The 72,089-nt window shown below is 42.7% G+C and overlaps 1 protein-coding gene across 1 annotated transcript; it reads left to right on the forward strand.

Moving 5' to 3' along the window:
- The first annotated feature begins 2,238 nt into the window (after positions 1–2,238).
- On the forward strand, positions 2,239–60,148 carry PKIA (cAMP-dependent protein kinase inhibitor alpha). Its single transcript, XM_005301535.5, has 3 exons — positions 2,239–2,634; positions 53,534–53,711; positions 58,324–60,148. Exons 2-3 carry the CDS (start codon positions 53,561–53,563, stop codon positions 58,401–58,403), a joined length of 231 nt encoding a protein of 76 aa, XP_005301592.2. The 5' UTR covers positions 2,239–2,634; positions 53,534–53,560; the 3' UTR covers positions 58,404–60,148.
- The last annotated feature ends 11,941 nt before the right edge of the window (positions 60,149–72,089 follow it).

The following is a 72,089-nucleotide window of genomic DNA, read 5'->3' on the forward strand; positions in this document are numbered from 1 at the left end:
GGAACTGACCAAAGCCAGGATTTCCCACACTTTCAAATTCCTTTGAGGTGGGCATGGTTTTTCCTTTTAATGCAGAAAAGGTATTACCCTTCAAGGACTGACCTAGACAAGACTTCCAATATCCCTGATAGAGCTTTCCTAAACATGAACACAGATGTACTTTCCCTGGCCTGGACAGGCCAAAACAATAACAAATAGACAAAATAAATAACCCACAAAGCAAACAACAATGCAAATGTAGAGAACTGAGGCAAACACCACACACATAGGGCATTTCTGGAGAAAAAATTTGAATCAGGACACATACACATGAATAAACATGTCAGAGAAGGCCCAGTATGAAGTGAAGCAGTGCAAAAAGCAAAGCAAAAATAATAGGTGGGGCTGAGAGCTTGTTCTAGGTGTTTGTAGGTCACTGATAACTCAGAGCAAAAATAGACTCAATCCAGGCCTCTACTAGTTAATAGGTGCTTATATACTGTCAGGACAAGCTCATTGCAAATGCCATAGGTAAACTATACTATAAAGATCATTTATGCCTGTATAACATATTTATTTTTTTACAAAATATATTTTCTAAAATTCTATATTGCTGTCTCAGCACCAGATTCTGTCACTCTTCCTCACAGTAATACTGCAACCAGCTCCACGAAGGTGGACCCCAATGCTCATTGCAGGATCAGAGCCCTACTTCAAAAGTAGTTCAATTGAAATCAAGAAGGCTACTTGCAAAGGACTTCTTATTCAATGTGAGCAAGAGTGACAGAGTCTGACCCTTAGCTATTTTGTGTGGGTAGGTCAGGTTTTCTCAGCTATTTACTAATCCAGCAGTTTATATGTCATTTATTGTTTTAAAATTTGTAGGGTACCACAAGCATGCAAGGTAAATGCTCAGCACCTATGTATGACAGGCCAGATTTTCAAAAGGGCTCAGCAAACAGCAGCTCCCATTGTGACACTTGTGGCCAGATTTTCCAAAGAGCTGTGCACCCAACGTACTCAGATCCTTCGTGCAGAAATCTGACCACTTATTTCGGTGCTCAATGGGAGCTGAGCTCTTTGGAAAGTCCAGCAGTGAATGTGGTGGTTGAGCTCTTTTAAAGGGCTTGTCTGGCCCGTAATTGCTACAGTGACTAGATCTCTGAATATCTTTAATTGATACCAATAAAGCCATTCTTCCTGTAAATGACTTGAATTAGGCAGATCTCCCCTCCCCAGGGCTCTGGCAGCTATTTAAAGGGCCAGGGTGGTAGAAGCAGGGGAGCCCCTACCCTGCCCACAACCAACCCCTGCTGCACCCCCTGCCCGCAGCCAGGCCCTGCTGCAGCCCCTGCCCTGCCCGCAGCCAGCCCCGCACCCCTTGCCCTGCCTCTAGCCAGACCCTACCAAGCTTGTGCTTGGGGCAGCACCTGGAGGGAGGAGGCGCAGTGCTCCGGCCACCGGGGAGAGCGGAGCCGCGGCGGGCTCGCCGCCCTCCACCCGGCGCTCTGGCTGCCACTCCGCCCTCCCCCCGGCGCTCTGGCCACGGGGGAGAGCGGAGCCGCGGCAGGCTCTCCGCCCTCTTCCCGGAGCTCTGGCCGCCAGGGAGAGCAGAGCCCCGGCCGGGCTCTCCACCCTCTTCCCGGGGCTCCGGCCGCCAGTGGAGCCACAGCAGGCTTGCTGCCCTCCCCCTGGCACTCTGGCCGGTCGGGGAGAGCGGCCTGCGTCCGGGCTCGGTGCCCTCCCCTGCCGCGCTGGGGGGGGAGGTCGGGGGACGGCGGGAGGCTTTTTTGCCTGGGGCGGCAAAAAAGCCAGAGCCGGCCCTGGACCCTACCTTCAGTCAGCCCCTGCCCTGCCTCCAGCCAGCAATGTACAATATATAATTTTATTATTTATATAGTAATGGAAAGTAAATAATACATGGAAGAAATTAAAGTGTTTTTTTTTTAAGTCATCCCTGCCAGGGCCCCAGCGAAAATATTCGAATTGGGCCCCGCACTTCCTAAAGCCGGCCCTGGCTGGATAGAAGACCACAATGACTTTCCAGTATAGGGGAGAAGAGTCCTGTTTAGCAGGAGGGCAGGTGCGTCTCCCCCTGGATCCGCACTATTGAAACCCAGCTGGCAGGAACCTCCCCCGGCAATCCCCAGCTGCACGGCAGCTCCAGGGCCAGGAGAAGGGAATTCAGGAGGGGAGCGTGCTCGCGGCACGGAACAGCCCATCCAGCAGCACAAGCCGGGGTTGGGGCTCGCAACTGCTAGGCACAGTCGCCAACCCCTGCGAGTCAGCACCCTCCGCGGCCCGCTCCCGGGGCCTTCGCTGCGCGCGCGGCATCGCAGCCCCCCGGGTAGGGGGAGGAGCGAGCCCCCCACCCTTCTGTGGGGGCAGAGCCAGCCCGCCGCCCCTCCCCGCGGCGAGCTGCGGAGTGCAGCGATCCGGGGGAGGGAGGAGGAGGATGACTTCATGCAGCCGGAGCGCTGTGAATTTGGGAGCTTCAGCTGGCGCTGGGATGCGGGGAGTGGAGTGACAGCGTGAGCCGCGGACACAGACCCCCCACTCCCGCACTGAGCTACGGCCGCCCGGGGGGTCCCCAACGCAGCAGCAGCAGCAGCAAGGCGCGGGGGAGGACGATGCACTGAGTCGGTCGCTGGGCAGGTGAGTCGCGTAGCGTGTGTCCGCTGCAGCGGGGCGTCAAGCCGCCGGGAGCTGGGGGACGGAGCCTTTCCGAAAGCAGCGAGCGCGCAAGCCGGGGGAAGCCCGCGGCGTGTGCGTGTGGCTCGCTGGGAGAGGCTCCAGCCGCATGGCCGTGGGGCCCGGCCGGGGAGAGGGCACCCCGGGAAGGGTGTTCATTTCAGCTCGGATAAGCAGCGGTCCAAGTCGGGGTCCCCCTCCCTGGGTGCGTGACCTGGAGCGTGGGAGGCTCAGCTGAGCCCAGCCGTCCCCGGGACTCTCTGATGCGCGCGGGGAGGCGGCCCCAGTGGCTCCCGGCCGAAAGCTCAGCGCGGCTGTGAGGTGCCGGGCCTGGGGGCTTCCTTGGGAGGCGGCCGAAGAAGCCTCCTCACCGCTCCAGAGAAGCTGCCAGGCGTCAGCCCCCGGATTCCCTGCAGTGCCTCCAACACGGGGAGCGTTTGGCTGGAGAGACGCAGGCTGGCAAGTGTCTGGAGCTGTGTTTGGTTAATTTGTCACTTCCCTCCAGCAACAGAAAATCCCTCCAACTGAAACATGGATCCTTTTGCGCCAGAATGTGGGATGTTTGATGTCAATTTTCTGCTTCACAGCAGGGCTGCTTCCCTTCAGCTTGTCACAAGCCAAGGGCTCTTGAGTAAACAATGGGGATTATATTTCCCATTTATCGAACAAAGAAATTAAAAGTGGAAAGACCTATTGGATCAGCTAGTCCATACCTGCCACAGGTGGAGGATTGTTCCCTGTAGCTGTTTTATTTTCTAGTGCTTTCTCTGAGCTACTTTTAAATTTCCCCAGTGATAGGAAACAACATCTTATGGTAGAAAGGTTTGACTGGAAAGGAACCATATTAGATAGAAGTTGGTCTCTTAGTTTAAATCCCTAATTTTGGAAAGCATCCATAACCGAAAGCCAATGTAGTAGAAGTTACAGGAGTAGAAGTAGTGCCTAAAATGGATTCTGCTCCTGCTCCCTGTTCTTTTATCTTATGTTTTGATGCAGAGCATCAAGGTAAAATGTCGGATACCACTAACAGTTCCTAGGTTCAGTAGAACAGAAGGCTTGGTGAACCACTGATTGATCGTATATCTTTTGGAAGAGTCAGAGGAGCCAGTTCTCCTCCCATTAGTACAGCCATATTACAGCTTGGCTATTGATGCTGTATCTTGCTTATGGAATACACCCAGGAGTTCATGTTTCATTGATCAGAGAGATTTCTAAGAGTTGAGCCAAGGGAGGAAATCCACCTGTCGTGTGTGTGTATATATATAATTTGTTCTGTTCTAATACCCCAAACAGGCTTCTATGTACAAGAACTGGTATGCAGAGACAGATCATTAAACAGGGAACTGATTATAGGAGCTACTGATTAGCAACTCTACATGGGTTGAAAGAGAAAATAAAAGATGCTTGTGGGAGGACAAGGAGGGGGCGTGAGTTTATACTGAAAGAAAGAGGTACTACTGAGAAGAGGATAGTAGAAGTTTAAACAGCTGTTTTATTTATATTTTCAAGTGAAAGGGCCCTGACTTGGCCTGTCTCCTTTTGTGTGTTGGTCAAATGATTGGCACGACTGAGGCCTCTAGATGCTACTGTAATTAGATGAAATACAGATAAGAAATGTAGGAAGTGACTCAGGTTGTTTCCGCTCTTTCTGGGAAGATGTGGCTTAGCACTGTTGTGGAGATTAGAGCAGAAGGCAGAGGAGATGGATGTCAGTAGAAGCAGGGAGTTATAAGACATCCTAGTGTGTTCACTGGTTTGGAAAGATACTAACAAAGAATGATTGGTTAATGACCGTATTAAAGATTAATTCAGCTGACACAAGTATTGGCTCTGAAGAACCTCCATTAAACATGACCCATTAATTTTAGTTTCTAAGGTATCCCTTTTGGAACACTCATAATAATAGAGCATTGGTCTGTCTCCATTTCAACCCAATGAAGTTGTATTATTTTTTCAATCAAACTATGGCTTAAAATGCATTAAAATTCTTGCAAGTCTATTATGACACTTTTACATGGTATTCTGGTTAACAAAGATCATGCTTGATCTTTGCTAATTCCAAAGGTGCACCCGCTGGGATCATATATGCTGGTTTCTCCCATAGTTGTCCTGGAGTGGTAAAGGGAAGTGTGTAGCTAAGCTCACACTCTTGTCGTGTCAGGCCATATAGTCCATATTCTAGAGTTCATCTGTCTGCTGAAGAGAAAAGGTGATATTTTTCCATTTTATGTTAAATTATATAGTGTCAAATGACATAAGTAATCACTTATGTTGACACAGCATTAGTGTAGTAAATGGAACTATTTGTGTTTTCTAGGAAAGAAAGTAATGCTTCTAACCAGTGTTTTAACTAACAGCTATTAAAGCAGGGGTGGTGGAGGTGGGGATCTAGTGAGACTCTAGCATTATTGAGTAACAGACCAAACACATACATTCACATCTGTGAGGATGTCGATATTATTAGTTTATTTTAAATGAAAACTTCAGTTGCTTTTATTTGGGTCCTTGATGCACCTTGCAAATGCATGCACAGTGTAATTAAATAAAGTGCACAGAGAGGTAATATTTGACTATTAAAAAGAACTCTAATGCACTTAAAACTGCAGAGATACAATTTCATTTGTGTTAGTGCCCTACGGTTGAATTTAAGCAACTCAGTCAGTCTATTCCATTATCTTAGATTTAAAGAGATTGCAGTGAAAATTGTTTCATGTTTCCAAATGTTGGCTTGAACTGACAGAAGTGCCACATTTCAGAGTAAGCACATAATCTTTCAATTATGCTTTTATTTGTTACTGTCTTTTGAATCTGCTAATTTTCCTAAGCAATCTTCCAATCCTCATGTCATGTTATGTCATGTCAAAGAAAGGCTTGAGCTAGGTATAAATCAGCATTTCTCAAATGTGGTCACATGTGGCCACCAGGGGCTTTTCTTACAGTCACAGCCTCCTGGGGTGGGGGTAGATGGCAAAATAGTGACCCCTCCCCGTCCCTGTTGCTCCAGGATGCACCGTCTTGGTGTTAGCTGCTGGAACTGCCAGCAGAGGTTGGACTCTGCCCACCGCTGGAGACACCACGGGCACAATGCGGGAGGAGCAGGCAGCCAGTGAATTCCCCACCTTCCCGGGGAAGTGGGGCTCAGGCTTTGAGGTGGTGCGGTGGCAGATTCTGGCCACGGGGCTTCAGGCTCCAGCTCCCCGCTGCCTCCCCCACCCACCAACCCCCAATGCCCCATGCCCCGTTGCCTCCTCCGGCTCCCCATCTAGGGCTTAATTTGTCCCCATACTTGGCAGGGCTGTGAAAAGCAGGGCCGGCTCCAGGCACCAGTTTCTCAAGCAGGTGCTTGGAGCGGCCGCTCCGGAGAGGGCGGTAGGTCCAGGTATTCGGCGGCAATTCGGCGGAGGGTCCCTCACTCCGCCTGGGAGTGAAGGACCTCCCGCCGAATTGCAGCTGCAGATCGCGATCACAGCTTTTTTGTTGTTGTTGTTTTTGGCTGCTTGGGGCGGCCAAAACCCTGGAGCCGGCCCTGGTGAAAAGTGATACTTGTATGTTAATATCACTTTTCACAACAGACTTACTAGCTAACAATAAATACATTACAATGATTTGGCTGTGTATAAATATGCATATTTATTTGTTTTTCCTATAGCTAAGATCTTTACAAATAGCTGCTTCAACCCCTGCAAACATGTTTTTCAATTATATTAAAATATTTACAATTCACTTTAAAGTATTACTTCAGGATGATACTAACCTTGATTAGTTGCATACTCTAAAGATTGCATTATTGTACTTTCCACACCAAAAAAGTTAGCATAACATTTCTCTGACACCTAATTTTATAAGAAATAGTTGGTATTTGCAAATATAGAGGGGAAATTTCCCTCTGTGATTCAAATGGCACGTGTCAACTTTCATATTTCCTACTTACACAGAAAGAGGATCTTACTAAAGTCTGTTTTTAGTAATTATTGTCAATCGAAGATCTGTGTGTGCACAGATAACAGAGTATCAAAGTTGATTACTGCAGTACAGGTTTGAGAGAATTTTATCCACTGTTAATAAACAGTGATGGGTACATACTTGATATATCTTCATACCCACAGTCAATTAAGTATGTCAAAACATTTTGCACTTCAAAAATTGGATGCTCAGACCCTGAAACTAACACATAATTAGGCTAGGCAGAATTCATATTTCTGTAATTTTGACAAATAATATCAATATTTATTTTAAGCATTTTTAAATTTATATCTTTTTAAATGTTTATGGTTTTAGGAAATTATGTGGTGAGTAAGTAATGGGGGATCAGATAATAATTATTTAACGATGGTAGAAGTTGATATTTCCCTGACCTGCTTACTTGATGCTCCAATAAAGGATATACATTTTAAACAGAATGACAAATTAATTTTTTTTTTTTTTAACTGTTAGCATGATTTTTGTATTTCACTTTATTGGGAGAAATGTGACTTCTCCTATGGAACTGTGGTATAGTAAAATATGGACTGCCCTTGTAATGGATAAACTTTCACATCAAGTACATACCTATCCTCTTTTTGTCATTTCTGTTGTGTATTTAGAAATGTGGTCACCCTTTTCAGCATCCTCAGAGGAAAAGGGTTCCCCAACTAGCAAGCCAGAATCTTTAGTCAGGCTCTTTGAATATTAACCTGATGCTTAGTAAGTAACTTATGATGTAGTATGTTAATGTTTTATTGTAACTTTGCCTTAATAAAAAGTTTTAAAAAAATGTAAATATCTTTAAATCACAGTCTGATAGGTTCTAAAGCAGCAGATTTCATACTTTGCCTATGTAAATTTAGATGATTATCCTTTGTGTTTGTGCAGGGAAATTGACATTTACTGTTTATACATAAGCTTGGAAGGATTAGATTTTTAATGTGCAGAGAAACGGACACACAAGACTAGACCCACAAAGGGAGTTTAGGCTCAGTGTTGCAGTGTCTAGGGCTGGTCTACACTACAAAATCAGGTTGGCATAAGTATGTCGCTTAGGGTTGTGAAAAATTTCAGGCACTGCGCAATGTAATTAAGCCGACCTAAACCCCACACGTAAACACTGCTAGGTCAACAGAAAAATGCGTCTGTCAACCTAGCTACTGCCTCTCAGAGAGGTGGATTTACTACAGTGACTATTTATACACAGTGGAACAGCTTCAAGAGGAGGCATTAAGACATACCACAGGGCTTAGTGGTTAGAGCACTCACCAACACTGTGGGAGACCTGGGTTGAAATTCCTGCTCCACATTGGGCAGAGGGGCTGGATTTGTACCTGAAGCTCCCACATCCTGAGTGGATGTTCTAAGAAATATAAGAGTCAGAACTCTTCCCCCAGTGAGGTTTCAGTGAGGTCCAATCCAGTAGTCATGCTCTGAGTAGTCCTATAGGCTCAGGCCCCGCAGGTAAGATAGGCAGGGCAATGCCTAGTTTGAGGATCCCTCTAAGGCTAAGGCATGAGCTAGGCAGAATTTAGGCAGCTGTGCACGTGCCCGCTGGTAGATTTGCAGATTTTAGGTGCTACGGAACTTTATCAGCAGAAATATAGGCACCTATGTCTTTAGGTAGCAACTGAGTAGGGGTTTTGAAGATCTAAATTTTAGATTTAGGTGCCTAGAGTCACAGTTAGGCCCCTAAATCCTTTTGTGGCTCTAACCCAATGTCACATACATTTCTCCCAAATGCAAAATCAAGTTGTAACTTTTTTTAAAAAGAGGATTGTTTGTTATGCTGCTGCCACATCTGCTGTGTTTCAGTTCAGGAGCACATGCAGATCAGATCAATCTTCTTTATTTGTCATGTCATAGCATGATTAAAGGAAAGACCAGTTCTGGCAAATTATCCTTTTTATGTCCTCTCTAAAAAACATCTCCACTAAGGTAACACAATGTAAAATAGAAAACCTGTATATACAGGAACTTCCTTTATTAAAAAAAAAACAAACCAAAAAGCTTACAAAGGAGTTTATATAAAGATATCAGGAACAATAGAGCAATAATTAAACTAATAAATATCTCAGTTAGGGGTATTTAATCCTAGTGTCTTGGCCTCCAGTAATTGCATTCTGCATCCTTAAATTCTTTTTGTGGTTATAAAATGTTGATAAAAATGTGTTTAGACTTTATAGAATGCTTATATGGTGCTGCGTGTATTGATCTCTCTTACAACCTCTATAGCCCGTGGTGCAAATTTATGTTGGCATTGTAAACCTCTGTGGTTGTGTAACTCCCCAAACAGGAAAAGAAGCATTTAATTAAGGGAAAGGGCTTGTCCTATGTACAAGATGGCCCATGGAAGGTAAATAAAGTATTGCATAGCATCAAAGCAGAGAGACCCTGTTGATGCATTCCTAATTCCCTTCAGGAAGGAGAGATCTATGCATGAATTCATCCCATCAGTTTGGACTCTGGAGTGGAGGGGATAAAAATCCCTGACAAGGAGAAACGGAATCTCTCTAATGCTGTTTGGACTCTTGAGGGGCAAAGATTCCTAAACATAAGCAAAGAGATCCCCATGCTGCTGTGCATGGGTTAGCCCTGAAAGACATTTTGAACTGACAGGTTTCTACAACTCTATTACCTGTTGTTGGATTACAGACTGAAACTCATTTGCGTATATATGTTCACCTGTTTTAATCTGTAAATAATTCTCATTTCTTTTTCCTAGTTAATAAACCTTTAGTTTATTACAGGATTGGCTACAAGCGTTATCTTTTGTGCGAGATCTAAGGTGCAAATTGACCTGGGATAAGTGTCAGGTCTCTTGGGACTGGGAGCAACCTGAATATTTTGTGATCTTTGGTGTAAGTGACCATTTATCACTAAGTGCAGCTTGCTTGGATGGCAAGGTAGACTAGAGTCAGTGCTTAATTTGTGCCAGAGCTTGCCAGGACTGAGCCCTGGCACCTCTAGTCTTGATAGCCCTGCCACCTCTGGGCTTGCTGAATCAGTTATGAATGTAAAAATTTTGCTTGTGGCCTGGCACCTCTTTTATTACAAATTAAACACTGACTGAAGTGCCTAAGGGGACTGTCTGTGACTCCATGGTAAGACTGTCAGAGAGTGCTCCAGGATTTCCCCAACCCAGTAACAAATGTGAAATCGAATTATAGAACATACCACCAGTTTGGGGTGTCTGTCCTGCTTTTCGACAGTCTGCCAGGAGGTTGGCACACATGGTCATGAACCACTCCAGACATTGTGATAGCATCTCTGGTTTTGCAGGGTTTGCTAAATCTGGATTTGCTAAATCTTCACTATTTCCGTGGAATGCTTTAAACTAAGTAGCAGGTTCTAAACAAAACTATGGGAGGTGAGATGAAATTGCATCTCAAGTTGTAAGCAAGCGTGCCCTCTTTGACTGTCTGAACCTTAATGGCTCTTTCCTGTTGGCCAATTCTAAAAGATTCCTGACTGCATCTATCTAAGTTACCGTGGCAACCCCTAGATATCCTGTGGAATGTCTCAAAGCTACAGTTCCTCATATGGTTATACATACTCTTCTTTTTTTTTTTTATTTTTTTTTATTTTATATTTATTTTAAACAGGTGCTTATCTATTTAGTATATCCCTACAGGAATCACCATCTTAAACTTAAGGTGAGCACATAACTATTGGGAAAAGAGCTCACCACATGCTGTTTTAAAGTCACACAAATGCTTGTTAACTCTCCTCCCTCACACTCCTCCTTCCTTCTTCTTTGATTCTCTTTATAGCACTTGTTAAAGCTCATTTGAACTATCATGTATCATATTGGTCAGAGCTTCCAAGAAAGGATATTCTTACCTTAGATGAATGCTGCAGAGGTAAAGCCTTAAGTACGGCCCAGGTTCAAGAACTCCATTTACCTGTGTGTCATTTGGAAGAAACTTCTTAGGCAAATCTTGGCTTTTCTAGAACTGCCCATCTGAGTTCACTGCAAAATCAGGGCCATATTGTTTTATTTCTTAAAAAAATTATGATGCAGCATGGCTGACAGTGGAAGATTGTTACGAACACAAAGCAGTAAAGTTGATACTAAGCTTTCATAAAGCTGCATCTTGCAAATGTATGAAAGCACCAAATATGACCATATATGGCCTGGGTGACCAAGCGGAAAGTTCTGTCTGAAATCTTTTCATAGTTTGATATCTCTTCAGATGTAGTACAATTAGTGGATGATGGCATTCTTACCAAGTTGAGTTAGTGTTTGTGCGCTGAAATGTGGTGAGAGGAAATACAAAATGGAGCAAGATTGGTTAATTCATAGATTCCAAGGCCAGAAGGGGACTCTGTGATCATCTAGTCCATCTAGTCTGTGATCAACCTTTGGCATGCGGCCCATCAAGGAAATCAGCTGACGGGCCAGGATGGTTTGTTTACCTGCAGCGTCCGAAGTTTTGGCCGATCGCAGCTCCCGCTGGCCGTGGTTTGCTGTTCCAGGCCAATGGGGACTGCGTGAAGCGCCGTGGGCCAAGGGATGTGCTGGCTGCCACTTCCCGCAGCCCCCAGTGGCCTGGAATGGCGAACCGCTGCCAGTGGGAGTTCTGATCAGTCGAACCTGCTGACGCTGCAGGTAAACAAACCATCCCAGCCTGCCAGCGGATTTCCCTGATGGTCCGCATGCCAAAGGTGCCAATCCCTGATCTAGGCTGACCTCCTGTCTAACACATGCCATAGAACTATTTATGAAGTAATTATTAGCACATATCTTTCAGAGAAACATCCAATCTTGATTTAAAAATGTCTGGTGATGGAGAATCCACCACAACCCTTGGTAATTGGTTCCAATAATTAATTAAATAACTGTTAAAAATGTACACCTTAGTTCCAGCCTGAATTTGTTTAGCTTCAGCCTCCTGCCATTGGCTCATATTACACCTTTCTCTGCTAGACTGAAGAACCCATTATCAAATATTTGTTTCCACATGTAGGTATTTATAGACTGTAACCAAGTCACCCCTTAACCTTCTCTTTGTTAAGCTACGTAGACTGAGCTCCTTGAGTCTCACTCCATGTGAGAAATGGAGCATGTGAAAATGTCAGACTCTTAAGGGGCTGATTTAGTGTGTAACACCAAAAAGAAAGTATCAGAGGGGTAGCCGTGTTAGTCTGAATCTGCAAAAAGCAACAGAGGGTCCTGTGGCACCTTTAAGACTAACAGAAGTATAGGGAGCATAAGCTTTCGTGGGTAAGAACCTCACTTTTACCCACAAAAGCTTATGCTCCCTATACTTCTGTTAGTCTTAAAGTGCTTTTTACTAAAAAGAAAGCATCACATCTAAATATAGAATACTGAATTTTAAATAACCTTTATTTGTAAAGCTTTGTGGAGCCAAAGTCTGACATGAGATGTGCATGGATAATATGTGATCTGAGGAGGCAGCATGGCTTGAGAAATGGGCGTGATTTCTATACAAATAGAGATGGCTTGCATTGGAAGCATAAGGGCACCACAGTTCATCACCTAGGTAGGTTAATTGTATATTGTAACACAATAGTGCCCAAACTTTTCCTGTTGCACCCCCACCCTTACCAGTAATGGAATCTGTCTGCACACCCCTCCATTACTGCACAGTTGGTTCAGCAGAGGATTGTGAGCTGTGGGTGGAGCTGGGGCTGTGGGTGGAGCTGGGGCTGTGGGTGGAGCTGGACCGGATAGCGCTCCCTCCCCACCCCCCTGTGGGGGCTGGCCCAGCCCTGCTGCGCCCTCCAAACTTTTCTCTGTGCCCCCCTGCTGTAACATTTCAATCACTTTATATAATAAGTATTGTGTAGGTTAAGAATTAAACTACTAAAACCAAAACCTCAAACCTCACTCCAAGCAAAGGGTTTTTTTTTTTTGCTTGCTTTTTTTTTTTTTTTTTTTAACCTCAAATCGGAAGAGGTTTCAGAGACTTGATGAGGCCCATTGGAGACTGCACTGTTGGTATTGATTGTACATGCACGGTGGTGTGGTGATGGGGAGCAGTATAACAACATAAGGTAAAAGCGATAGGAGCCACAGGATGCTGGTATTATCTAAGAGTAAATGGTGATGTGTGTAAGAAATATGAAACTTCCTAGCGCACAGGTCTCATGGCTGTACTAAGTGTGGTGGTACCAGAGCATACACAGAGGCAATGCCGTGGTTCAGCTGGCATGGTGAAACACAGTAAGGCAAAAACTGACAATTGGAGACTAGGATATGCATATTCTCCATCAGAAATGCTGCACGCCCTGTCATCTCCATATCAAGCCACTATATGCATGAGAAATAATAATGCCCAGAAATACTGACACATTTACTTGGTAGATATGTAGCAGCAGCAAACAGTGGAACCCCAAATATCATTATGTAACAGAGAACGTACATGTGATATCCGCCCCGCCTGTGCTACAGACACTCAGTACACAAAGACTGCCAGGCTAGTTGGGTCTTATACAGATGACTCTCCACATGTCATAAGCCTCCAGTATTGGAAATCTGATTACACGGGTACAGGATATGAGAGTGGGGATTAACAGAGATGTTATATACCATGCCATGCAATAACTGACTGATTGCCACTGTGCCTCGGAGGTGGATGCATTTCGGTTGTACTCTGTATGTGTATTTATGTAATTACTTTTAAAGACTGCAGATCACGGACACACATTTCTGTTAGCTTCCAGTTTACAGATTTGGGGAATTTAATATTTATATAACACCTTTCATCTTGGAAGATCTGAGAACAATTTCCAGCACTTTGTTTAATGCACAGCATTTTTCGTATCTGGGTTAAAAGGTACTATGTAAATATATTCCCACAGTTGTACAGTCAGTAGCACAAATGACTGTCCTTTGATCTGTAGCCCTAATCTCAAGTGGAAGATACAGGTTTCTAAATATGCTACAGCACATTGACCCACGCTATTCAGAAATGTTTCTCGTCCATGACTGCTGTGCCTCATAAAGCCTACACTTTAAGGCCATTCATTTATTGTAGAATGCAGCTGTCTGCCTCTGATGCTAGATTCCAGTGGGGAGCATGCTATACGTGTGCCCTGTCCTGACTAGTAATTCATTTCCAGATTAAGTCTGAAGAGTTAGCTCTAAATGGGTCCCTCTCTGCCTATTTTACAGGCTGTCTCGTTCCTTTTGTGATTCCACAGCACTTATGCTCAGCCAAGATGCTTGAGATAATGGTACCAGGTTTAACAAGAGATGCAGCTGATAGCAGGTTGTTCTCATTGGCTTTAGAATTTATTTCCCCCGTGCTCACTTGGTCTGCCAGAGCCTGACTTTGATGATCCTGCTGAAAGATCCATTTATTTTCCCAGGCTTTTCTGGAGGGAGGTATTAAGCAGGGGTCTCAAGTGGGTAGCCAGGAGAGTCTTTTGCTGGCAATAAGCCATTTTATAAATCAGGTTCTTTTAAATTAGTGTTTCAAAATTGTATACATTTGCTTACGGATAATTGATTAGCGTACCTGAAACAAATCTAAAATAAATGTCTGGTAATTTATGGAAAAAACTTAAACTCAGCATGGAAGCTACTTAAGTGTACTATAACTGAATCACAGAAGATGAAAAGGAAGGCATAAATAAAACCATTCTTGGCAAGACTTTATTCAAGTCAGAGAGGTGACATTCAAATAGTTAAAAGTAAGCCAACAGAAAAGGACATTGACTATGGATGCTCAAATGCAAGATGGAAATTAGGAAGGCTAAGAGGGAAATGGAATAGTAAACTACTGAAGACATAAAATGAGAGGGCTTTAATGTCAGTAGGAACACACAAAATTGCAAGAGTTGGTAACACTGGATGAAACCCACTTCCCCATCCATCAGGCACCAAAGGCTAGCGGCACTCAAGCACCAAGGCAGGCACTGATGCAAATGGCTGCAGAAACACTACAGAAGTGCAGAGGCACCCAAGGGAAAAGCCTTAAAAATTCAACAACCATATGAGAGGCAGAGTAATACCAGGAAAAAAAGGGACCTGACAAGGTATAGTTGGGATCCAATGGAGAGCTGGAGTAATGGCCCATGAAGTGCAGTCTCCTGCAGAGCTCTTTTGTTGACTGTAATCAAAAAGCAACTGACATGTAGAGGGCAGCATTTTTACTTTGCAGGGATGGTGCATGACAACCAGTAGGTTTACATCCTACCTTTCTACCACTGTCCTGAAGGGTCCAAAGCAACCAAATCCCCCCAAACAAAACAAAAACACCCCACCCTTAAGAGCTCACACTAAGAAGCTAAGACTCAGGAATGAGAATCCTTTATTTTCTAATAATATCCTCTCCAGGTTCTGCAGGCCACATGATGCCCTAAATGACATCTGCAGTATTGCCATCCCCAAGCATTCAAAAGTCAGGATCACTCAAAACTACAAAATTGCTTTAAAAAAAATTTCATGTTTTTTAAGTAAATATGTTTTCAGTTTTTGTCTTGCTTTTGAGTTCTTAGGGTACACCCTCTCATTTTCAAGGTTTTCTGTGCAGCCGCACTGGCTACAAATTTACCTTTCCTTTTGAAAAAGCGAGATTTTTAATAATCACATGACTCCAGGACATGGGACTTAAAGAAAAAACACTAAATGTCATAAGAACCATGATAAAAATCGCAGGAGGTAGCAACACTGGTTCCATCTCATGAGATGTTTCTGTCATCATGTATCTCTAGTGGAAGGATAATGTGACTGCTGACATGCAATCCAGGAAATGTGATAGAGTCTCACAAGTGGCCACTGGATTAGGGGATGGCAGACCAGATCTTCTTTCCACCAGCAATGCATCACTTTGCCATTCACCGGAACAATAAGCCTGCTCGTGACACTGGGAAATGATTTTGTTAGCAAGGGAGATTATCTCTGCCCACTGGGGAGGGACCTTTGCTACCATTTGCACTGGTAGCAAAAGTCTGGAGAGAGAGAGGTTTTTGAGCCTAACAGCCTCACAGTGGCCAGGACAGATGTGTTGGTTCTTCACTCTATTGCACACAACCAAAGCAGGTTCCATGGTGCTGAGACACTGGCTTCAGACTGTTGCTGAAAACCAGGGTACATCGCTCTATCCCAACTGAGGAGTCCTTGTGGGCCATTTTACACAACCCCATGCTCTGAGTAACCCTAAACCTCAAACTGCCAGAAGCTGGAACTGGACAACAGGGGATAGGTCTCTTGATAATTGCCCTGTTCTGTTAATTCCCTCTGAAGCATTTGGTACCGGCCACTGTTAGACAGGATACTGGGCTAGATGGACCATTGATCTGACCCAGTTTGGCCATTATGTTTGTCTTGCCTCCCACAAAAAAAAATGCCGCTTTATCTGTCCGGGTCAAATTAGAAAACTAGCATCTTCCAAGTGCATCTGTCAGCTGTTTGAGCAAATTAGGCAAAGATTTCTGCAGCCTCTTGTCATCATCAGCTTTATGTGGGGCTTCTGTAAACCCCACATTAATATGGATCTGACAAAACTGCCGAAAACTCATTTTGAACCACTCGTTTCCTGTCTGCAGTGACTTCACAGCGAGTGAGCTTTAGAGACTGATTCACATTATACCAAGCTTTTCAAGGATAAGTTAGCTCTAAGAACTTCTCTGAGATTGATTTTTGAAGGTGGGATCAGAATTCAGCTTTCACGACCCTATTTATGGCTCCTTGGTGGGACACTTTTTGAACGTTTACAGTGTCTTCAGCTATACACACCAAAAGCACCACTTTTTTACCTACTTCTTGTTTATTACTGATGAAAGTTGTTGAAATAGCAAAACTGTGTAGTTCCATGCATCTTTGTTTGGCTTGTCATATGACTTACCACTTTCCTCACCTTACTTAAATCCTTTACACCTTATTAAATGCCTGTGATTATATTTTTGTGCCTTGGTTCTTCCAACTATTCCAGCTTTCTGTGTGGGACAATAACAACTTTGTTTCGTCTTTTTATACTGTCTGCACTGAACTTCAGTACAAATTTGTCTATTCTGAGTTCAGAGTATTTACCAAATTCTTTGTCAGAGACCCCACATTAGTATAATGACCTTTCAACATTTGTCCATATGTTACCTGAAATTCAAGGGATGATTAAAGTTGCACTACCTACCCAATTTTTCTGAAGACTAGAATTTCACTATTCTGAAATCTGTCTAGGAACAGAACAGCTCAATCTGGGTGCTGTGTCTGGTAGTGTGAAGAGATAATACACACTTAAATAGGATGCAGTCAGAGAATGATTACTGTCTCTTTTTATTTATTAAATCTCAAATCATAGAGCATGAGACACACACAATGAAAGTGGAACAAACAACAATTATAATTTGAAGTTTTTAAAAAAGGTTTTGGAAAAAAAACAGCTTTCCACAATTAGAAGGTGTAGATACCCATTTTGTTAAAAATTATGGGTAAACTGCTATTCTTTGATATCATGGCGCATTTATCATCTCTGGCTCAGACTTCTCCACCCCTTTTTTCCCCATAGGACTGAGAAGAAAGTCAGGCCCACACCATGTGTAGGGGGGGTGCATGTGCGTGTGTGCTACATATTCACATCTATGGCCTATCTTCTTGATTCCTTTCAAAACTATGTTAAACTAAATAGCAAAGGCTTTGCAATGTCCTATAAAGAGGATCCCGATGGGAAAACATGGGTTTTATTTAGCTTCCTCCCACTGAAGCAGTTGTTGTCTTTTCTTCTAATTTCTTCTCCTATCTTGATGGAATTTCTGCACCGTTTTTTACAACCTGAACATCTTTTTGTTTTGTTTTAATTTGGATCATTGTTCATTTTGTGTGTCTTTATGTAGGAAGGCTTCAATTAAATACATAAAAATAGGCTCACAGACCGATATGCACTTAGCCTTAAAACGTACACATGGCATCTCCTAATCTTATTTACATTGGCACACATCACCCTGTGTCTCAAGATCGACTCAGGTTATGGACTCTGTGTGTGCATCAAGATGCACAGCCATGTCTCTCAATCTCTTAAGGCCAAAGTTTTCTTTGTGAGATTCACAGTTAAATATGCAAGCTCCTCCCCAAAACATGAGTATGTGGGTAGAGGCTAATGAGAACTTAGATCCTGGACTTTATGCATTGAAGGTAATTGAAGGTGATGTCTTGAGAGACAGCCAAAAGCCTTGGGGTGGCTTATTTCATGTGAGACCGATATCTGTTATACTTTGTGGCCTTAATTTATCAAATATTAGTGATCACTAAAATGTGAGGCCTTGCTTTTTTGGCTCAAAGCAATTTGTTAAAAACTTGTCCAATCAAAAACAATAAATCTGATTCTGGTCTTCTACAACAGAATAAATCCAAAGATAACTACATTAACTTCAGTGTAGTTACATGAATATAAAACTAGTATGAGATCAAAATCAATACCAGTATGTAGTCAAATGAATAATGTGCAGGCAGTCCTTGGACTTACGACACAATTGGTTCCTGAAAATTGCGTCGTAAGTCAAAACGCCGTAACTCGGAACCGCAATCCACTCCATTGCAGGATCTAGCGTCATAAAGTCGAAACCAATTGTCATAAGTCAAATCAGGGTGTCAATTCAGAAACGTTGTAAGTGCCATTCGTCATAAGTGGAACGTCATAAAGTCGAGGACTGCCTGTATTTTTTTTTTAAAACCTAAATAGATACCTCACAAGTATCCCAGTGAAAGATGCAAGGTTTTACTCTGTGCCTAGAGGGCCAGCAAACTGACTTTCAGATTAGCGGAGATAGCAAATTGTAGAGTCAGGCGATCTTCTTTGGGATATCCATGAAAACAGGATGCATGCTCAAATCTAAGGACTTATAGCAGATGCTACATTGCTGAACTGGGCATTTGGATTGGCAGGCTAAGTAGAGAGGCAGTCCATCAGATAATTAGAACCTTAACCATATATATGTATGTGTGCACAGTTACCTGCAGTAATCCAAGTAATATAGAAGAGAGACCAATTTTGGGACATCTTTTAAGAATGCCCAATGATAGGCTACTTAAGCATTTCTTTGGCAACCGCAGGGCAAGAGACCGAAAGGCTGATCTAGAGGCACACTCAATAGCCCAATAATGGCTGAAGTGGCATTATTGCATTTGAATATAAAAGACCTGGAAAAACAAGCCCAGAATAGGGATGGTTAGTTCTGTTTGACTTCTGCCTTTTGCACCTGGTGGTGTCGGAAGAATGATGACAAACTAACTATGGCTAAATTTTTGAATTGCCCCAGCACACAAATGAGAGTCTGGTTCAGTCTTAACCCCTGCTATGATCTCTCAGACAAGGCAAGCACAACAAAATCTGGTCTTGGAAGTTCTGTGCAAACAACATAATCACCTTCCTGAGCTGCTCTCATGTTGCACGGAGTACCTGTCCAGAGCAAGCCTAGCTAAAGCAGAGCCAGATGGACTAGCTGAGTTATCCTACCAGGACTCCAATAGACAGACAAAATTGAAGGCTGTATCTATGACTCAGTGTAGATGATGATAACCTCACTTGCCACTAACCATGGGTTAAACAGCATAAACTGAAGAGTAGTGTCCCTATCAGCCAATGCCCTTTGCATTGACAATGTTTCTACAAGACTCTTTATCTTACATCTGAGTATGAAATATTATTGTCCAATTTCCCATCCCGAACTTTAAGACAAATACAGTGTCCCTTTCCCAATACAAAAGGCAAACCGCAAAAGCCCAGCAGGTGAAGGCACCATTAAGAACCTTGCATCCTCAAGGACACCTACACTAGAAATAAAATACTGGAAAACAATAATCTCCTCTTCAGCCTTTAAAACCTGGCCATGGTAAGGACGCTTGCTTTTAAGGCTGCCCCCATTTCCCCACTCCAATGGATAGTGTGAGCCGATGTCAGGGAGCAACCTCTGCTTGACAATGTCAGTAAGTTCCCTTATTTGCGATGTTCTGATGTTATACCTAGCTATAACAATAATGGATACATTTCAAAACCTAACCCACTTACAAGATATCAGTAAGTGAAGGCTCCATGCCATGCTTATATCGAAAGTTAGACTGATCCATATACCAGAGGAATCTAGATATAACTAGAGTCTGTTCATCACCTATCGTCCCATCCCTCCCCCACCCCACTCCCAAAATAAAATACCCCGCAGATTTGAGAGAGAGAGAGAAAGTTAATGTCAATAGATGGCTTCTTGAGCAAGAGTCTTCTACCCAATTGTTTTAGGGCAATAGGCAGCTAGCTTTTCTGAAGGCTGATAAGTCTCTTCAGTAGTGGTCCCAAGCTTTGTATGCTGTCTTGTCCATGAGAACAGGTATAAATGTCTGTTTCACTTACATTTATTTGGCTTATGCCCAATTAAATTTGTTAGTCTCTAAAGTGCCACAAGGACTCTTCCGTGTTTTTGTTGATACAGACTAACACAACTACCACTCTGAAAAATGTTTCACTTAAGTCCATCAATGAGAACCAGAAGAGAGGGTATGTTTGCCCACACTCTTCTGCTTTCACACTATGTCCCCAATGCTACATTACCATGCAATTGCTTTATATTAAGAAGAACTTTTTGAAATAGGTGTGACTTTCATTCTGATCTTGATGTGTTCCTATACACAAGAACTCTTTCACTAAACTGAAGTTCTTTTTAGTCTTACAGCAAATGCTATCAAATTACCATGCAAAGCGTTTCTGTGTGGCTTTCTCATGAGGAAATCAATCCAGGATTATAACAACTAGCTCCTATTGTTAATAAACGTTTATCCTCTTAACTATAAATTACATTAAATATATATAATTTTTAAAGACTTTTCTTGTTCCTAGGAAATGCAAGATGTCTCTAGTTCAGGATTCTTGTAACAGACTGGTTTTTTGTTAAAGGGAAAAGATGCATTACAGAGCTGGATGAAATGTTATGATGAGAAGCACTTCTTTTGATGTATAGACTGAATTATATTTAAAAATTACATTTTACTTTCAAATATATCTTATCAGGCTTTTGCAGCATTGGTTGAAAACTCTTTGGGGCAAGGATCATCTTTGTACTGTGCCTAGCATGGTGGTGTCCTGGTCCATGATTGGTATTCCTGTGTGCTCTGACGATACAAATAAATAATAAATACACAAGACCAACAGGTGTTAAGAAGGATAAGCATGAAATATAATCAGAAGTTTAGTAGAGAATGGCATTTCTGAACCAATTGCAGTAGTGATCAGGAGTCTGAGAGGGATCGTATGCTACCCTGGCTGCATGGAAACTCAATGTAAAAATGGAAAATAATTTCCAACCTGTTCTTCTAATATTTATTTAACAGTCAGACTTTAACAGTTTTCCCTCTGATTTGAGTAAATCAGGTGATTAGTTTCTCAATGGTGTCAGTCATGTTGGGGTTTGTTTTTTATGTGGCTCCGAAAAGCTAACTATAACTGAAAAATGTTACCATAAAAAATGTTCAGAACAAGTTCTTGTGGTGTGGTGGGTTTTTTTTTGTTTGTTTGTTTGTTTGTTTTAAACCTTTTGTACTCTGATTGCTAGGCTGAACTCAGTGACTGACCATTTCATTGAAATTATTGAGGTTAGCATGAAGAGGGCATTCTTTTTAGGATTTCACCCATGCTTCCAAAGAGCTTCCTCATTGCATTGTCAAGCTTTGTCAGGACCTGAAAGTTTGTACACACCCAGCTACCACTCTTGTCTTCAGAGAGCAAAAGATAACCACCATCTTTGTGTTTGTGGTGAATCTGAGCCGAGCTATACATATTGCTTCTGCACTTGCAGAGTTTTTGCGCTGTCAGTTTCAACGGTGCTAGTGAACCGGTGAAAGAAAAGTGCTGTTTTGTGTACTCACTTACTTTCACAGGAGTCAGAGTGTTTACATTTGCAGCACTTCCATCACCGATGAGAGTAGCGCACTGAGGGCAGCTCTCTCCATTTTGATGGTGGGCCTTGTGGGAAGGGGAGCTGACTATTGGGGTCTGATCAGTGTTTGGGGAGAGGAGGCTGTGAAGGGACCCGGGGCATCCTGCACAGCCTCCTCTCCCGAACACTGATCAGCTCCAGTAGCTCAGCATTGCTCCAAGCAGGGGATCCGGAGCAGGAATTGTCACCCGGCCAGATAAATGAGCACTTGCCAAGAAAACAGGAAGGAGAGTTTCAAAGTTCCGGGGGCTTTACAAGGGGAGGGGTGGATGTCTGTTTACCTGGCAACAAATCAGCAGAGCTGCTGGCCAGAGTGCTCCCCTTCAGCACTGTGGGATATCCTCAAGAGGCTAAAAGCTTTGTAAACAGGAAGAATGTGTCTTCACTTGCACATCACCACAAAAGCATCACCTGTAAGAGCTGGACGCCTCTCATGGAGGGGGTTTTCTGTTTGCATTGAAACTTCTGAGTTTCACCGCAAAATGTCATTGGCAAGTGTAGACGCTCCCATAGTTTTTGCGCCAAAAAGGGACTTTTTCCACTTTAAATGGCAAGTGTAGACATGCCCTTAGTCTGTAAGTTTGGGCAACAGAGTTGAAATAGTATACTCCGGTCAAAGGAGCTGTTTTCTTTACCTAAAGATCTCTAAATGAATACATGAATGAATGAAATTCTACATTATATACATAGGGTTAAATCCTGTCCCCACTAATGGTAAAACTCTCATTGACTTAAATAGGGCTTAATATTTCCTTCTTAAAGTAGAAGATAATTGAAGTTTTCAAAACATTGTCGTGAAGGTTGTTTTTTAAAAAAAAAAAACTGGCATTATTCACCATTTGCTATATGTACTGCATCATTCCATCAATGTTGGCTGCTTCTTTTGTACAGGGTTTTTTTTGTGGGGGAGGGGGGAGGAGGAGGAGGGGTGGTGGTTAAGTGCATATGTCAGGAGACGTGTGTTCAGCTATGCTTAAAGTAGAATAATTTGGTGAAATGTGCAGTGTTGTGTGAATCTTCACCCAATGTCAGTTGTTCAAGAAACCAAGTTTTCCACTTCATATAACCTTTTAGGGCTCTTGTTTTTCTTTTCTTTTTTTTCTTTTGTGTAATGCTGAGGTGGGCAAACTAAAGTCCGTGGGACAGTCCTGGCTGGCCCGTGAGCTCCCGACCAGGGAGGCTACCCCCCCCCCCCCGCAGCCTCAGCTCGTCGTGCCGCCAGCGCTCTGGGCGGCGGGGCTGCAAGCTCCTGTTGAGCAGCATGGCTGGCTCTGACCAGGCAATGCGGCTGCCAGTTCTGGTAAGGGGTGCGGGGGAGTTGGATAAGGGGCAGGAGGTTCCGGGGGGCAGTCGGGACAGGGAGAAGGGGGCGATTGGATAGGCTTGGGAGTCCTGGGGGGGCCTGTCAGGGGGCAGGGGTCTGGATAGGGGTCTGGGCAATCTGGGGACAGGGAGAAGGGGGATTGGATAGGGGGTAGGGTCCCAAGGGGGGGGGCAGTTGGGGCGGGGGATCCCAGGAGGGGGCGGTTGGGGAACAAGGAGCAGGGGGGGTTGGATGGGTCAGGGGTTCTGAGCGGGGCAGTAAGGGGGCAGGAAGTGGGAGGGGGCAGATAGGGGGCAGGGGCCAGGCTGTTTGGAGAGGCACCGCCTTCCCTAACTGGCTCTCCATACAGTTTCGGAACCCTGACGTGGCCCTCAGGCCAGAAAGTTTCCCTACCCCTGGCATAGTAGCTGAGTTCCAAGTACCACTCCAAAGGATATTTTTCACTGAGTGATACCTGAGCAGTATCTTTCTGATTCCACCTCCTTCCCCCGATATAACATACAGAGGCTAAAAGTAGATCGAAACGGGAAGATGAGCTTTCAGGCCAGGAGGATGGGGAGTGGGGGGGGGGGGGCACTGTTTACCTAAGCCAAGGAGAAGAAGGAAACCTCTCCTTATGCTTTTAGCGGGGGGGGGGGGGGGAGAGAATGTGCTCCCCCACACCTGCTACCATTTTTTAAGTCCCTGATATGCAAGTGCATATATAAAACATTCCAGAGTAAAGAGGATCCAAAAGCTCTTTACTCTACCTGTGAGACAGGCAAGTATTCCCTCCATTTCACAGAGGCAAACATTGTAGAAACCCTGCAGCCTTGCATTCGTAATGCGTCATTTTGTGGTGTTGAGGGCAAGTAAGGAATTGACATTCCAGGTGAGGCATTTCAGGCACTTGGCAGGTAGGTCAGTGCCATGAGTGGGGCCTGCATGGCACCAATACCCACAATCACAAACTGATCTGGGTTCTCCTGAAGAGCAAGGGACCTATAGCCATGGTTTCCACAGCTGCCAAAAAACTCTCTGAGGGTTCAGACTTGCAACTCAAGTCTCTCTCTCTTTTTTTTTTTTTAAACATTTCAATTATATCTTTACATGGCAAAAAATTAAAAACCATTTTTGTTGTTGTTTATCTTAAAGCTGAGATTAGCCTTGACATTTCTAGGTTCCTCACATCTGAGAAAGGTGGAAGGGATACCTGCCAATTTTGCAGGCCTCACAGGCTGCTTCTGAAGCAGTTTACACTAAGTAAAGGAGTCATAACATCTTTCATATCCCAGCAGATTAGGAACCAGGATTTCACTCACTCTGAAGAAACAACACTGCAGTGTGGGAGAAGGAAAAGACTTAATCCGTTTTTCTCTCTCTGTTACTAGAAAGTTACAGGCCAAGTTTCCAAACATAAGATCATAGAAATGTAGGGTTGCAAGGGACTTCAAGAGGCCATCAAGTCCAGCCCTCTGTGCTGAGGCAGGACCAAGTCAACCTAGACCATCCCTGACAGGTGTATGTCCCACCTGTTCTTAAAAACCTCCAATGATCAAATTCCAAAACCTCCCTTGGAAGCCTATTCCAGAGTTTTACTATCCTTACAGTTAGGAAAAACGTTCTAATATCTAACCTGAATCTCCCTGGCTGCAGATTAAGCCCATTACTTCTTGTCCTACCATCAGTGGACACTGAGAATAATTGATAACCGTCCTCTACATAACAGCCCTTAACATATTTGAAGACTGTTATCGGGTCCCTTCTTAGTCTTGTTTTCTCGAGACTAAATATGCCCAGTTTTTTTTAACCTTTCCTCATAGGTCAAGTTTTCTAAACCTTTCATCATTTTTGTTGCTCTCTTCTAGACTCTCTCCAATTTGTCTCTTTCTTAAAGTGTGGAGCCCAACATGGAACTGACTGTCTGCATCAGGGGTCAGCAACCTTTCAGAAGTGGTGTGCTGAGTCTTCATTTATTCACTCTAATTTAAGGGTCCGCGTGCCAGTAATACATTTTAACATTTTTAGAAGGTCTCTTTCTATAAGTCTATAATATACAACTAAACTATTGTTATGTAAAGTAAATAAGGTTTTTAAAATGTTTAAGAAGCTTCATTTAAAATTAAATTAAAATGCAGAGCCCCCTGGACTGGTGGCCAGGACCCAGGCAGTGTGAGTGCCACTGAAAATCAGTTCTTGTGTCGTCTTTGGCATGCATGCCATAGATTGCCTACCCCTGGTCTACATAGTGTGCACATGTGTTTTGCAGTCATAGCTTCAATTAAAACTTACCATCACAGGCACATCTATTCTCCCACTAATTCCTACAATAATAGCTAATATAGTGACCGGTCTACAAAATTAACAAACTGTAAGCACCCCGTCTCCTCCCCACCCCACTCCCCAAACAATTGCACAGCAGACAGAATTTTACAAGGTTGTTGCTGTATTTCAGTCTCTTCCAAATGTACATTGAAGAGTTACCTGTATTTTCAATGAAAAACAGTGACAAAAAGGAGGGACTGGTACTTTGATGACACATGGAATATCATTTGTTTACTCCTCAACTATAGACCCCAATGTAGCTCATGGTTAAGCCACAACTAAAATTCACCCCTAGAGTCTCTGAACTCCTAGAATGGGATCTGAGGACAATGTAGGTGAAACGGAGCTCAGAAAACAGTGTACTAGAAATTTAGTCTAATCAGCTTCACATTCACATCTTTTGTAATTCTTCCTTTTTGAGAACTGCAGGCAATTTGCACACAATGCCTATTAATTTATTTCAAATTAGAGAAATATTTAATTATGACCTTCAGCATTTAGCAACCCCTTCTTTCTCCAGTATTCTGCCATTCTCCCTCCCTCCGACCTCCAAAAACCAGCATGTTGCATTAAACCAGGGGTGGGCAAACTTTTTGGCCTGAGGGCCACATCGGGTTTCCGAAATTGTATGGAGGGCCGGGTAGGGGCGGACTGTGCCTCCCCAAACAGCCAGGCGTGGCCCAGCCCCCGCCCCCATCCGACCTCCCCTGCTTCTCGTCCCCTGACGCGCACTCCCCCACCAGGACTCCTGCCCCATCCAACCCCCCCATTACCTGTCCCCTGATGCCCCCCCCCCCGGGAACCTTGCCCCATCCACCCCTCCCTGTCCCCTGACCTCCCCCGGACCCCTGACTGCCCCCCACTGCCCCATCAACCCCTCCTCTCATTCCTGACTGCCCCCCTGAAACTCCTGCCCCATCCAACCACCCCTTCTCCCTGACCACTCCCTGCCACCCCATACAACCCTGCCTCTCCTTCCTGACTGCCCCCCTGGAACCCTTGCCCTCATTCAACCCCCCTGTTCCCCACCCTCTGACTACCCCAACCCCTATCCACACCCTGCCCCCTGACCACCACCCCGAACTCCCCTGCCCTCTATCCAACCCTCCATGCTCCCTGCTCCCTTACCGTGCTACCTGGAGCAGCAGTGGCTGGCAGCGCTACAGCCGCGCCGCCCAGAGCACCAGGACAGGCAGCTGTGCCGTCCAGCTGGAGCCAGCCACGCCACCGCGCAGCACAGAGCACTGGGTCAGGCTACAGCTCTGCATCTGCACTGCCCGGCCACCCAGAGCATTGCGCCTGTGGCACTGTGAGCTGAGGCTGCGGGGGAGGAAGAACAGCAGGGGAGGGGCCAGGGGCTAGCCTCCCGGGCCAGGGGCTAGCCTCCCAGGCCAGGAGCTCAGGGACTGGGCAGGAGGGTCCCGCAGGCCGGATGTGGCCCGCGGGCCATGGTTTGCCCACCTCTGTCCTTGGTGTTTTTTAAATAAAAAAGATAAAAACTAATTGTGTTATGTACACTTATAACAACCCCTCCTCTTGCCCCTGCAGGACCTGAACCCTGAACTTTCATCACTATACGGATTTTTCTTACTGAGGCTACAGGACTGTATTAGCTGGCAATGAATAGGAGACGGCTGTTATCCTAGAGGGGGGAGGGGTGTGGGAGGCTGATGCTATGAACTGGGTTGAGGGGATTGTTGAGGGAAGCCTGGTTCTCTTTTGATAAGGGGAGTTGGAGGAGCTCCTGCCCCATAAGGTGCCTGAGGGGGTGAGGAGTGGATATGGGGTCTGAGGGAGTGAAGTTGCAGGGGATTACAAAGCCAAGCTCTCAAAACCTAAGAAATGCCTGATTTATGGTTGCCTGGGCAACCTTAATTCTGCTGCCTTGTGGTTATGTTATGATAAAGTCTTTTTAGTTACGTACTCTCACACAGTTTTTCCACAGGTTCTCTGTCTTATTCAGTGTTCAGGATGGACACCCAATGAGGCAAAATTAAAGATGCATGGGAAACTGTACATTTCCTAACTTTCATGTGCTTAATTAAGAACATATAAGAACGGCATTACCAAGGTCAGACCAAAGGTCCATCTAGCCCAGTATCCTGTCTACCGACAGTGGCCAATGCCAGGTGCCCCAGAGGGAGTGAACCTAACAGGCAACGATCAAGTAATCTCTCTCCTGCCATCCATCTCCATCCTCTGACAAACAGAGGCTAGGAATACCATTCCTTACCCATCCTAGCTAATAGCCATTAATGGACTTAACCACGATGAATTTATCCAGTTCTCTTTTAAACGCTGTTATAGTCCTAGCCTTCACAACCTCCTCAGGTAAGGACTTCCACAAGCTGACTGTGCGCTGTGTGAAGAAGAACTTCCTTTTATTTGTTTTAAACCTGCTGCCTATTAATTTCATTTGGTGACCCCTAGTTCTTGTATTGTGGGAATAAGTAAATAACTTTTCCTTATCCACTTTCTCCACATCACTCATGATTTTATATACCTCTAACATATCCCCCTTAGTCTCCTCTTTTCCAAGCTGAAGAGTCCTAGCCTCTTTAATCTCTCCTCATATGGGACCCGTTCCAAACCCCTAGTCATTTTAGTTGCCGTTTTCTGAACCTTTTCTAGTGCCAGTATATCTTTTTTGAGATGAGGAGACCACATCTGTACGCAGTATTCGAGATGTGAGCGTACCATTGATTTATATAAGGGCAATAATATATTCTCAGTCTTATTCTCTATCCCCTTTTTAATGATTCCTAACATCCTGTTTGCTTTTTTGACCGCCTCTGCACACTGCGCAGACATCTTCAGAGAACTATCCACGATGACTCCAAGATCTTTTTCCTGACTTGTTGTAGCTAAATTAGCCCCCATCATATTGTATGTATAGTTGGGTTATTTTTTCCAATGTGCATTACTTTACATTTATCCACATTAAATGTCATTTGCCATTTTGTTGCCCAATCACTTAGTTTTGTGAGATCTTTTTGAAGTTCTTCACAGTCTGCTTTGGTCTTAACTATCTTGAGCAGTTTAGTATTGTGCATCCTGAATAACTAGTTTTTAACACAGATTTTTTTTAACATAAAATAAAATGGGGGAAGGTTATTGTATGTCATCTTGTGGTGTTTTCAGCTTTAAACTGTTTTTAACTTTCTAAGGTGAAGATAATCCATTGATGGCATGATCCTCGATAATAAGAGGGAGCTGCTACAAGGAATTTCTTGCTACTTTTTAAGGGATGGTTTTGCAGTGAACAATCAGTATTCCCCTCAGCATTCTGAAGGACACTGATGAGAAAGGAGGTTGGTGGAGGATTGGAGATGAGCCCAGAACACTGTGTTGGGGATGGTGGGGTGCTGAGATAGAGGGAAGAGATGCAACCAGGAAAAGAGAGAGTACAAGATTCGTTGTGCATGGCTTTGTGTCTGAAAATTTGCACACAGGGTCACTTCTATGATGGAACTGGGATGGCAGCTGCCTAGAGCAGGAAGTTCTCCAAAGCTAATGTTAGACCAGGGGTTCTCAAACTGGGGGTCAGGACCCCTCAGGGGGTCACGAGGTTATTACGAGAGCTGTCAGCCTCCACCCTAACCCCCGCTTTGCCTCCAGCATTTATAATGGTGTTAAATATATTAAAAAGTGTTTTTCATTTATAAAGGGGGGTCGCACTCAGAGGCTCGGTATGTGAAAGGGGCCACCAGTACAAAAGTCTGAGAACCACTGTGCTAGACCAGCTGTGTGAAAAACTGGAGCCTTGGACCAAGTTGAGCCCTGATCAACGCCTACTGAAATCAGTACAAGTTGCACTCCCTTAGTTCAGGGCTGAATTTGGCACAGATTTTTTTTTGTCTTTTTCAAAAAATATTTGTTCTTGGCTATAGTTTGTGGTGCAGGATAAATTCTGTTTATCCCCAACAGCCTTTATTCTTTGAAATGGGAAACATCTAATTAGGGTTGGTAAAACAGTTTGCGCCAAGCTTGAAACCCATGTGATTTGGGTGTATTTGAGCCTTCTGAACCATAGCCATAATTTACAAGTTCAGGTTCAGCAGTATCCTAGAGAGCTAGTGCTATTGTCTAAGGCCTGGTCTACACTAACCCCCCAATTCGAACTAAGGTACGCAACTTCAGTTACGTGACTAACATAGCTGAAGTCGACGTACCTTAGTTCGAACTTACCGCGGTCCAGACGCGGCAGGCAGGCTCCCCCGTTGACTCCACGTACTCCTCGCGGCAAGCAGGATTACCGGAGTCGACGGGGAGCACTTCCGAGTTCGATTTATCGCGTCCAGACAAGACGCGATAAATCGAACCCAGAAGTTCGATTGCCAGCCACCGAACCAGCGCGTAAGTATAGATAAGCCCTAAGTGAATCCATCCAGAAGAGACGATCTCAAAGTGAGACAGCTCAGAAGGATTCTTCAAGACTTGTTTGACTGGAAAAAAGCCCTAAAGGAGCCACACTGACTTTAACAAATTAAAAAAGCTACTAATAGTATTTTGGTTTTTTAATCTGGTGGGTCCACTACACCCTCAAATCCTGCTGCCAGTATCCTCTGGTGAGTCAGGTAGCCAGCTTCTTATGCAGCAGTGGGGCCCAGAAATTCTCTGCTGTAAGCCTTCCACTTGGTAGGGCTCTGACTCTGAAACCCCAGAGTGCAAAGTATATTAGGAAATCTTCCTCCCACAAACACACTTTTGGACCAAAATAAAGTAGTATCTTCCTTACCACTCTGAAAGATTATGGAGAGGAGGGATAGGCTGCTAACCCTTCCTGTCCATATCCTGCAGTAGATCAGAGAAGGAAGGACTCTTACTTAGGAACTGTAAATCTAACCCCTAGTCTCTATGGGCCACATTTTCAAAGGCTTCTTAACCCATTCTCTATTTGCATATGTGCAATTTCTTGTGTGGGGAGGGAGGATGGGGGCGATTACCCATCATCTGTGTGTACAAGTTATTGCATATGCTATTTCATACATACAGCTAATGACTGAATTTTCAAAATCTGTCCCTCTGAGACTGCCCAGCAAAAAATCAGCCCACAAAGTTTCTTTAGCTAATTCTTGTTGTTGTAATGCATCTTTGAAAGGAAGCTTCAGAGGCCAGGATGGAGCGCGTGGCCTGTATAAAGATTTTGGGTAACTGTTTTCTTGGCATGATTACAAAATGCCAATTGTGCACAGATTCTATTTTAAATAGCCCATCTTTTAAAATGATTGAGAAGTTATCTCATGCTTGTCAGAGACCAGGGTTCTATGTGAGAATCAAGGAAGTATGTGTTGTGTTGTGTTGGTTTTGGTTTCTTTCCTTCCTTGCACTGTGCTATCTCCCTGCTTCCTGGCCACCCTCCTCTTGTCTTCTAAATGAAACATTACAAAAACTATCCTGTTTCGGGGGGGAGAGGCTCTGAATTTTGCTGAAAAGTGGGACAATAGCCATACTTGAAACTCAGTCTTCAAAGCACAGAACTAGCACTCATTCTCTGTAGTTCTCTAGAATTCACACAAGCTCTTGTTTGCAGTAATCTAACGGGGCCTCTTACCATTATCTAAGGTGCTGATGTATGAGTGCTTGTGTTTGCAGAATGAAATTTATCTGTTGAAAACTAGGAGTAAAATCCACAGACTCTGTGTAATACGGTGCAACCACTCATTAAATATTTGTGTATGCAAGTCATTTCTTGGTTTCCATCTGTTGTCAGCACACAGAAACTTGTCAGTATTGTTAATGAGACAGCTTGGATTAATACCACTTGTGCAATGTAGGATTGCCAAAAGTCTTGTAGTAGGCCCTCAAAACAATATGATTAACTTAAAAAACCATGACATTTTTTTAAAAAATAAAGAATGTTGGGTTCTTTATTTGCCTTGTTTTTGAGCTTTCCAGATTCATGCTTCCAAGTTTCTCTCTCCAAACATTGACTAGATTTTTTTTAAATATTATTTATTATCTGAAAGCTGAAATTCTCGTGTAATCGTGTAGCAAAGGATCTGGGGCTTGAAGAATAACAGCAGATTTCACAAGCCTTGTGATAAAATCGTAGGAGTTCACAATATTGAAAATGTCTTAATCAAAACTGCAATTTGAGTGGCTAGCTGAAGAGGATTCAGTTTCAAACCATGTAATTCTCTCCCAAGGACTGCACGCATCTGAATAGTAAAGCTTCTACCCCAGTCAGATTGTTACATAACATTGAAACTTTCCACTCAGTTGAGCAATGGGGACTTGGTTTTAAGTCCCTGTGGGCCCTTCCCTTTCCCCCCCCCCCCCCGTCCCCTTCCTTCCCCAGATGATTTGGGGACAGAACTCCGAGATCAAACTGCTAGCCTGTCCAGTTGTATGGGCCTTGTTTGAAGGCATCTGCCTGCTGCCGTAATAGGGATAAGGAGAAATTACAAAACGGATATGAGTCTGATTCACAATAAAACAATCCCACTTTTAGTATGAATATTTTTTTAGGATGAATACTTTAATTACACTGCTAGTTTTAAGAATTATTTCCCCCTTCTTGGGGAATCTAATAGTCTCGGACCAGATTATTAGGTAACCACATCTACTTGCATTTGCCAAGTCTGCTTACTGGATAGATTTTTGGTACCCAAATGATGCGCTCTGTAAGACTGGGAACTCCACCACAAACCTAGTGTTCTGTCTTCATTTGGCTGAAGCAGCTCACTATACATACTGCCTGCTCTTCTCAGAGCAGGTCTTCACTACAGGGTGGGGGTCGATTTAAGATACGCAAATTCAGCTACGCGAATAGTGTAGCTGAATTCGACATATCGCAGCCGACTTACCCCGCTGTAGCGACGGCGACAAAATTGACCTCCGCAGCTTCCCGTCGACGGCGCTTACTCCCACCTCCGCTGGTGGAGTAAGAGCGTCGATTCGGGGATCGATTGTCGCGTCCCGACTGGACGCGATAAATCGATCCCAGAGAGGTCGATTTCTACCCGTTGATTCAGGCGGGTAGTGTAGACTTAACCTCAGAAAAGGCGTAAGACTTTGGTTCTTGCAGACCGTGTGAAACCCCTTCTCTCTGCCCTTCCTTTCTTTGGCAGGCTGCAGATCAATAAACCTGAGCAGGGTATTTGGAGTATAGTTAGAGTCACTGAGCCCTGCCCTGCATTTCACTTCCTCTGGCTGTGGAAAACATCTGTGCCCCCTGTCTCAGTTCTGGGCTGACACCTGACTCTCCACAAGAACACTAGGTAGTGGCACATATTGAAAGGAATGACACCCCCCCCCCGCCGCCCCACCCAAAAAAGAGAGAGACAGACTGGGGAATGCCAATAAGACTTTAAGACTATGGACGTTCACTTCTGTCTTCATTATGGCCCAATAGCAGTCTGTCTGTCTGTCTCTCTCTCCCTCTCTGTTTTGTCATTTCTTTTAATATGTTTCACTTCTGGTGTCAGATCTTCCTATATTGTTCCTAGCCGCAGCGGGCATTGTGGGATTTGGGCCTCCGGCTTCAATCTTCATATTGTCTTACCGGGAACAACAGTGAGATGGGTCAGCAGCGGAGCCTTGTATTTCTATATCTGCCATGTACTACAGCATTGAATTAGCTTAAACAAAACAAGAAAAAACACATATGCACACCCCTTCCCTCCCAGACAGCAGCACTAAAAGGTCATGGTGAACAAAGCACCATGTTTGGTGGAGGGGGGGGGGGGAGGGAGGGAGGAGCGTGGGGGGAGAGAAATGAGAAATTGACAGGGCAGTGCTTTTCAAGAGCTAGATGAAGGAGGTTGCCTCAAAAGGCAAACACAGCTGGGACAGGAGGGAGTAGTGGTTAATGACACTTTAACTGGTGCTTTGCAATGAAAGGAGATAAAATTATGTCAAGCCTCTATGTCCCAGATCACTGAAACCAGCATATTCCATATTGATTCGCAGCATGGGATAGTTGCAGAAGGAATTGGTCTGCCCTATAGTTGTGATTTTTTTTTTTTTTTTTTTTTTTTTAATCTTCAACCAGGGATTTTTTTTGATGGTGGTATGATTCTCTGCTAGGCAGTGCTTAGGAGAACAACAGACTATAATAAAAAGACCCCACCTCCTCCTCCTCTTCTCATATAGAAATATGTGGTGCTCCTACTTACACTTGCCAGCTTTCCTCTAAAGAGATGTGGTTATTGGGGGGCTATATACTTCTCTGAGCTTACGGTAGAAGGAATGCCTTGAATTTTGCAAATACTGGGATCATTATTTTGTTATCTAGGGTAACTGGCAAGATTTTCAGGGTGACTACTGCCCACTACTATTATAGTGGGAACCTTAATGTTCCATAAAGTGGTAAAATATTCTTGCTAGAAATGGATCTAAAAACCAGGCATGTTCTAGACAATTATTATTTCATCAGGAAGTCCTAACTAGGCTAAACTGTTGCTTAGCAACAGAACCAGGCAGACTTTAGAATTTAAAGCAGCCAGTGAACACATGAGAACAAAAGGCAAAAATGATTGAAACCTTGCAAATGTAAGACACGGACTAACAGGGAAGTCTGAGTGTGTGCACAGTGTTTATTTATTATATATTTATCATAATAAAATCCTGGATTGAAGAGCTGTTACTAAGTGACATAAAAGCTAAAATACTGTCAAATCGTATCTTTTTATAATTTCTAAAGAATATTTAGAACAAAATCAGATTATCTAGTGGCTGGGGAAGCTAATGCAAATGTGAGGTAGAAGTTAAGCCTGCAACAGAAAAATTGCTTAAGAAACTGAGTTATTATTAATGATCCGAACATTCACCAAATAATTCACAAATGAAACATTTATGAAAGGATTGTGGTTTAGTGACTTAAATATAGTCTCAGAACCTTTCAATTTTGGTTTTAAAAACTACATGGCTCCATTCACCAAAATTATACTTGTAGAGAAATAACTTAATTTTATGGATTTCCAAGTAGTACTTCTCTTTATAAAAGCTGGAAATATGTAGGTCCTCTTGAGTGTATTTTTGGGAAACTCCATATTAGCATGTCAAATATCAAATATGAACATAAGAAACATGTCTGCATAAAGCATCTGCATCTTATGTCTACATAAAGTGATGGAGAATTTCCTTCCCCAAGTTATAATTTATTTTTATTCAATGGGGTGTGAGGAAGCAAATGAAATGCCTCCTTTTTGAAACCCACAGCAGCTGATTATTTTGCTGGCAAACAAGCATACTGTCTCCGATCCTAGTAGTTTTTGCCATTGTTCCTTTCACTGCCCCAGATGAAACAGAGCTCTTCTGCTCTGGGTATTGCTACACATACTTGAATGATGAGTCAAAGGGCTGATCTGTGTTTTTAAAAGGTCACCAAATGCTATCAGTTGCTTTATGGCAGTGGAGTGTTAAGGGGGAACTTGTCCCAAAGACATTTGGTATGGAACAAATCCTGTGCTTCTGTAATAGCCCAGTATATAGTTAGGCATGAAGGAAAATGTAAAAACACCAAGAAACTGGAGTGTTCTTCACATTTCACATTGGGTCAATGAAGGTGTTCAAGAGGCCATGCTTTAATAATGCAGAACCATTGCAGCTGACATTTTAAGGTATCTGCAAAATATCAGTTACAAAATTACTTCCTGCACACAATGGGGTTGAAACTGTGCTAGGAACAAGACTGTGGCTAGCATGGCTTCCTTGACCACTAGGAACAGGTCTTGTATGTCTAGGGTTACCATATCTAATAAATAAAAAAAGAGGACCCTCCACGGGCCCTGGCCCCGCCCATTTCCCCACCCCCTAGCCCCGCCCCAACTCCGCCCTTTCCCCGCCCTAACTCCGCCCCCTCCTCCCTCCCACGGGGAAAGGGCTGCTCCAGCGCTACCGGCTTCAGGGTTTGCCGGGCAGCCCCCAGACCCTGCGCCCCCGGCCGGCGCTTCCCCAGCGCAGCTGGAGCCCAGGAGGGGAAGCGCCCAGCCGGGGGCGCAGGGTCTGGAGGCTGCCCGGCAAACCGTGAAGCCGGTAGCGCTCGGGCTTTGGGCAGCCCCTATGCCTCCGGACCCTGCGCCCCCTCCCGGGCTCCGGCAGCGCAGGGTCCGGAGGCACGGGGGCTGCCCGAAGCCGGTAGCGCTCGGGCAGCCCGGCTCTTAAACAGAGCCGAAGAGTCAGGGGAGGAGCAGAGCCGCCGCGGCTGGAGGCTCTGCTCCTCTTCGGCTCTGTTTAAGAGCCAGGCTGCCCGAGCGCTACCGGCTTCGGGCAGCCCCCGTGCCTCCGGACCCTGCGCTGCCGGAGCCCGGGAGGGGAAGTGCCCGGCCGGCGGCTGGGGTCCGGAGGCAAGGGGGCTGCCTGAAGCCCATAGCGCTCGGGCAGCTCGGCTCTTAAACAGAGCCGAAGAGTCAGGGGAGGAGCAGAGCCGCCATTTTCACGGACATGTTCGGCTTTTTGGCAATTCCCCCCGGACGGGGGTTTGACTGCCGAAAAGCCGGACATGTCCAGGAAAAACAGGACATATGGTAACCCTATGTATGTCTGAAAATAAAATATAATTATAGAAGTTCTAGATAAGCATCCAATGGTGCAGTTAAGTTATCTGTGAGGGAGAGTGGAATTCTGTAGCATGGTTTTCACTCTAGACAAAGAAACTGTGCAGGAACCTTGCAAGTCACAAGTGTATTTAAATACGGATATGGTGCTATAATTTCAACCCTGCAAATTACAAACCCTAATTATTGTTGTTGACTGTTCTAACTTGCACATTTTTCCCTTCTTAAAATCCTTGTTAATTTCTTCATGAATTAACTTTTTAGATGCTGCTCGCCTACAGTCCCCTTTGTCAATCTTTGCACGATTTTTTAGCACAGACCCCCCCCCCCCATTGACTTTGCCACTTTTCTGATACACTGTAAGCTAATTTCACAGCATGCAGGCATCTGGCTTTGTTCTCCTCCTTACACTGGTGTAATTTGTGAGTAACTCCACTGAATGTAATGCACTCGTGAGAGTTGCTTAGAAATAACACCAGTGCAAGTGTGAAAGAGTCAGGCCCATTATATCTTACAGAAAACATTCATTGTGGTGACTTTGTCTTTGTGCATAGCTGGAAAGAAAACTGAGTGAAAGCAAAATATATTCTGTTAGTGCCAAATCTCAGTCCCATGGCCCTCAGTGGAAAACCTCGTTTACGACTTCAGTGGAAACAAGATTTGGCTCTTAGGACTAGATTGTGTCTTCTAGGCAGAGGCCCTATTAAGGGCCAGGCAGAATCTGATTTTTAATAAATAAGGTCCAGGATGTTAATGCAATCTTTTAATATAATTGTAATTTGTAAATTTAGTAATGTGTAACCTTAAAATGATTTTCTATGTTATTAGACTTCTAAGTGAGTCCTCTACACAGCTTACCTCCTCTGGCTGGCATGATACATAGTTAAGAAATGAAGAGTCTCAGCAGTATTGTCTAATTTCTTTTCATTAGCTGTTAGCTTTATTGACATTTTAAGCCAATGGAAAACATTAGCAAGACTCTCTCTCATATTGTTTAAAATAAGATCACACAATTAATGCATGCTAAATCTCTGATAAGGTATCTGTAACTGGATTTTACAGGAGTTAGAGAATGAAAGAGATTGTGTACATTCCTTGGGTTGTCAACAGCTTAAAGAACCTGAATTAGAACTCTTCATACAAGGTGCATTTGTCTTTGTTAGAAACTACGGCAGCTATAATAGCACTTAGGGATGTTCAGCCAGTATACCCCTTTATTCTGCTGAATAGAAGTTGTCCTGCACCATGGACCTGTTTCTTTACCTACCCCCGCCAGCCCCCCCCCAAAAAATGCAGTACAAAATGTACTATATATCTTTCATGTGCCGTCTCTATTTTAATTATTCTGTCTCCCGTTTGCTCATAAAAATAAAACTGTTTCTCTTTACTTGTTGCCTAAATCAGTGGTTCCAACCTCTCTAGACTACTGTATCCCAGTTGAGAACCACTGGCTTAAAGTACTAACACCTGTGCATTACATAGCAGAGCAATATACATCTACAATTACAAAGACATAGGCCACAATAGGGGATAAGGTTTATTGAGGATAAGTATCCATTTGCAGACTAGTGGAAATCCAAGATGAGACAGGAGTAAGATCTATTAGGTTATCTAGTCCCTGCTGGTGCAGAATGGCTCCACGGTAGGAATAGAAAATTCAGATGGCAGTAGTTGATCTAGGCAGCTGTACCATTGCTGTTCTAAGATTTCCTTTGGTAAAAAGCATTTAGAAACTGTCATGCATGGTAGTGGCTCGAGATGATTTGGTTGTCTGCTGCAAGTTACAAAAATATTTATTGTAATGTTCTTACAACCAAGGTTCTGGGGTCTTTTTAAGGGTTAGGTTTTGTACCACAGAATTTGCCCTGGTCTAGTTCCTAGAGGGTAGTTAGAATACACATTATGGCGCTCCCCAGGGTTGTGAGACATCCCGGTACCACCTACTCTTAGCATGGGGGAGCCTTGTCTGCGCCTGCTGTGTCTCAGCTCCCTGACTCCACTGGCCACGGGCAACACAAGCACTCCCCTCTTAGCCTGCACTGGTTCTGCTGTTTCTCTGCAGGTTAGTGATAGGCATTTTCCAACCCTGAGCCCTCTGAGCATCTCCCTGGAGTGTCCGGGCCCTGGTCCACTGGACGTTCACAGAATCATTGCTCCCAAAGGAACAAGTACCCCCATAGCTTACTAGTTCCACCATAGATCACAGTTCTGCTTAACATGCAGCGCTTAGATAGGTTTATAGTGAAAACAAGCAAATGTTTTATTTAAGAAAGAGCAGAGATTCAAGTGATGGCAAATAGAAATACTGGTAACAAAATGGTTACATATAAAATAAAACCATAACTCGCATTCTAAAACCTAGACTTCCTTAACTAGTTCCTGTCATGTCTTATAGAGCCAAAGCTCAGCCAAAATCCTTCTAGAATATTACAGCCAGGCTTGGCTGTGATCTTCCGTTTGTAAGACAAGTCACACTGTCCTCTTGCCTCCTCAGTGGAAAGATGCATTGGTGGTACACTGGTCTCCTAGATATACTCCAACCATCCACTGTCTTTATTTTAAAACAGGATCCCCTCCTGCTGTTTTATTTCTTTCTGTATATTTTCTTTCTTGAAGATTTCACAGTCTCTTGATTAGCATTCGGCTCAGTCTGTAGATAAGCTTCCATTGTGAAGCAGACAGTACACACTTGACCAGCCAGAGAGAGAGAAGTGTCTATCCTGTCTACCTGTCAGGAACATTTTTTCATCTTCTGGTGACCTGTCTTAACTTTCATACCTAAAGAGCCTAATTTTTCAGTATAGACACACAATTCCTTAAATATTATTCATACATACATTTTGCAAAGTTTATGATGATCAGTGGGCTATGCTACTAACTCTCTGCAGAGACCTGGTGAATTATTGTACATATATTTGACTTAGGGGATCCCTGTTACGGTGTATGGAGACCAAAAACTGATTACAACTGAAAAAAGGAGACCCTTTTTTTTTTATTCCAGTACAGGTTCATGTAGACAACTAAGTAGCCTCCATATTACACCTTTCCGCCCCCCTCCGTCCCAATCCCCTGGAGCATCCTCAATAATGGCCTTAGGGCTTCTAACAGTAAATAGCTATTCTCACGTTGGCCACCATGTGGCAATACGCATAACAAATACCTACAACATTACACTCCTCTCCCTTTAAATTATTAGTAATAATAAACTTAAAACATTAACATTCGGGCTGTCAAGCAGTTAATTTTTTTAATTGTGCAATTAATCACACTGTAAATAATAGAATACTAGTTTTACTTAAATATTGTTGGATGTTTTCTACATTTTCAAATATATTGATTTCAATTACAACACAGAATACAAAGTGTATAGTGCTCACTTTATAGTGAGTTATGATTATAAATATTTGCACTGTAAAAAATAAAGGAAATAGTATTTGCCAATTCACCTAATACAAGTACTGCAGAGCAATATCTTTATCATGAAAGTTGAACTTACAAATGTAGAATTAGGTACAAAACAACTGCATTCAAAAATAAAGCAATGTAAAACTTTAGCTCCTACAAGTCCACTCGGTCCTATTTCTTGTTCAGCCAATTGCTCAAACAAACAGATTTGTTTACATTTCCAGGAGATAATGCTGCCTTTTTGCTCACGTCACCTGAAAGTGAGAGCAGGCGTTCTCATGGCACTGTTGTAGCCAGCGTCGCAAGATATTTACATGCCAGATGCGCTAAAGATTCATATGCCCCTTCATGCTTCAGCCACCATTCCAGAGGACATACGTCCATGCTGATGACAGGTTCTGTTTGATAACAATCCAAAGCAGTACTTACTGACTGCATGTTCATTTTCATCATCTCAGTCAGATGTCACCAGCAAAAGGTTGATTTTTCTTTTTTGGTGGTTCGGGTTCTGTAGTTTCCATGTCGTAGTGTTGCTCTTAAACTTCTGAAAGCATGCTCCACACCTCATCCCTCTCAGATTCTGGAAGGCACTTTGGATTCTTAAACCTTGGGTCGAGTGCTATAGCTATCTTTAGAAATTTCACATTGGTACCGTCTTTGTGTTTTGTCAAATCTGCAGCAAAAGTGTTCTTAAAACATTTGCCGAGTCATCATCCGAGACTGCTATAACATGAAATATATGGCAGAATGCTGGTAAAACAGGGTCGGAGACGTACCATTCTCCCCAAAGGAGTTCAGTCACAAATTTAATTAACTTTTTTTTTTTTTTTAATGAGCGTCATCAGCATGGAAACATGTCCTCTGGAATGCTGGCCAAAGCATGAAGGGGCATATGAATGTTCACCATATCTGGCACATAAATACCTTGTAATGCCGTCTACAAAAGTCCCACTTTCTGGTGACATCGTAAATAAGAAGTGGGCAGCATTGTCTCCTGTAAATGTAAACAAACTTGTTTGTCTTAGTAATTGGTTGAACAAGAAGTAGGATTGTGTGGACTTGTAAGAGCTAAAGTTTTACATTTTGTTTTTGAGGAAAGTTATGTAACAAAATAATCTACATTTGTAAGTTGCACTTTCACAATAAAGAGATTGCGCTACAGTCCTTGTATGAGGTGAATTTAAAAATACTATTTCTTTTGTTTATATTATATTTAATAAAAAAATATTTGCACTGTAAAAGTGATAGTGAGCACTGTACACTTTTTGTATTCTGTGTTTTAATTTAAATCAATATATTTGAAAATGTAGAAAAACACCTGAAAATATTTAATAAATAAATAAATAAATTTCAATTTAGTGGTATTCCACTTTTGTAACAATGTGATTTAAAACTGTGATTAATCACGATTAATTTTTTATCTCAATTAATTTTTTGAGTTAATTGCATGAGTTAACTGTGATTAATCGACAGCCCTAATTAACATTATAACAATAAAACATCCTAACTAACAGGTTTGGATGGACTACCTAATCTTCAGGCAATTGCAAGGGATTATTCTGCCCTTTCTAGTGTATTACTACAAGTCCAGTCTGTCTCTAAGTTTGGGAGATCTTCTGAAATGATACAGTGGAAACACCTGTGGTCTTTGATCAGTAGCAGGTGCAGAAGAGCTTTCTGATAATAAAACTGTCTCTGCAGGCTTCACTTCCAAGTCCGCTATAGTGGTTGGTACAGTGTCCTGAGCAATCTCACTATTTCTGGATGCAGAAATTGGATAGTCTAATGACTCCATAACACCTCGTACCTTAACCTATCTGAATGAGAATTCCTAACTCCTCATGGTGCTGCAGACAACCCTTATTGTGATGTCACCCAAGAAAGTGGTCCTGCCTGTGCTACGATGTGACCTGATAATTTTTGCAGTGGCCCTCACTGGTTAAGAATATATACTGCATTACCTGCATCTCATACATCATAATATAACTCTTGTGTTGCCTGCTTTTCCCTCATGTTAGCAGCTTGAGCTGAGTGTAGAGTCCAGATTGTATTCTTCTGAAGATGATTTTTCTGTTGTGGTTTGTGGTGTCATGCAATACTGGAAAAGAAGCCTGGCCGGCTTGGCTGCTATGCTATCATATGCCATCTTCTTTGTTCCCGCTTCTATGATTTGCACAGCCTGCTCCGCTAAATCAGTGGTTCTCAAACTGTGGATCAGGACCCCAAAGTGGGCGGCAACCCCATTTTAATGGGTCGCCAGGGCTGGCTTAGACTTGCTGGGGCCTAGGGCCAAAGCTAAAACACCAGGCCCAAGGCCAAAGCCAAAGCCTGAGAGCTTCAGCCTGGGGGCAGCAGGGCTCAGGTTATAGGACCCCTGCCTGAGGCTGAAGCCCTTGGGCTTTGGCACCCCTGCCCGGGGCAGTGGGGCTCTGGCGGGATCAGGCTTCAGTCCCCCGTCCTGGGGTCATGTAGTAGTTTTTGTTATCAGAAGGGGATCGCGATGCAATGACGTTTGAGAATCCCTGCGCTAGGCCATTGAAAGAAGGGTGGTATGGCGCAGTTCTGTTGTGTTTGCGTTTGTTGTTGTGGTTTTTTTAAATAAATTCCTGAAATACAGCACTACTAACGAATAACAAGTTTAGCACCACTGGTCTACTTACTGGAGGTATGATTATCTGGGATCCTAATAATAAGTACGCATCCTGGACATTTATAGACTCCTTTCGGTTGTAATAAGGTTGGATTTCTGTGCTTACCCTCTTTGTCCAGTGATTTCTAACCATTCTCTGCACTCAAGACAATAATGAGTCTCTCTGTCTTTTTATCTGTGCTGTGTTGATTAGAGAAGTAAAGAAGATGGTTTCTGTAGGCTGAGGTACTTTGGATGGGCTATCTGACAAAGGAAGTCTACTCAGAGTATGCGCATTACCCAGTGCTTTTCCAGGTTTATAATCAAACTCATAGCCATAAACTGATACGATGAGAGACGCCATAGGTAAGAATATGTTTTAGTCACAGGTATTTTTAGAAAAAATCATGGACAGGTCACAGGCAGTAAACAAATATTCATAACCCATGACTTGTACTATATACCCCCGACTAAATCTTGGGGGGGGGGGGGAGGGCGGCCCGGGGGTGCTGCAGGTGCTCAGTCAAAAAGGGACCCTGGTGGCTCCGGTCAGCACCGCTGATGGGACCATTAAAGGTCTGGTCAGCAGCGCTAAGGCAGACTAAACCCTACCTATCTTGGCACCGCGCTGCATCGCGGAAGCGGCCAGCAGGTCCGGCTCCTAGGCATGCTGCCCCTGCCCCGAGTACTGGCTCCGCACTCTCATTGTCCGGGAAGCGGCCAATGGGAGCTGGGGGTGGGGCAGTGCCTGTGGGTGAGAGCAGCATGCAGAGCCTCCTTATTCCACCTCCCTCTGCCTACTAGTGCTGGACCTGTCATATAGGTGAGAGTGGGAACTTCTTTAGCCCAAAAACCACAGTTAGCTATTCTCATTCTAAATGGGAATACTTTTTTTCTGCTGGAACTAGTGGCCTTGATATATAATTGATAGGACACTCAGATCCATCTGACATTCAGTGATCTAATACCACTTCTTACCCCCACTCCCGTGACATGGTGAGACGTCACAAAACAGTACTACTTCTAATAAATTAAACAGTTTTGATGACTTTAGCGCAGGGGTCGGCAACGTTCGGCACGCGGCTCGCCAGGGTAAGCACCCTGGCGGGCCGGGCAAGTTTTATTTACCTGCTGACGCGGCAGGTTCGGCCGATCGCGGCCCCCACTGGCCGCGGTTCGCTGTCCCGGGCCAATGGGGGCGGCGAGAAGCGGCGTGGGCGAGTGATGTGCTGGCCGCGGCTTCTCGCCGCCTCCATTGGCCCAGGACAGCAAACCGTGGCCAGTGGGGGCCGCGATCGGCCGAACCTGCCGCGTCAGCAGGTAAATAAAACTGGCCTGGCCCACCAGGGTGCTTACCCTGGCAAGCCGCGTGCCGAACATTGCCGACCCCTGCATTAGTGATTAGTTTTTCCAGAAGCAAAAAAGAATTTTTTGTTTTTGAGCCCACTGGAATTTTATCCTTTTCTGTAATAGTTTGTGTAATGGAGCCAATACGGATGCTAAGTTTGATAAATTTTGTTTTAATTTTGTGTCCTAGGTAAATAGCAGCAGCCTGAAAAATATACTTTTCCCTCTTAAGATGTATACCTGTGTCAGCCAATTTTTGCAGTACCCAGTCGAAGTTCCTACATATCACAGCTCCCTATTCGTTCTGATCCGGTCCCCTTGTCTTCTCCATGTCATGGGCCATGAGAGAACTGTCCCTTTTGAGCCTCTTTTCCAAGTCTCCATAGTGCACCCTTTTCAAGTGACAGGCTTGTGCCTCCATTTCTCTTTGAGGTAGGATCCAACTGTTTTTCAAGTGGATCTCCCAGGTTACATCAAGCAGTCCCAGCAGGCTTGACAAATGCAAGAGTTTCCCTTTGGGAGCCTGTGGACAGTAACAGTATGCAGTGACACAGAAGCAGTTGCTTCAAAACAAAGTATGATTTATTTGCCATAAGGTGCATAACACTGCAAAATGGATTTAAAACAACAGAGGTTCCTCTGACAACCCATTTTGCTCTAACTCCATAGCAAGTAACTCTTCATCAATGCTATTTAACATTTTTATCAATGACCTGGAAGAGAATGTAAAATCATCACTGATAAAGTCTGCAGATGACACACAAATTGCAGAAGTGATCAATAATGGAGAGGACAGGTCACTGTCAAGGCGATCTGGATCGCCTGGTAAGCTAGGTGCAAGCAAACAATATGTGTGTTAACATGAGTAAATATAAATGTATACATCTGGGAACAAAGAATGTAGATTCCATTCTGGAAAGGAGTGACTCCCAAAAAGATTTGGGAGTTATGGTGGAAAATCAGCTGAACATGTGCTCCCAATGTAATACTGTGGCCAAAATAGCTAATGTGATCCTGGAATACATAAATGGGGGAATCTTGAGTAGGACTAGAGAGGTTATTTTTTGTCTGTATTTGTCACTGGTGTGACTGCTGCTGGAATATAGTGTCCAGTTCTGGTGCCCACAGTTCAAGAAAGGTGTTAATAAATAAGAGAGGGCTCAGAAAAGAGCCATGGGGATGATTAAAGGATTTGAAAACATGTCTTCTAGTGATAGACTCAAAGAACTCAATCTATTTAGCTTAACAAAGAGAAGATTATGGGGTGACTTGGTTAAGGTTTATAACTACTAATTGGAAAACAAATATTTAATAATGAGCTTCAATCTAACTGAGAAAGATATAACATAATCCAATGGCTGGAAGCTGAAGCTAGACAAATTCTGACTGGAAATAAGGCATACATTTTTTTATGGTGAGAGTAATTAACCATTGGAACAATTTACCAAGGGTCGTAGTGGATTCTCAGTCACTGACCATTTTAAAATCAAGATTGGATGATTTGCTAAAAGCTCTGCTCTAGAAATTATTTTGAGGAAGTTCTATGGCCTGAGCTATATATGATCACAGGGATCCCATCTAGCCTTAGAATCTATTATTAGTTCATGTAGGAAATATAGTCACAGAGGCTTCCTGTTGACTGGAAAGAGCTTACAGGGAAGCTGAATCTTCACTGAATTTTATTTTAAAAACATAATTGTACAACTCCTCTATTGTTTGCATAGTATTATGGATAAGGTTTTATGTTCCTATATGAAAGCTGAATATAAATAAGTATTTTTCAATGATGCTCAGATCATGACACAAAGTTTATCTGCCAAACCCTGAGAATTTTTTTTAATAAAGCTGAAAAATCAACTCTTAATTCTCAGCTCTGTGAGGGGAGGGGGAGAGCAGGGAGGATTGTGTCTTGTGAGGTTTTATATTACAGTAATTTTTAGTGCAAACAAAACTACCTCTTCCTGCTGCCGGTAACACATGCCAAATCCTACACTGAAGACACTCTTCACAGGCTTGTTGTATTTTTGCCTTCATTGTTTCTTTCCTTTGTGATAGTTATGGAAACACTGACAAAACATGGATGTGAGGCAATGACAGGTTAAAAACAATAGACTTTCCAATAGAGGGGCCAGTCCCTGAAACAGGTTTAATTCAAGCACCAGATATACTACTGGTCTGGTTAGCTTCTGGGCATTGATTTTTAACGTGCATTGAAAAGTTGTCAGTGTTGTGGCATAATTTTATGCTTTCACTTCCAGATTCTTGAGAACAGCAGTAAAGTCACTGGGTAAAATACTGCCCCTTTAAAGTCAATAGAAGGTTTTGTCATTGACTTCAGTGGAGTCAGGATTTTACACCACGGACCAACTAAATGTCAGGCTGTGTTCCAGTCTTCCCAGTAGAACCAGATTGTATTGGAGAAAGAAATGTAACACACATTGCTAGGAAACCTTGGGGATACAATAAACTGTATATAAAAGGATGATGAATATTATCCCATAAGTTGGGCTAGTGAGATCGAAGGATGGAAGCAGAGAGACTTGTCAAGAAGGTATTTGAAGGAACAGCAGTGAAGCACCAATTCTGTGCATCTGCTAAGGTGTGTTGTGGTGGAGCTTCTCTTCTGTTCCCCCTGCAGATCTTAGGAAGTCTCCTCTTCTGCCTGAATTCCTGGGGGTCTGATTCTGCTCCCTGTGACATTCAGTTGCTCCCATCAGTTTCAGTAGGAGCAGGCCCTGTGACAGTATGTGAGCATTCTGTGTAGGTTTTTTTTATCTCCATCAGATTCACTAGACTTGTGCAGTAATTTAATGAGCTTTAGTTCCCCACCCCAATAACAAAACTAACCTATACAAAGTACAATTAGATATAGTATGACCCATCAAATCTTGAGCTGTAACTTGATCATACTATGGAGAAGAATGGAAGAAAGATCACAAAATCTGAGCTTGGTTCAGAGAGGTCATCTTTAAATTAAACATTTTGTAACTGTTAGTGTTTTCAGGAAGAATGGGTAGAGGGGAGGGGAATGAATTAAAATATTTCACTGTAAGAGTTAACCTGGAAGACTTTGAACCATGAAAATCTGAATTTGAAATGGCCTTTGAAAGACCCCCCCTGGTTGCAGCTGTAATGATACAATCATTACCAGTCTTTCCATGCTAAAGATTAGTGTTAGAAAATACTTTAATTATATTTTTATTATGTTTTCAATATTTTGTTAGTAATTGTTGTTTAATTGAGTCCAGCAGAAAATGTTACTGAAAAATGTCAGGAAATTCCTCAATAACACTTGGTAGCTGGTTATTTATTTATAAACATTTCATTTTTAAAAGAATCTTTAAAGTTAAGGGATGAAAAGTTGGCCCTATTGAAGGCAATGGGAGTAGAATCAGGATTTTATCCAAGGAGACCAAGTTAATGCAAAAAGAAGAACAGGAGTACTTGTGGCACCTTAGAGACTAACAAATTTATTAGAGCATAAGCTTTCGTGGACTACAGCCCACTTCTTCGGATGCATATAGAATGGAACATATATTGAGGAGATATATATATACACATACAGAGAGCATAAACAGGTGGGAGTTGTCTTACCAACTCTGAGAGGCCAATTAATTAAGAGGAAAAAAAAAAACTTTTGAAGTGATAATCAAGCTAGCCCAGTACAGACAATTTGATAAGAAGTCTGTACTGGGCTAGCTTGATTATCACTTCAAAAGTTTTTTTTTCTCTTAATTAATTGGCCTCTCAGAGTTGGTAAGACAACTCCCACCTGTTTATGCTCTCTGTATGTGTATATATATATCTCCTCAATATATGTTCCACTCTATATGCATCCGAAGAAGTGGGCTGTAGTCCACGAAAGCTTATGCTCTAATAAATTTGTTAGTCTCTAAGGTGCCACAAGTACTCCTGTTCTTCTTTTTGCGGATACAGACTAACACGGCTGCTACTCTGAAACCAAGTTAATGCAGTTAGGTAAGAAATTTAAAATAATGTTTCATGAAATATTAATGTATGTACTAAAAGCCAGATTCCACTTGTCCCAAAGAGAATGAAAAAAAGGGGTTTTAAGAAGGAATGGTAATTGCTTGGTGGTGGTTGCACTAAATCAATCACAGACTTCCAGTCATCAAGCCATCGCCGTGAAAGGGGATTTCTGTGGTGATGTCAATGATATTCCATATTTAAGGAATAATGTCTCATGGTTCTGCCTAAAATGCCAACACAAAACAAAATTGTGCTTCAGTAACACTAAGGAGATTATACAGGCACAAAAATTAGAAGCTGTCAATAAATATTGCAGCATATGTGTTAGGAAACCAAGCCTATTGATCAGACTTCATTTCTGTGGGTTTTAAAAAAAGAATCTTCTCAGGAGTACCTTTATTACTATTATGGCTAGTTTATATACAAGTAATATATTTTCAATATAATATAGTAACTCCTCACTTAACATCATCCCGGTTAACGTTGTTTCCTTGTTACGTTAAGAACATAAGAACATAAGAAAGGCCGTACCAGGTCAGACCAAAGGTCCATCTAGCCCAGTATCCTGTCTACCGACAGTGGCCGATGCCAGGTGCCCCAGAGGGAGTGAACCTAACAGGCAATGATCAAGTGATCTATCTCTTGCCATCCATCTCCATCCTTAGACAGAGGCTAGGGACACCATTCCTTACCCGTCCTGGCTATTAGCCATTAATGGACTTAACCACCATGAATTTATCCAGTTCTCTTTTAAACTCTGTTATAGTCCTAGCCTTCACAACCTTCTCAGGTAAGGAGTTCCACAAGTTGACTGTGCGCTGCATGAAGAAGAACTTCCTTTTATTTGTTTTAAACCTGCTGCCTATTAATTTCATTTGGTGACCCCTAGTTCTTGTATTATGGGAATAAGTAAATAACTTTTCCTTATCCACTTTCTCCACATCACTCATGATTTTATATATCTCTATCATATCCCCCCTTAGTCTCCTCTTTTCCAAGCTGAAGAGTCCTAGCCTCTTTAATCTCTCCTCATATGGGACCCGTTCCAAACCCTTAATCATTTTAGTTGTCCTTTTCTGAACCTTTTCTAGTGCCAGTATATCTTTTTTGAGATGAGGAGACCACATCTGTACACAGTATTCGAGATGAGGGCATACCGTTGATTTATATAAGGGCTATAATATATTCTCAGTCTTATTCTCTATCCCCTTTTTAATGATTCCTAACATCCTGTTTGCTTTTTTGACCGCCTCTGCACACTGCGTTGCTGATCATTTAGAGCACATGCTTGTTTAAAGCTGCACAATGCTCCCTTATAATGTTGTTTGGCAGCTGCCTGCATTATCCACTGCTTGCAGAAAGAGCAGCCCATTGGAGCTAGCTGGTGGGGGCTTGGAACCAGGGTGGACTGGCAGCCCTCCATCAGCTCTCCTAAGTTCCCTGTGCGGCAGCTGCCCAGCAGGTTATCAACTGCAGCCGGCAGTTCAGCTGTCCCTCCCCCACTGCCCTGTGCTGCTCCTGCCCTTTGCCTTGGAGCTGCTCCTGGAAGCCTCCTGCTTGCTGTGCGGAGGGTGGAGAGGAAGAAAGGTGCTAATGTCAGGGTATCCCCCTCCCCCCGCTTCTGTCCCCCGCTCCTTTACCCCATCTCCATAGAGCTGGGGGAGGACATGACAGGGTTCAGGATTGCGGGAGCTTGCTGGCAGCAACTGTTGTCTCAACTTGCTGATCTACTTAAAAAGGCAATGTACTTAGAGTGGTGTCAGCATACTTAAAAGGGCAATGTGTGTGTCTCTCTCACACACACAGTATATGTCTCTCACACACACACACACATGGTGTGTCTCTGTCTCTCTCTCCCATGCTGTGTCTCCTCCCTCCATTCGTGGAGTCTTGTAGAGTATGAGGCTATGTTAACAACAATGTGTTAACCCTTGAGGGCTCAGCTGAGTGTTAGTTCATCATTTAGCAGTAAGGCACTCCCTAGGAAATATCCCACCCTCTTCCACCCTCTGATTTCACCACCTCAACTAAGCTTCATAATCATCACTGCTGTGTACAGTATTAAATTGTTTGTTTAAAACTTATACTGTGTGTGTGTGTGTGTGTGTGTGTGTGTGGTCTTTTTCCTGGCGAAAAAAATTTCTCCGGAACCTAACCGCCTCATTTACATTAATTCTTATGGGGAAATTGGATTAACTTAACATCGATTTGCTTAAAGTAGCATTTTTCAGGAACATAACTATAATGTTAAGTGATGAGTTACCGTATGTGTACATTTTAAAATGAGAATTCAGAAGTGTTCATGTTATATGCCTTGTGAGATACTTCTGATGGGATACTCCAAAAGGAGTTCATATTTGTTGTTACCCTAGAATAACATGAAAAACACTCCTGAATTCTCTGTAATATAGTATGTGTATATTTTATTTATATCGATATATAAAAAAGAATATGATGTAGTCATTACTCAAAGGTTTGCTAGGAAGGCTTTGAGCAGCCCATTACTGTTCTGCGTCCTGGTAGCACGCAACATTCCCCTACATACCAGGGGATTCTTTTAATTTCACTTGCTGCCAAACCCCATTAATACCTGAACTTGTGAAATGACCCAATACCTGCCATCAGAAAACAGGTCTTGTCACAGTGTGAGCTCAGCATGTAAGGGGTTGAAGCCACAAGCTCTCACAAGCACCCGAGTCAAAGGTCACCTGAATGCCACCTGGAGGCAGTGCCTCCTAGAAGATGGACTTCTTGCTCACACCTGGGAGAGACCTGCTGAGATCAGAAGGGCTCTCTGGCAGGACAGCCAGAATGGTTGCAGGCTAGAGAAGCTTGCCAGACTTTAGGCAAAGTCCCTTGAAAGAGGGAAGCAGAGAACCCTATACCAAGGGCAGCCGTGCTGCAGTCCCTGGAACAAAGGCTGTAGGAACCCTGGTAACTAGGGGAGAAAAAGACCTAAGCCTAGCAGGGTAGAGGAGGATTATTTATGATGCCCCACTGATCAGGGAAGCAACCTTAGTATCTGGGAGCACAGGCAAACTTAGGTTATGGAACTAGAATGACTTAATAAAACAGATCTAAGAGGGGAAACATTAAATAAACTCTTGGGTTCATGTGTGAATTGATGGAGAACCAGGAGAAGAAACTGAGGTTAGGGTGACAGATGCCATGATGTGGGAGTGGCCTGTTCTAACCGTACTCTACAATGAGCCTGGTGTTTCAGAGTTACTGAATGCTTTCCACTCCTATTGAGTTTAGGAGTGCTGAGTATCCACAGCCCCTACTGAATAACTATTTTATGGTTAATATGTAAATAAGGACCCTATAGGCAAAGCTAATCCAAGGCCTGGTGTAACTCAGTCATACTGGGGAGAGGGATGTACTCCAGTTACGCAGGTGAAATAAAGACTGTGTCTATGTATCTCCTGACACCTAATTCCTGGAGTGGTATGGATGTTCATGTTGGAGGAAACCACTTCCCTGTTTGTTGTCATCTAGTAGATCTGGTGGATAAAGGCCCTCTGAAGGAAGGAAATGGAGATCCTTGGATTCTGGCAGTATGAGCTGTAGATCAGTAAATCTGGCAAGGCAGGAGGCTCTAGAGTAGTACCACTGTGAAAGATGGCCACTTGTCACTAATTTCTTCCCATGACAGAGAAATCATCCTGGTTTCTAAATTCTGAGGGAAAGTTAAGGGTAGCCCTTTAAAACTATGAGCCATGTTTCCTCTAGAAATCACCATAACTGGTATGGGGGGTGAGGGTATTGCAAACACCTGGGGCGAAACACCGTTGAAAACATTCTAAATGAAATTGAGCAATAGTGTGTGCTTCATCAATTTGTGAGCAAATCCACTGTAATCAGCAAAGCGATGTACAGCTTTCTGCAGAATGAAAGAATGCTCCTTCTGGCAGTGTGCTGCTGCTGCATTTAACAGATTAAGGCAGCATCCTGGCAACAAACAGTTGCTGTGTAGACTTGGGACTGGTGCTATATTAGCATCAAAATTCAAGCTATTTGTTTTTGGGAAGCGGCTCCTGTGGCTAGACACTTACTCATTGGCTTTGCACTTAGTGTTCTTGAAACCTGCCCTAAATAAAAGTACCAAACAATTATTACTTGAGTAAGATGCATTAAAATCAAGTAGTAAATCTCTGTCTTCTGGTCATGTCAAGTTTGACATGTTTTGGAGAAAAGCACAGGTAAGTCTGAAGTCTTGTGTTGGATTTTAACCTGACCTTTGGCTGGCAATGACACCATTATCCTCATCCTCTCATCCCCACCCTATATGCTTTTAATCAATTTATTTATTTTGTTTAAAAAAAAACATATTTGCAGATTGGGGCTGAACTAAATAGTAAATTCAGTAAGTTATTAAACTGCTTCACTGTTTCACATTGTTATGAGGAGACAACATATTACAGGAATCAGTACATATATCCTGTCATGGATTATTGTGAAGCCCAAAAAAGCTTTGGTTAACCGAAAGGCACAGCACCATTTTGAGTATATCAGACAAGCTTTTGGTCACTGCTGACCTCTTTTAATTCCCTGTTTCTTCACAGCAGGTTTCTTGTTTCATGGGTCTCATTCCCAGGAGTGAAATTACGTCAGCCATTCAGCATTTGGCGTGTGACACAGTGTCACTAGTTCATTCTCAGAAGATTCATAGTCTTGAAATTCTTTGTGGATAAGTCACTCTTACAATGATATTCAATATGGCTATATTTAGCCAGATAAAATATTGTACATCGTCCCCTTTCTCTGGCTTCTCAAATAGCTCGTCAGTAGATTCCAATATGGCATACTAGGTTGATTAAGTGACTCTGGCTGGGCAAAGCTGGAGGGAGCTAAGGAATGAAAACAAAAGCAGGGTGGAAATGGACAAGATTTGTGAGGATAGTGTTTGTTTTTAAAATGAATGGGCAGGATCCAAGTGTGGAGGGGCTTAGTGTGGGGATCCAGGTGTGGGTTGAGAAGGTTCTGTGTGGGGCAATCTGGATGCAGGTGGCTCAGTGGGCGATCTGGGTGCGTTGGGGGGGGGGGGGGAGGATCTGGATCCACAAGGGCTTGTTGGGGGGGGGGTAATGGGACTCAGCAAGGGAGGTTCTGGGCATGGGTGGGAGGTGACACTCGGCGGGAGGGTTTGGGTATGAGGGGGTCTGGATGCACAGGGGTTGGGCGGATGGGGGAGCAGCTCCCTCCCACTGCAGCTGAGGAGTGATGGGTGCAGGAAGTGGGGGGGGGAGAGCGAGGGAGTTTTCAGAGCTTCCTACAGCGAGGGGAGACATCTAGGGGTGGGTCTGACATGGCCCTGCAGGGGAAGAGGAAGTCCCGTCTTCCCCAGCCCAGCCGAGACCAGCAGCTGAGCCCTGTGTAGGGTAGGAGCTACCAGTTGGGTCTTCCCCAGTCCTACCCACTGCCCCACAGTGATTTGCCTCTCTGCTGGCTGCCCTGGGCACCCAAAACATACTTCTTGGGGTGGGTCGCATGACGGCTCTTGTGGCTTCCCTTTGCGTCCCTGTCAGAAAGTCATTTTTCTGCAGGGAAGCAATCAAATCTGCGGGGACATAAATTCTGCACATGCGCAGTGGCACAGAATTCTTCCAGGAGTAATGCTCCTTCCTTCTTCTTTGTGGATCTCCGTGCTCCCTTTTCTATCGCGTACTGGTGTAGCAGACTTGACTTGTCTGAAATTTCTTTAATGAAACCTAGCTATCTAGATCTCTGCAGGAAGCTTTAGGTTAGCATGCTAATGGAGTTTGCGCATGTAAAAGAAATATGATTGTCAAAAGGAAGCCTACAAAATTTAATGACTTTTCAAGAACATTCTCACGTAAAGGGAAAGGAGAGGAGTGGTATTGAACCACGAGGAGATGGTGCAGATCAGATCCTCAGTAGGTGTAAATCAACATGGCTCCACTGACTTCAGTGGCTTTATTGCAATGCATTGACTTGGAGCCGATACCACAGCAAGGCAAATTAACTTATGAAGCCCTAGTGGTGTATACAGTACCAACATTATCAAAGCACAACCTCTCCACTGCAGGGAAGAACATTAAACATGCAGAAACAAAGCAAAACTTCACTAATTCAAACTCTGTTAATTCATCTGCCTTGTATTTCACGCAGAAAAGAACTCTTTCCAACTCCCACTCTCTTCCCACCTCCCAGCAAACACTAAATAGCAGAGTTCTTATGGTACTAAATTTATCATTTAAAAAATACACTTATGAATGTATTATGAAATATTCTTTCAAATATTTAAACTACAGTTGTCAAAATAGTTTAGGAAAGAACATTTGTTATACAACATCCTTGCTCTTTTTAGGTTTGTTCATTTTATTCTCTTAATTTGCCAACTTCAGTAGTTTGAGGGGGGTCTCTGTGTTACCTTTTAAAGGTTTCATTCTTCATGATCCGAGGCATCTAGTTATCCTCTTCTGCCTCCCTGTCCTTTTTGTCTTTCCCATGTTTTAAATATGGACCTTTTTTCTGCTCCATGTTTAGGTACTGCTATGTGGATATTTGTTAGCAATGACTGATGTGGAATCTACATATGCAGATTTTATTGCTTCAGGAAGAACAGGTAGAAGAAATGCAATACATGATATCCTGGTGTCCTCTACAAGTGGGAACTCTAGTGAACTATCCCTAAAGTTATCAGAACTTGATATAAATAAAAGAGGTAAGCACTTGTATTCTTTTATTTCAGCTGTTTACAAAAGAGAAAATAAAAGAAATTAGTAATTTAGTAAATCTGGTTGGCATACACACACTGCTCCCCATGGGTGAATGGTTAAACTCCAACCCTTCATCTGATGTTGCAGAATCAGTGGGTTTTGCCACTCATACAGAAGCTCAGATTTAAAAATGGCTTCTCCTCCCAAACTTGAGACACAACAGAAATGAGTAGTGACTTTCTACAGTGTGTTGGAGCTGGTGATCTATATAAGGATTTTGCTTATGGAAGATCAAATGTTCTTTCCACTGTGAAAGAATAAGAAGGTTAAAAGTCAGTTCAGAAGATAATTGTAAATGCCCTTATGGTTGGTTTTTTAATGTGGGCTTTTGTGTTTTGTTTTTTGTGGGGGGGGAGGCTTAGTCTCCAATGTTCAATTATACACCCACTCTTGCCTCTTTGGAGGTTATGGGGTAAGCTAGTGGACACAGCCTAGGAGCCAGGCATGCCTGAGTTGTTCAGTTGTGTGTGTGTGTGTGTGTGTGTTTGTCTCTGTGTTTTTTAACATTGGCTCTGCCACTTGTACACTGCGTGGGCTTGCACCAACTCATTTAAGCTTTCTCTCTGTTTTCTTTTCCCAACTGTATAATGGGAATAAGACATCCCTATCTAAAAGGTTATTGTGAGGAGTAATTACTATTTGTACAGCAGTTTAAAGACAGTGATACTCGTGATTATTCTTGTTTTGTTTTATTTGAAGCTTCTTTTCCTATTGATTTCCCCACACACACACCTGTAGTAAATATTGACATTTTTTTCCCTCCAATTCTAATGGCCCTGACATAAGCCTATACTTATTCCACCTGCAGCAGATTGTTTGGCCCTAATTGGAGGAGAAATGTAGTTCTTTTAAAATAAATACGTACTGTCATTTTTTTTGCAGCAATGTGACTTTTATTCCTATGGGAGAATTGCTTTTCAGATTGGATAAGTAGGGAAGCCACAATAGGAAACTTGAGACATCTGTGCCCTCAGTAATGCCAGACAACAGAGAGCAGGGTTTTATACTCATGTGCTCATAGAAGTTGTTAGCTCAGTGAGCTGAGCTTTCACCTTGTCAAAATAGACCATGAAACCCAATTTGAAGCATTTGTTTAATTCAGAATTCAGCATAGACTAGCCCAGCACCTGTCTTAACTAAAGTGACCCATATACCAAGGTTAAAAAGTACAGTAAGAGATGTTGGTTTATGAGATTAGATGGATACAGATTGCTCAAGAGGAAAAAAAAGTTACAGGTGCAGTATATGCAGTTGCATCACAGAGAGTAGGGAACAAAATTGGCAGGTGAGAAGTTGAGAGGGATGCCTCCTTGTGAAAACTGAGAGGGTCCAGGCATCTCAGAGTAAAGCAGGACTGTTGATTTAGGCAGAGCAATACAGAATTGGAATGATAGCTTAAGTTTGGATCAGTAAAAATGAGTAGAGGAGAAGATAATCCTATCAAAATTTAAGTCAGTGATGTGACCTCTGGGAAAGATGATGGACCATAAAAGGCCAAGAATATCTGTAAGGGAAAATAAATTAGAGATTGATCAGAGAGGTCATTAGCAGCGATATTTAAAGTATTTCTAATGTTGCCAACTCTCACAATTTTATTGCAAGTCTTGTGATATTTCACTTCTTAAAACCCACCTGCTGGAATCAAAACAGTGCATGAGAATCTCAGCTTACTTTTTAATTTTTTTAAATTTTTTTATTTTTTTTTCAAATAATATTCTAGACCTCATGGTTTCAGGAAAAAGGCTTGAAAACATGGCCCAAGAGCACCATGGAACCTCAGAAACCAGAAAGTAAATAGAAAGAACCTAACATTTATTTTTTAAGCCAATCATGATTTTTGGATGTAATACCATATCTCATTCAGTGAGCCTCAAAGAGCAAACATCAGTGGTGGCAAATGCAAGACAACTGGCGTTCTAGATTGGTCAGTGGTGGAATGAGTTGAGAAGAATCCTTAAAGGAAAATTCGCTCCTGGAGCCTTAATATTGCACCTGTGCTCCAGAACCATGTGCAGGAAGTTATTACTCACCACAATTCTCCCTGCAGGACAAGAGAAATATTAAAGCTACAGAACTGTTCAGTGTGTGTGGAGTGGGATAAGCCAGAGAGGACGCTGAAAATTGGATTTTATAGCCACTTTTGTCAATATATACTAGAGTGTTCAAAAAGATAACAAACACGGGAGGCTTTGAGGCGAGGAAAGAGTTCAGAGCTTTCAGCTGGGAAAAGGAGACTTACTTTATCTTCAAGTAGGTGTCCATATGCCAATAGAATCCCTATTAATTGTTTGGTCATTGATAATGGTGGGTTGGGGAAGAGGAGACTGCAGGATCTGAGGAGTTGCTGCAATGCAGATATTGACAGGTGTTCAGAGAAAAAGGATGGCAACAAAACATTTTTTTTTTAAAGTGTTATCTACAAGTCAGCCCATAATTAATAGAATAAGCATCAGTGTTAGTGAATGCATCCAGATAGCAACCTCCCATGCTTACCCTTTGTGTGCTGTTGTTCTCCGGGAAAGAGGGGAACAGGGAGCAGTTATGCTATGAGAAGCTTTAAGCCAGGTATGATCACAGATCATCAGATCATACCTGGAACTACACCTCTACCCAGATATAACGCTGTCCTCGGGAGCCAAAAAATCTTACCACGCTATAGGTGAAACTGCATTATATCGAACTTGCTTTGATCCACCGGAGTGCGCAGCCCAGCCCCCCCGGAGTGCTGCTTTACCACGTTATATCCGAATTCGTATTATATTGGGTTGCATTATATCTGGGTAGAGGTGTACTTATTTGGAACCTCCAAATGTGTAAATAGATCAGGAATGTTTAGAAAGACGTGATTAGGTTTATTTCTGTTTATTTCTGTTGGCTAGTGGATTTCTCTGTGCTAACCCCAAATGCTTTTGTTTTGCTGTAACCTTTAAAGTAGACCTCAAGAAGGTTATTCTTGATGTTTAATTTTTGTAAGTGAGTTTTTTGAATCTAGCAAAAGCCTAAATTCCAGATGTATTTTCTTTCTTTTTGTTTTAAAAACAGGATTGGATTTTTGATGTCCCAAGAGGTTTGTGAATGTTTTTTTAAATTAGCTGGTGACAACAGCTGATTTCTTTGTTTTCCTTTCTCAGCTCTTCCCCGAGGAGGGTGAAAGGGCTTGAGAATTCCCAAGTGCGCCTTCCTGGATTTCAAAGGGGTTTTGCATTTGGGTGGTGACAGCATTTACCAAGCAAAGGTCAGAGAAAAGCTGTAACCTTGGGAGTTTAATACAAGCCTGGAGTGGCCAGTATTCATTTTTAGAATCCTTGCGGGCCCCCACCTTCTGCAGTCTTAACTGCCCGAGTGGGGAATCAGCCTTGACACACCCTGTGACAATGTTTAGATGTTTAAGGCCAGAAGACCTTATGATCCTCTAATCTGACCTCAGCATGACTCAGGCCATAGAATTTCACCCAGTAATTCATGCATCAAGCCCTATAATTTATGCTGTAATTCAAACATCTATTTTTAGGAGATATTCAATCTTTAGAGTACAGATGACGAATAATCCACCACTTTGCTTGGTAAATTGTTTCAATGGTAAATTACCTTCTTATTCCAAATTGAATTTGTCTAGCTTCAACTTCTAACCATTGGATTTTATCTAGCTGCTAAAAGAGTTATGAAGTCACTCTTAACCTTCTTTTAGATTAACTAAATTGACTGACCTCCTTAAGTCTATCACTGTAAGACATATTTTCCAGTCTGCAAATCATTCGTGTGGCTTATAATGAGACAGCAGAAGTAGTGGCATATGTGGAGTGTGAGCCGTGAGGAAAGTACTACACACAGTGAATGAATTTAAAAATAATTGTACCATATTGTTTAATATGGTACTTGTCTACCATATTTGTATAGCGCACCAGATAGCTGTATTTAGGCACAGTACAAACAATGATTTTCTTGTATAGTCAAATTAACGTAGTAAAGAAACCTAGAAAACTGTTAACATCTTTCAGTTTTAGTAATCTTAATGTTACTTGTAATGATAGACGATAACTGTTCAGCCAGAAATAGGTTTGTCAAGGTATGTCTTTAAATATGCAGTCTTGATATTTCATCAATATAGGGTATCTTTAAAGCATATTTGAATTAAATGCACCATTATTTTGTCAGCATTGCAGTTCTCCTTTTGGCTTGATTTCTCAGATATCTTCTGACACCTCTTAAATTTGAGAGACCATGGGGGTGAGGCAGTATCTTTTATTGGATCAACTTCTGAAAGCTTGTCTTTTACCAACAGAAGTTGGTGCAATAAAAGATATTACCACACCTATCTTATCTCTCCACTATCCTGGGACCAACACTGCTACAATAACACTGTAAAAATCTTAAATTTGGCAAAGGATAAAATTTTATTCCAGGAGCAAAATACAGATCTAGAATGGATCAATCTGAAAATGGGTTGTTCCCTCTCCTCCCTCCCCCCCCCCCCCCCCCCCCCCCCCCCCCCCCCCCCCCCCCCCCCCCCCCCCCCCCCCCCCCCCCCATCATTCCCTCCTTGTTTGTTCATTGCAGAAGGTGAAGGAGATGCACAAAGAAACCCAACTGAAACAAGCTGGGGAGACCCAGGGGAAGCAGCGAAACAAGAAAGCTGACGTCCCAACTTTGACCGCACAGGAGCAGCTGCTGGATGTTTTCAGACTGCAGGAGTTTACTGGAACAAATTTGTTTCCATGAGCAGCTGGTGGAAAAGAAAATGGATGCGTTTCACTGCTGGAACCTGCTCAACATAATGCTAAAAATGGGGATGCAGACTGTGACAGCAGACAGAATTTGTTCTACCTCTGTCATTAGCAATGGTTGAAACATTACTAATCGTGGGACATTGTCATCGGATGAATCTTTTCATAACAACCACTTGATGGGAATGCTTGTAGAAAGTAGAACAAAGTAGATAATTCTTGTAGCAAATGGTCTTTGAACCATCAGAGGATTTAATTGTGTTCTGTGGCAAAGGTTTGAGTGATCCTCAGAGTTTAAAATTCTCTGGCCAAAGTGATCACCTAGTAAAAGAACTATATAGAAAGCACTGGTTTTAGAACTCTGCATCTGTGATTTACAGCTCTGTTATTTACAATGTTTTGTATTGTACTACTTATAAGCTCCACCCTGCCCTGTCTCAAATGCTTATGAAGAATATTTCTGTTACTGTGAATTTTTCTACCACTTGTTTGAAAGGGCTGTTTTTTTGCATAATGTGGTGGTTTGCACATGACAAATTAAAATGTCAACCGCTAAATTGATTATGCCTAAAACTATTGACTCATCAGCACTCCAATTTATTACTAGATGAGCCTTCAGAGTGATTCACTAATGTGAATATTCCCTCAGTTGGGTATGTTTTGTGTCTGTGGTACAGGTCAGCCACTTGACTGTAGTTAATTGCAGATCAGGGATTCGAGCTGAATCTTTACATTTTGTTTTTTCCCAGTATTTTTTCTCTGATTTATTAATCTTTCTCTGGGCTTTTTTTTAATAAAATAAAGTCCAATCATTTTATTATTGTTGTTTTAGAGTAAACATATAACCTGTATGGTTTGAAAAACATTGATTTGAAAATAATGAAGCCAGTGGTGCTGATGAAGCTGTGGTTCCTGCTGTTAAACCTAGCTCTTGTCTACATGAGAGAAATTGACCAGCCTGGCTGTTCCAGAACAACCATTCTGGAATAACTATTCTGATATAATTGAAGCTATTCTGGAATAACTCCCCTCTGTGGACTTTCGATTCTAGAAGAAAGCGATTTTATTCCAAAATAACTCCTTTGCTTTTCTGAGAAGCAGAAATTTATTTTGGAATAAAGTCACTGTGATTCCAGAATAATGTGTCCACCTGTGTAAATTACTTTGGAATAACTATTCTAGAATAAGGTGTTCTGTAATAGCTATGATGGTCAATTTCCCCTGGGCAAAAAAGGCCATAGATCTACACTAGTGCTTAGTCTTGGAGCAATCCCATGTCTCCCTGATCTAGGTGAGTGAGAAGGATGACTACTACTGTGGCAACTGCATGGGCACCAATCACAGAGTAAAAAGAAGAGAAGCCTTTTTTTTTTTTTTTTTTTTTTTTTAATTAACAGACAGATATGTCACTTTTTTTCCTTTGGTTTCAAATGTTATGCACTTTTTAATGTTTGTAAATTCTTACTAATTACTAGCGTGATTGCTTTCTGGTATATTAGTCATCAGTTAATGAAACATTCTTTACTGTTATGGCCATGGCTGTTGTTTCTACAATATGTATCATGATACTTGTCACATGAAATTTTTTGTGAGATGTGTAAACTCTCTGATCAGTATTATGAGCTCATTTATTAGTGTTAATAAATAACAAACCAGCAGTTTGCCTGTGGTTCATTAGCACAAACTGGCCCCTTTTACCTCCTGTTGTCTGGAAGTTGGATACCTAGCTGTCAAACTCATAGCATTCCTGGTGCCTGCAGGAATAGCCTGTTTCCTTTCAAGCTAACTGCTGATAAACTCACACTAATTGTGCCATGATTGGTTTCCCTTGGAGTCCCTTTGAAGGAAACTAAATTGTTGTTCAAAGGTTTCCCCTCACTTCTGCATCAGGACTTGACATTCGGGGGGAGGGACGATGACACATGATTTTCCACTGTGGCATGAAACAGTTAATGTCATCCCAGCACTAACAGTGCAAAGAAGTAAGACTCTAGTCCCCAACAAATAATTTTGCTATTCGCTTCCTCCGGATTTACAGCTCTGTTGGATGTTTGCCAGGAAAATGCCATCGAGAAGGAGTACCAACAGGAATAAATACAATGCATTAGCCCAAGTGTTTGTCCTTGCTTATTTTCTCAATTTTTTCCCCATCTCAGTATGTTTTGCTTCTTCAGTCTCCTATTTCATGGACTAGAATTCCATTTTCTCCTTCCATCTCTAACTAGTATTTGTTCTTTCCCCTGTATTTATTCCCATCTTTCTGTGCTTCCTACTCTCCTCTTAAGGGAAAAATGGTACCTTTCTTGTTTTTCTAAGAACCTATTTGTGCTGCTTCTACACTGAGATGGCACTTTACTGTTTTATAGCAAGAATTCTACATCTAAGTTGCTTGTCTCCCTAGCATCAGAGAACCTCAGTTCAAGTTACCACTTAACTTGAGGAAGGGTGGCAGAATTGTGCCCTAAATATGCAATTTTGTCCCTTCTTGGCTGTCTCTAAATCCCCACTGCCCCATCCTCTATCCTTTACCTTTCCTATGCCTTATTGTCTCTTCTCTTGTGGGAAAAAGTCCTGGAGAGTTTAGGAGTTTTAATCCAATATGATTCTATAGAAATTACTCTAAAAACCTATAGGATGTAACTAACATGGACTTAATAGGGTGACTTATATTCTGTAGAAAGGCTACAATTGTTCGGGTGGGCTACTCCATGGGCTCTTGTTTCATAGTGTTCCCTTATCCCCTCACATTTCTGTCCTTCATACTCTTCCCCATATTGTCTTCCTTGGTCCTATTAACAAATGGAAAACTACATTTAGTGGTGGCTGAGGCTGCAGCAGGACGCGATGTAGCTACCAAAACCTTCAAAGTATGGAAATAAGAAATTAAGGGAAATGCGTGTGCATTCCTTTCCACCTTCATCTTGCCTGTGCTATTGATAACACACTCTATAAGGCCTTCACTTCCATCTCCAACAGCTACCAGAAAAGCAGTAAGAACCTTTATTTCATCAAACTTGCACTCTGTCAAATCTTAGCAATGATCCTTGAATGCTTTTAAATCAACAGATCAGCAAATCTGACTTTCACACATTCTATGCATCTGAGTAGTTGTGCCATAAGTATGCCAGCAGCACTGTTGCAGGCAATGGGACGGTGGAAAGGATTTCCTCTAACTAATTTCCATGCTTTTAAGTTTGTGTGGAGGGAGTATGTTCTGCTACATAGGACACATCTCAGGGTGTTTTAGATTTCTTGCAAAAGAAGAACAAAGGAAAAATGCCCAAAAGGGGTGATTTTAAAAAACTTTAATCTCATGGTATCAATTCACTTTTCATCAAACCAGCATGAAAATACTGCTCAAAGTTTCTATTCTATATTTTCGTGTTTGCCATTTCAACGAGACTGTTCAAAATAAAGGCTTAAAGCTCCTGTTAAAGCTGAGCTCTGTAACACAGCATTAACTATGGTGAGTCACTGTTTCACCTTAACAGTGTCCCATGTGTTCTGCCTCCCTTACCTGGGTATGCTGCATTAAGGTTTCTGGCCCTTTTTTGCTCCCTTGTTCTGTTCTATTATGTTCTCCGAGGGCCGGCTCCAGCATTTCTGCCGCCCCAAGCAAAAAAAAAAAAAAAAGCCGCGATCGGCAGTGGCAATTGGGGGGGAAAAAAAAAGCCGCCATCAGCGGTGGCAGTTCAGCGGCAGGTCCTTCGTTCAGCGGCAGGTCCTTCGTTCAGCAGCAGGTCCTTCGCTCCTAGAGGGACTGAGGGACCTGCTGCCCCCGAATTGCTGCAGGTGCCGCCCCTCTCCCTTGGCCGCCCCAAGCACCTGCTTGTTAAGCTGGTGCCTGGAGCCGGCCCTGTGTTCTCCTTTCTGTCTGTGGTTTTGTTTTTTCCATGATTCCCCCCATCTCCCTCTGAAATAGGAAACTGATGCATTGGTAGAGATGGGGGTTGGATGACTCGATTGGTCTCTTTTTAACTGATTCTCCACCTTCTTTGGAGTGGGAGGAGAATGCTGTACCTCCTCCTTCCTATGGCCTGTACACCAGGAGACATGCTTTGAAGTATCCCGACAGGGTGTGGATATGAAAGAGCTGGGACTCAAGGGAGCATGAGGTCAAGTAATACAGATGCTGCTGTGGCCACCAAAGAGCACACACCAGCAGCTGGTAGGAAGGCAGTGCCTCTTTATGGTATCTGTATTAGGACCCTCTGCAGAAAATTGTATTCCCCAGAGGCATAGTGTATAGTCAGTGTGACAGACTGACAACACCATGTAGTATCCTGAACTAAACTTAAAGAATTAAGATAAAGTTTAGTGAGGTAAGTTAGCCCTTATTGAATAAGGCAGTTGTTCTCAACCAGGGGTACGTGTGTCCCTGGGGGTGCACAGAGGTCTTCCAGGAGGTACATCAACTTATCTAGATATTTGCCTAGTTTTACAACAGGCTACATAGAAAGCACTAGTGAAGCCAGTGTAAACAAAAATTTCACACAATGACTTTATTCTGCTCTATATATTATACACTGAAATGTAAGTACAATATTTATGTTCCAGTTGATTTATTTTAGAATGTTATGGTTAAAAATGAGAAAGTAAGCGATGTTTCAGTAATAGTGTGACACTTGTATTTTTATATCTGATTGTGTAGTTTTAAGTGAGGTGAAACTTGGGGGTACACAAGACAGATTAGACTTGAGAGCAACTGGTATAAGGGTTAACACCTTTAGGGTACATTGTATTCAAAATGCAATTGTGTATGTGTATGCACCTCCTCGGGGGGGGGGGGGGGGGGGCAGAGAAGAGAGAAGATGCTAATAAACTTCCTCCATTATCACCCTCTGGGGGGTGGGGGGTGGGAGGAATAGCTCAGTGGTTTGAGTATTGGCATGCTAAACCCACTTTCTTTGGCATGATCTGGTTAGGAACTCATCTCAGGATTAGGATGATGAAGGCTTAGGGTCACAGGAGATTGAGGCTACTGAAGTAAAATGCCACTGTCAGTTCTCTTCCATCTTTTCCCCCGAATTCTCTTTAAGGACCCAAAAAGAGAGTGATGGTGGAATAGCTCATGTCATTTGTCCACCAGTTAGGCCTAATATACATTTATTTGGTTCATTAATTTCTGGTCCACATCTTTTTTTTACCAAGCAACATTTCAACACGGTCCTTAAGATATGAGCAGGACTTTTTGTTTTGAACTAGTTCAATCTGTCTCCCTTATCTATCTTTTCCCATCAACACTTGTTATAGGTTACTGTGACATTTTATGAAGTTTCATATACTTCTTACTTCTGAGCTCACAATGAGAGTGAATTTGTAGGCCAATCACCACAGCAGGCCCCTTAAGACTGAGCCAAAGCTCTGACAAACTTGTAACTGCAAAGAAACCCCTAGGCTGATGTAATGTCCACTAAGCTTATTAGCATACATGTAGGTTCTTTTATGGGTTTAATGTTTTCTCTGTAGTGCTTTTTACCTTAAGAATAAAGTAGGAACTTGCCTAGGAAGTAACTTACAACTGGTGAAAAAAATCACTCAATCAGTCTGAGGGGAAAGCAAGCAGACAGACTGTCTTTGCTAGTCAGCAGGGAGAGAAACAGGTTTTCACCCAGAAAGGCAACAGGTGGGGAGCTGCAAGTTGAGAGTGGGTGCCCTTTCTGAACCCCTGAGGGGAAATACAGATGCAGTTGCCCTGAACTGTGACAGGGACATGGCAATGTTGGGGTGAGGGGACGCCTTACATGACCTAGCTGATATATGGACCTCAGACTAGCTCTAGGTTTAACCATAACTGTGAAGTGTTCCATAAGAAAAGCCTCACTTCCTTGCAGTGCATCGTGCTACTGCTGTTGAAGAATGAGAGACTGTGGCTAGATACTCTTAAATCCTCAGGTTTTAATTAGAACGAGAATATGCTGTAAATTAGAATTGTAGTTGGAAACTTTTCTTCAATTCCTGCATGCTTGCCAACTAAATACCAAACAATCCTGTTTGCTTTCATCCTGCATTTAAAAAAAAACAAAAACAAAATTAAAAAAACAGACTTTGGTCAGGTGATTCTAAATAAAAAAAAAAAAGGAAAAATTAAAATGACAGATGGCAAAAGTGTGTAATACATATTCCACTTATGTTTATTCATGTTAATTGCTACAACTATCTTGCTGTACATATTGAGGGTCATGTAAATAGCAATATTCAAACAAAACAGAACTATGGGATAGTGCATTAATAAGAGCTGTTGTACATGACCATCTTTCACAGGATCTTACAACAGCTGTTCGAACAGGAATCTAATCTCTAAATTAACTAATATAATTAGTTAATTTAAATAAAAAATAATTAAACATAAAGGTTGAAAATAGTACAACTCTGTGGTGGCACCAGCATCTTTTGGAAGCAGCAACACTTGGTCCTTTTGCAGTATGTTCTATGCACATGTGGAAAGATGGGGTGGGGAAAAGGAAAGGCTACTCAGGGCTTGTCTACACTACTGTGCGGGGTCAATCTAAGATACGCAACTTCAGCTACATGAATAGCGTAGCTGAAGTCGATATACTTAGATCTGCTTACCGCAGTGAAGACACCGCAGTAAGTAGACAGCTGATGCTCTGTCAACTCCACTTGCGCTTCTCATTCTGGTGAAGTACCAGAGTCAACAGGAGAGCATTCAGTGGTCGATTTATTGCATCTATACTAGATGCGATAAATCAACCCCTGCTGGATCGACCGCTGCCCGCCAATCCGGTGGGTAGTGTAGACAAGCCCACAGGGACATTAGGCCCTGCCCAGTGAGAGCTTTGCAAATGAGTATCAGGATTTTAACCTATTTGTTATGCAGGTGAGAGGCAGTGGGGCTATCAGATGGATGTGCTCTGGACAGCCTGTGTGTGTTAGCCAGGGCTTACTCCACTGTGCATCAGTTAGTTTCTTTAGCATCGGAATGGACTCCCATTGCACTTATCAGGCCTGGAACTCACAAACACATGGATCAATGGTTCTTGTGTGAGCTGAGGGATTAGGGTTCCTCCCTAGGCAAACAGGAAAATGATATTTTTGTCTAACAATGATATTTCTAGAAACACACATTAAGAAAGAGCTTTCCGGAAACATGAGCCATCATTTAATTTTATATTTATTCTTAATCAGTCATTATCTGGATACTGCTTCTTTCCTCGAATTGCCAGCTTTTTATCCGAAGTAACTCTTCCTTTGGGATATGTAAGTTAACACCGCAAGTGTACTCATACACTTTACAACGGCTTCATTAACATATTATACCACCTGTAGAACTGAGCCAAAACTACAAAAACACAAGCAATTTTGGACTGTCATTTCTGGTGTAGATGCAACATTTGCACAGCTAGCTGAGAAGGGCCTGTCTGAGAAGGCTTGTCTGGCCATTAACACTGATCAGTAACAAAGTGACCCACCCTATAAAGTCCAAATGATATTAAATACATATCTCTATTGTAAGAGGGGGTACTCAGTGATCTCTTATATCAACATGCCAAACATTGCTTTAAATCTAGTCTTTAGGAGGGTAGGATATATCTTAGTTGTTAGTGCTTTCCAATAGGCCTCCAAAGGACTTGTTCAGCTTATATTTAGATTTTAGATTGTAAATCCTCCCAGACAGTGATTGGATCTTCTGTGTTTGTACAATGCTCAGCCAAACAGGTCTCCAATCCTAGTTGTGGCCTTTTGATGCTACCACAATATAAATATTTATACTCCTAACAGATAATCCCATCATAATGTTATATTTAATCTTGTAGCAAAGGGGTGTGGCCTCCCTCAGAGACTGATATCAAGGGAAAGCCAGATGCCCCCTGGTGGTTGGAACCAGGATGACCTAGGACACCATGCCAGAAGCAAAAGGGTGGGACAGGAACAGGAAGTATAAGAGGTGGCCCTGCAGCTCAGTTGAGTGGGAGACAGATGCTTCTAGCCTGCTGCTGGAACCTGTGGAAGACTTCTGTTGTTTCAAGGACACATCTGAGGTCTGCTAGATATGCCAGATGCTGAGGAGTTGCTGGGATTGCCACTGGCAATGTATCCTGGGGAGATGGAAGATGACCCTGGAGGTTCAGGTATACTCTGAAGGGAGGGGAGGAAGTGGCCTGGGGCAGCTGATTACTGTTTGGCTATGGTGCTGGCTGATTCCAGGTCAGTGTGTTATGGCCAGATTCCCTGCTGACCCAGTGGCAGACTGCTCTGCCACGGTTAGGGCCCTGGCCTGGGATGTGGAGCCATATGGGCCTGTGTCCCCCAACCCCCTGCCACCCTACCCCTGGGGTGGTAACCTCCCCACTGCAGGCCAGGAGGCCTGGCCTAGTCTGCTGTCTGATGAATGAAGACTGTAGATGGTTTGTGGTGGGTGCAACCCCTGCTGATGCCCTAGATTCTTTATTTGGTGCCCTGCCCTGATTGAGGGCCTGGGCCCCTGAACTATTTGTGGCTCTACCGTGCCTAAGGGTTGGAGCCAGAGACTCCTAACTCCCCCTTTTACTTAACTGTTGTTTCAGGAGTGTGTTAGAAAAGGAGTGTGGCCTCCCTCAGAGACTGACCGTGAGAGAGAGACATACCTGTCTAGATGTTTACAAATCTATGTAACCTTTTATAGTGCTGCTTAATCATTTTACTGATAAAGGCGGTTACACATATAAATAAGACATTTGTTTCAATGAGCTTCCACCACCCCCCTCCCCGCACCCTATATTTAATCCTGAAATGAAGTCAAAATGTAGTCTTTGTAACTTCTCATATTCATCATTTGCCTAGCAACAAACTGATGTCTTCAATCCCTTATGAAATGTACTTCAGGGAACAATGCATGTTGTCAGAGCAATGGATGCACCAGATGATTTAATAAGTCTTTCCATCTGTAATTTCTAAGATTCTTCCAAAGAATTATGACTTCACTCTGGGAACAAGCAGAAGAATAAGCTGACTTGTAACAGGAAGAATATAGAAAATTATTAGCATCGGGGTTTTTTATTTTAATTTTTTTTTAGAAAATCTTCCCCACCCTAAAATTAAATAAAAAGGGGGGCAAGAACAAGAAGAATGCATAATCATAGGCAAAAAGTTCTCCTGAAGTGTTGACCTAAACAAATCTGAAGATTATGCAAGTTGTTTTTTTACTGATTTAACAAAATTTAAGTAATCTGGAAACTAATAATTGATTGACAAAACACATCTGCCTCCTGGTGGCCATCTGTAATATTTTAAGTAGAAGAATTTAGAAATAAAATCCATCTGATGATGGAAAGGGATGCCTGAACTAGAAAGGAGAATCTGGGGGGGAAAATCAAGACTAGTTAAAATCATAAGAATGAAATATTGTAAACCATTTCTCTTGTATGTATTCCTTTACCTGGGTCTGATGCCTCGCCCAGCGGTGTGTGGTTTTTTTTATTGTTTTTAATAAAAGATGTATTCTGTCTCGGACCATTCCTAAAAGTTTTACTACTTTCCTCAAAGGAAGAAATCTTTGCATCTAGCTTAAGTAGCTGTGCTAAGTTCAGGAATCATACGGGATACTGACTGCCAAAAGGGGTGCCCACAGATGTCCATCCTTGATTCTCACATCTGACAGTGATTCTACTCAAATTGCTTTTTTTGTCATTCTCCCAGCAATCCTGTAGGCTTTATGTACAATGCTAATAGCAAGTTAGGAGCTGGTTTTGCAATGTAGGTAGCTCTGAATACCTCGAATAGGCTTAAAATAAAAGTTTACCCTTGCAATAGTTGGGAGTAATGAGACTTGCCATTGGTAGGTAGTTTAATCCCTGACTTCTGATAAATACAAAGTACCATGAGAAATTCCAAATAGGAAGCCTAGAAGACAGAAGCATTATTACAAGAGTAGGATACAAAAGGGTGCTGATAAAGGACTGATCTCTATTTCCTTATCCTAGTCACGTGACCAGGATCCGGGTTACAAAAGGGTACATATATTCCAGACACAAAGTGGGGCCAGTATCCAGTGACTTCAGGGGCACAATGCCCACAAGAAAACAGCTGCCGTTGGGGCAATGAAGTAAAAAGGGAGGTATGTGAGTGCAGAATGAGAAACTAGGTCACTTTAATCATTGTTACTTCATTGCCCCAACTGTAGCTGCTTTCTTGTGGGCATTGTGCCATTGTATCAGAGGTGCTCAGTACTACGGGATCTAAGAGAAGCAAAATGTGCTATTAATTGGCTTACAAAGAAAACTATATTAATAGTTCCAAACATGTCATAACAACATGAGAACAACAATTGGGTACTTGTCATTGTGCAATGTAAACGCAAAAGTCTCTGCCAAACCATTTGTTTCCCCCGGCCTGAACCAAGTCATTCAAACTAATACTAACATCTACTTTGGATCCCTTCCACTTTCTCCACCTGCCTTCCCAAAACATCTGTTGCTGACTCATGCACTCACTTCAGGATCAGCCAGGTGTCTTGCCTTTTCCCTCTGCACAGAAGAGGAAAAGGTATTTATTCTATTTACATCACAAAAAACCAAGGGTCCTGAGCTTGAATGTTGACCTCAAGTGGCAGAAACAATTTGTACACTACAAAAAAAAATCCAAAACGAAGCCTCTAATGTATGTTGACCACCATCAACCTCAGGGAGTGTCTGGACTCAGACAGAAATTTTCCATCATTTGTCTCCAGTCGCACACACAGTTTGAAGCTCTCTCTTAGGCCATAGAGTAATACCAGTACTTCTCCCTTTGTTCAGGTGGGCCTCTTGCGTTTCATCAAGATTCTGACAATAGTGACTACAGCTCTGGAAAAGTTCAGGATTCCAGGTGAGCACCTCTCTAGAAGACTGGCTAGTGAAGGGGGTGTTTATATCCCTCTTCTATGCAATGTACCTTTATTGTAACCCACAGCCAGTATTGCCTCAGCTCTGGTGTTTTATTTTAATGTGGATCTGACAGCCATGTGTTTACTTCTGTTAGAAAATGTCTGGTCTTGTCAATCTTCTGTCTGGCACCTCTAAGAAATCCCTCCTTACACCATGTGTAATGTGACCCTATTTTCAAAAGCAGGACACTTTTGTGGAGACATGTCTCTAAGATTGTGAAATGATCATTCAAAAGACCAAAGAATTAGTCAGAATGGAGAAATGAGCAGCTTTACATGGCAGCCACTGTGTTTTAACAAATTCAGAGTTCCCGAAGATTAAAAGACTGCACTTTGAGCGTAATGGTTACTCCTTCTGTAACAGTGTCCCCAGATGTTATGCTTCGCCATTTTCTTGGAAGATAAAATGGTCTCTTATTGAACTGTTACAAAAAATAGGTACCAGTTCAGCAAGGTATTTGAGCATGTGCTTAACGTTATGCAATGGAATTGCTCATGTACCAAAATGTATGCAGATATTTAAGTACCTTGCTGATTTGGGACCCTGGTTATTTTCTTTGACACATTTCAATAATCTAGAATATATTGTATGTAAAGACAGAAAGCTGAACACTTTAAGTAAAAGCTCCCAGGTATTTTGACAGTGTGAAAAATAATGGATTTTAAATAGTTCAAGCTCTTCCTTCTGCTTCACAAGTAAATTTAATATTCAAGGACTCACTGGAAAAGGTAGACATTCACCATGTGTGCTGGCCTTGGTTCAAAATCATCCCACATACTTCACTAAATAACAAAAACAACAGCAGCAAAAACATTTAATGTCACAGCAGAAACACTGCAAAATGTTATCAAATATTCTATTGAAAATGTCATAGGTTCTGCTCCTTTGGGGAATTAACCAGTATCATACTTCCCTAAAGCTATTTCTTCAAAAGACTAAATGCCTTGTTTACTCTTGCATACAATTGTATTAAAGGCCTTAGAATGGCAATTATGCTGATGTAGGAATTGTGTACAAATATACCCTAACATGCTGCTTCTATCAGTATTAGACCAGCAGAGACCTACTTTCATGTCAAGTATTCATGCGACCATTGAGAATCCTACTAAACACTCACAGCCTTGTTGGCCTCTCCTTGTAAGTGTATATTAAATAAATAGTTAGTTTCTCTGCAGTTTTGTTCTCCTCCTCTAAAAATACTTCAGTCCATGTCATTTGGGGACTGAAGTCAGAAAACATTTGCACTTTACCATTTTCATGTAAAACTGACTGCTTTGGTGCTGAGGATTTCAGAGATGCAATAAGTAGCATTAATGTGTAGTGGATTTACCTTAACATTTCAGTAACCTCAGTGCCTGATTCATCACTGCACTATTCCAGTTCTACATCACTGGAATTCCAGTGAAAGATGTTACACTGGTGTAACACAGTGGTGATTCAGACACTTGGTGTTTATGGACTCATACCTGCCAACCTTTACTTACACAATTAACCCCTTTGCATGCCACGTCCATAGGACTAGTGTCACATCTAAACTACTTCTGCTGGTCTGGAAGCATGTACCAATTTTACTATTTTCCCCATTATATGTAAAGGAAATATTGCTCAAACTGGTGTGAACATTTAAGGTTTGAGCACTACACCTAGTGCTCATGTGAGTAAGGACTTGCACATTGGGGTCCAATCCTATAATTTTGGCTGAAGTTTTGTTGGACGAAAATAGCCATCCTGGCATAATTTAACAGTGAGAGAAACTTCTGAGCATAGTGACATTTGGACACTTCCTCCTACAGCCCGGTGAGTGCCATAACCACCAGGCTAAAGGTTATGAGGAAGTCACAGCTGCTCTTCTGGCCATTATGTGACTCCACCTCTCCTCCCCCCCCCCCCCCAAGTGAACCATTTTTTGTTTCAACTTTACTGAAACATTTTGATTTTTTTTCATAGATTCTAGGACTGGAAGGGACCTCGAGAGGTCATCGAGTCCAGTCCCCTGCCCGCATGGCAGGACCAAATACCATCTAGACCATCCCTGATAGACATTTATCTAACCTTTTTGATTTAGTCAAAGCTATTTGGTGCACTCAACATGAATTTGCAAATAGTTTTGGATCAACTGAAACTGCATTTTTCAGCAGATAAACTAGTCTGAAATTTTTTTGCCCAGCTCCACTGCCATAGTAGATTAGACTGCTGAGGTAATCCAAACTAAATGCATTACAGGTGAGTATCCATCAGTTAACATAATGACACTAAGATCTTCTTTATTATTTTCCATCCCATGCTTTATACAGACGAATGCTTTTTTTTCCATTTTGATTGGTGCAATGGTGCACCTTGAATGAGCAGAGGGAAAGTAGGGGTAATGATCACCCCAGGTCCTACTTGCGCCCCTGCCCAACCCCAGGCATCGCAGCAACTGCTCCAGCTCCTGCTTTCACCTCCAACATCCAACACATGTGCACAGTTAGTGCCTCCCTATTGGCGGAGGCGTGTCCTGCCCCCCACCACTGGCCAGGACCTGATCGGCTGTTTGGGAGATGAAAGCCAACGGGAAGGCAGTAACTTGAGTTGGGTGGCACGGGGCAGAGCAGGACACATATATTAGCCCTCCTGCAATAATTCTGTGGCTGGGGTGCTAGTCCCCTGTTTCTACTATTCCTGGACTGGTGCTGTATGCTTGAACTGAGGTTTTCACTGAGGTCTTCAAAATGACAATTTTTTTTCTTGATTG

This window comes from Chrysemys picta, chromosome 2 (genome assembly GCF_011386835.1).
Source record: "Chrysemys picta bellii isolate R12L10 chromosome 2, ASM1138683v2, whole genome shotgun sequence".
NCBI classification, from domain to species: domain Eukaryota; kingdom Metazoa; phylum Chordata; order Testudines; family Emydidae; genus Chrysemys; species Chrysemys picta.

What these genes read in the sequence shown, in the direction of transcription:
- PKIA (XM_005301535.5), top strand. Translation starts at nt 53,561, where the DNA reads ATGACTGATGTGGAATCTACATATGCAGATTTTATTGCTTCAGGAAGA. An exon ending in ACTTGATATAAATAAAAGAG is followed by an intron (nt 53,712 to 58,323) that starts GTAAGCACTTGT and finishes TGTTCATTGCAG; the next exon opens with AAGGTGAAGGAGATGCACAA.